Here is a 51209-nt window from a genome sequence, read left to right as displayed (position 1 = left end):
GCACATGACAAGAAATAACAGCATAGTGCAAATTGTGTGTCTCTAAATTAGGAAAAGGCATCACACAAGAGTGAAAAAGTCCCAGATTGGTTGGAGCCAACTCAATCTCATGAAAAAAAAAAACTGTTTTGCAAAGTTGCAATTCCTTATGAATATGTATATTGAAAAAATGAATAAATAAATAACAAAAACAGAATGAAGGTCCACGCCTGAACTTAACCATCAGTGGGGAACGAGAAGATTGTATGAAAAAGTACAGATGTGATGTACGAATTCATACAAAATCAACCATCAATTTTTCAAAACAATCTTTTTTTTTTTTAATCCAGAATCACTCAGAGTATGGTTTCTCCCATCAGCAAATGGGAAATGGAAAACCTGGATTACAGAAAAAGGGACATTGCTGTTGCTCCAGTCACAACCTGTTCCAGTCCACTTGTTGTTTAACAATTCACAAAGAGTAAGGAATGTTTAATATAGACCTATACTAAAATATAACCAAATTATAACTTGACTATATTTTTACTCTATGCCATCTAGAAACTCTTATGTCTGGCACTTATTGTGATATTTAAATAAATGACTTTGATTAATTGCAACATTATGCTAATATTCATTATGACAGCACTCCTGCACTTAAATATTAATAATATATTCAGAAGCAGAACTACTTGAATGATAATTCAAGTCAAGTAAACATATTCAAACAGTAATGAGCCTATAACCTGGCGGATATTCTGACTCACAATGTCATAAAATATTGAGAACATACACATTCATCCTGAAGAATTGTGAACGGTATAGAAATGCAGTCATTTTCTTGAAAAATCTCCAAAGAAAATCTCAATTTTCTGTTCTCTGACGACATCCCATGTTGTTGTTGTCTGGACCAAAAAAAGTGTCGCACCTCTGCTGCAATAACCGATGGAGTCAACCTGACTGCCTCAATACTGCATCACTGCAAATGTACTCATTAAACTTGAAGAAAAGCTCTAAGAATAGACACGTTTGAACGTTTTCTCGAATAGGCCTACATGCTAAGGCGAATCAAGAAAGCGCACAGCGCAGTCACAGCTGTCAGAGGAATCAGATGTTTACATACAGCAACAGTAACTAGCTGCGCCACACATCTGACTCAAGGGGTCCCGAATGGGGATACTTAGGAGAGCATGTTAACTGTTTTACGCCTCTTCTATCCACACACATCCAAAACGTCACATCAGAGCGACAATATTACTTTTCAAACGCAGTGTTACCTTGCCGTCTACGTTTTCTCCATCCTGAGTGTCGCTGAGCTCCGCGCCGATGTCCTCTGGCGCATCTTCAGGGCTCTTCGCGTCCCGCTGCACGGATGGTGTCGCTCCCATGCTGAATAACGTCGCTAAGTCAAATAAGGAGTCTTCAAAATGAAGTAGTTATCCAATAGCTTGTGTTAATGCGCCCTGCAGTCCGTCCCGAGGGTTGTCTGCTTTGGAAAATGTTGAAACGGGTCTGTAGGTTCCACTTTTAGGAGCCCTCCTCCCATCAGTATCACATGGAGAGCAGCCAGGACACGCCTTACACAGCATCAAACGAGAGAGGGACCTGGGAGTGCAGCACCATCAGTTTACACAATTACAAACTGAATTTGGCTAACATCCTCTGGATAATCATGCAAATTATAGAAGATTTAGATGGACAAAATAGACTTCTGAGGCAAGAACTTACCATTCTGATTTATAAGCTGATGTAATTCTTAATTTAAAATAAAAATGAAAATGTAATTTCACTAATAAAAATAACTGAACACATTGGTTTCTGTTACCATTACAACTCAGTATAGTTACAGTAACAAAATGTCTTACACCCCACCCCCCCAAGTGAACATAATCAAAATTGCTCATTATAAACTACATGCTTTCTTTTATTTAAACTGCTCATGAAATTCCATAGAATATTAAGATATTATTACAGCACGTGCCTTTCTTAGTAAATTAAAAATATGCAGAGCCATTCATTTTACAATGGCATGCAGCTAGCTGCAGTAATGAAAATATTAAAGCTTAAGCTTCAGCCCTGGTTTATTTACAGACAGTGGGGAATGTCAACATTGGGGCCTCCACAGAAATACAGCCCATGGAACGTGTTCCCGCAGGAAATCTCAAATTAAGAGGGCACTGTTAGTTTGCATCCACATGCATGCATCTAAACCAACCATGCAGTGAGGTCCCTATCTCTCTCTGTTAATTACATGTTTGGCTGTGTTTCAAAGCATTTTGTTTACAAGCTTTAAATGCATAAATTACAGGCCACTTGCGAATCACAACCAAGTGTGCACAAGCCACCTCGTGGTGGCACGATACACTGGCTCTTTGTGTAGAGAAGTAAACAACACCTAGTGTAAGGGTTAAGATTAAAATATATAATACATTCAGGTTTATTAAGAATACCAAATGCATTATGCAGTAGATTTAGGGTAATTTGGTTATGTTTATGTTATGCAAAGATCATTCCTGTAGATGCCTATATGCTGTGCGATTGGAGAAAGATTGGCCATTGTTATAGGATAACATGCGCTATAATAAAAGAGGGAAAAACATTTCAAGAATGGACTGAGGACATGTTTGCCCTTCAGAAATACCCAGACCATATTTAGAGGCAGTAGTTTGTGGTGGTAAGAGAAGTGGTATGTTTTGAGCACATTGTTAAATCCATAATTTAAAAAAAGACATAAAGCAAAAAGGCTCAGATCATGACCTGTCTTGAGAGTGTAAGGGAGTTATTTTTTTTGTGCCCTCAAAAAAAAAAAAAAACTCTCTTATTACTTAGAGCAGTGATTAACTAATATCCAACATTTTATAGGTTAGGACTCCTAATTTAATCAAGGTTCAGACTGTATCGTAATACATTCACACTGTAATTGAATTAAGTAACATTGACTTTGTCCAGTGTGACCCCTCACACACTTGGTGCAGAACGAGGCCCAATGACAAATAAGCTGAAACCCAAAGCAATTGCAGTTATTAGTAAATAACGACTTAATTTGCCTTTTAGCTGATGCTGAATGAGGCAAATAAAAATAATCTAAATAATCGGTGCTTGAATTGCCAGATTTTGACTAAATGTCACAAAAGAACAGTCCTAAAATAATTGAAGCAGGATCTCTGTGACCCTAACAACATAACTTAATTGAAACATGCCTGATTTGAGATTCTTGACATAGACGTGGACTTTATGAATTGCCTATAAAAGGACTGACGTCAGTACAGCTAATTCAGAGTTCCCAGTATTTGTTAGGCTATCAGGCTGATGCTGCAATAATCACAATGATATTGTTATATGATACCATTCAAAAGTTTGGGGTCACCATAATTTGTTTAAAAGTGAAAACAAGTGAGGCATTGATATTGTTACAAAAGAAAATCCTTTTCAACAAAATGCTGTTCTACTGAACTTGCTATTCATCAGAGAATCCTTTCAAATGTATCGTGTTTTCCACAATATTTAGCAGCACAACTGTTTATGAACATTGATAATGAGAAATGTTTTAATTCAGCATATTGATGTGTTCAAATTCATGACAAAATCTTACCAACCCCATACATTTAAACTGCACAGTATTGGGTGAAATGCATTAAATAAGCAGTAAAAAGTCTTACAAAAGGTCAAAAGGGCAGCAGTCACTATAGCAGCAACAAAAACCCATGTGCTAAATAATAAAATAATTACTTTCCCCTCTTTCAAAGCACACAATCTATTTGTTTTTTTACAACATGGAAAAAAAAGGAACAATGACACTCTGGACAACCGGCCATTCATTTTAAGTGCCTAAAGAAAAAGAAAAAAAGGCAAGAGATTAGAAGTACAAGAGACTACAAGTTTTTGTGTGTGAGTATTTGAGATGTCAAGCTGAGCTGGTCAGCTAATTATTTGTGTCATCAATGACAGAAGCAACAGGCCTCTCTCTGAAAGGGTATGAATGAGTACTGCGGCCCTCACAGGGTGTCTCTGATGGGACTGCATCCTGTAGAGGCAAAAGAAAAGAAAGACCCTGTGGGGGTCAGTCGTCTGCTACTGTGTAATACATCACAGCTCTTCATTCGGATAAAAGACCAAGAAATCTAATCTAGAGGAATTTCATATTTGTGGACCAACAGTCTGACTTCACAATATGGATTAGTGATTCATTAACTCGTTCATACATCACTAATACATTCTCTCACACACACTGGATGCTGAACCATTACATTTTTGGAAACAGTGGCCCATTGATAAACAAAAATAAAATGAACGAATGAGAATGTTCAGTATTGTTTTATTGTTGTCAACTTGTTCGGATTGCTTTTTTCATTGTAGAATCTATCATCACTGGGAAAATACAGGTTTTCAAGCGTACATATCTATTGCGACAGTCAATGGAATTCTTCTTTACTCACGTAGCACTGTAGTAATCAGAATAACAGATAACAGAGGAACGTCTCAAAACGAGACTTTCTGGCATGTACCCACATGCACGCTGAAAATGTGCATTCACAGGTAGTCAGATCTATGCAACACTTCATTTATAATAGAAAGAGAGACAGAGAGAGAGAGAGAGAGAGAGAGAGAACAGGTGTCAAACCACTAACACCACTTGTAATTTTGTTTGGTGTAGTGTCTAAAAAAAAGCACCTCAGACTTAAGATTCAGAACATATTTGTCCGTAACAAATATCTGAAACCGTTTAATGCTACACAAGGAGAATAGTAGTAGTATTTGAAAAAAATAATCTGAAACATTTAAGACAGAAATATTAAAGCATTAATGGAATGTTAGCTATGTAGAATGAGTTTAAAAGCTTTTGTGCGTCATTCAATTGTAAACACTAAAACGCTATGTAAACAGCAATTTACAGAAAGAAAAATGAAATGTAAATCCTAAAACTCCAAGTCTCCAAACCAACAAGTATAAAAAATAAATTGTGGAAAAGCAAGAATCCACTGGTAAGTACAAAATTCATGAAGTAGTTAACATTCAGGAGTTACATTTGGTAAAAAACAACCCTGAGCAAAACAGAAGAAGGAATGTTTGTTGATCTAACACTCAGTAGTTTCATTGCTAGAAGGCAGTAGATGAGCTGTAATCAGTGGCATATGAACGGAGGCCTACACGGACACGGAGGAACACCTGAGAATGGGAGAAAGCAAAAAAGAGGGGAAAGAAATTAAAGGAGAGACTTTTAGGTTTATTTAATCAAATCTGACCTTTTTGTTGTGTGGCCTGAGCAAAACACAAAAACAAAATTGTCTCATTGTTCTGTCACTCTTAATTTCATTTTTACTGGTCAAAAGTATGTGTGGGACTGTAGAAATGTCTTTAGAAGAGTCCTTTTATCTCCTCCGTCACAGGATCAAGGTCAATGTCATAGAAACAGGGTCGCGTAGGCAAGCCTGGCATGGTGCTCATCTGAAAGAAATGTATAATTCAGTGTATAAGGAAAAAAGAAACTAAATAAAAGTAAATAAAAAGTTTATAAATAAAAAATTTAAATAAAAGTTGAGTTTAAATAAAATATCACAGCACAAAGTAAAAGAGTCGGTGTGAACTAAAGGTTTGTTGAATGATGTTAAGGCACTTAGAGGACTATAACTGATACATAGTTTGTTTTCATTACAAGTGATTAAATTAGTCAATGTCCTTTAGATTTATTTAACTTCAAGATCATAAAGTCATTCTTAAAAAATGGTTTCAAACATCTATTCTAGGCAAATCTTGTTATTTCCAAACGACTTCTCTGGCATATAAATCTCAATTATAAACATAACCTAATGATGGAAACACTAAAACCAGATATATCACCTAATGAATGCAGTTTTTGTTTTTTAAAGAGACAATTGTGGTCTTTAGTGGCTCCCAATTTTTGCCATCATCTTGAAACTGTTGTGTCTACTACAATTGTGATAAAACGATACGTAATGTAATGTTTTAGAATCAGATCAGTATATACAAATAATTAATATTTACTCAGTTTAAAAACGTATGCAGATTTAGGATTAAATGATTAAAAGTAAAATATAAAGGTCATCATTTTATTTCCCTTACAACAAAATCTATAGCCAGTGGTCAAACCAATTGATTACATAAAAGAAAAATGAACAACCTTAAAAATACCACAGATTAAAATCAAGTGACTGGCACACATGTGAGACTCAGGAAAAATAAATGAATTATCTTAATTAAATTATCATTACAAAAAGAGGCCGAGACAGAAAAAGAGAGAAAACAGCACATCATTTATCCAGCAATTTTACCTTGCCCAGAGAATGAAAACTAGCCCATCATTTTCATAGAGGTCTTAGATATAAAGATCCAAAGAAGCCATGAATGTTATCAATCTGAAATACTTCAGCTCATATTTCTCAGGACTGATTAACCTTTGTTTTCATGATCTAAGAATAAAGAAAGACATCATCCATCCCAACCCTCCATCTTTTCTTAGAACAAATCCTCATCACAGCAAGCAGAGCTTTAAATATTTTAAAGAAAGATTCCTCTCATGCATGACAACCCAGGAGCTGTTTAATAACTTATCAGAATAAATTAACTTGAAGAAAAAGAACGTGAACCAGTTGACTCATTTGAGCTAAACCTTAATACTTTTAAATTCATTACTTTTTAATTCATCTTTTTTTTATATATCTAAAAGTAAAACAAGCTGGCAAACTGACAAAAGGTAAAGTCAGCATGACATCACAATGGGTAAATCTCCACAGACTGGATTAATCAACTCTGAATTCCACATGACCCAAAGATTTAAAATCCAAATTATTCAAATGTAGGACAAACTCAGCAACAGTACAAACCTCTTACCAATAAACAGCACTTTCTTCCAATTTGCTTAAGTACCCTTATGGCACAGGGTGGAAATTACTTTTGGAGTTTCATTGCAAAATGCCAAACTATTGTCAAAAGTGCAAGAGGCTAAACCCAGATTGGTCAGATTGAAGCTTTGACCCTTTCCTATATCTGAAATGGACTTTACTTTGTTTTTGCAGATGATAATGTATTCAGAATTTTTATGTCAAATTCAAAGAATTCAGAAGATGATGAAAACAATACAGGGGGAATCAATGCATCTATGGTGCTTGACACCTATAAAGACTAAACCAAATGCAACCCTGTTTCAGCAAATTCCCTTAAAAGGCCATCCGCTTGCCTGTGTGGTGTTGAGATGTCTTCTGTGCCAAAAAACATACAAGGAATTCAGCTATTGATCAGGATTAAAATCTGCACTTCAGCTGTTTGTTTTTTTACTTTAGGAATTCACTTCGTGCCATCATATGAGCATTGCCACGCAAATAAACTGAAAATCTAGTTGCTATTCTAAATTAAGCCCAAAAATTCCCACAATTATCTCCATACACAATACTCCATTATGTAGTCACTGTTCAAGAACAAATGGCAACTTAATTCATTTGAACAATTGGTTCAGATGGGCCATGTTTTCCTTCCCGCAGACCATTGTGTCTGTTTATACTTTCTACCGAACATGCTCTTTGCACCAGTCTGCTGTTGACACGTGTTCATGTCAGTGTGGTGGTCAGGTTGCCAAAACACCATAAGCCTTCCAGCAGTATCATCAGGAATTCATTGTGAGGCTTACAGCGGACACGGATTTGGGCAATAAATTTCCCGAGCTGAATGGAAGCTAAGATCCGCTGAGTCCCATTGTTCTCTGGCTGACCCCTCCCTCACATATCTGGTGCATGACATCAGTTACTTCCTCCTGTAACCCCCCATGCCTGCTTTGTCCCTCAGGGCCTAGCATTGTAACAGTAACAGGCAGAATAACACACACCTGTCTTGTAGCCGGAGCCACATAGTAATATACAGAAATGATTGGAAAAGATATGACTTGCCTGTATAATGATTACATGGCATTTAAAATGAAGGGTGACTATGACTGAAAGACAGGAAACGTGTTTGTAAAATAGAGCAATCTTTTTAGTAGCTGTAAATATGGAATAGAAATACTTAATTATTTTAAATGTAAAATTATCTCACAAATCACTATTTCTGTTTACAACATTACTGTTTTTCTGTACTTTTGATCAAATAAATGCTAGAGGCTTATTTAAAAAAATACTTTTGGTACTTCCGCCTATGTTACGTGTGATCTTTCTAGTGCAATACAAGTAAATTTTTATTAGTTTAAGAAAATGACCGATTATCTCACTAGATAAGACCCTCATTCCTCAGCTGGAGAGCCCTTTGAAGCTGCACTGAACCTGTAATTCGAACCTTCAACCCGTTGGCCATCACTGAAGTCCACTATATGGAGAAACATCCTGGAATGTTTTCCTCCAAAACCCTTGATTTCTTTGCGACTGAAGACAGATAAACATGAACATCTTGGATCAAATGGGGGTGAGTATATTATCAGAAATTAAATTTAATTCTGGAAGTGAACAAAAATTTAAGCACTGATTCTGACATCTGAATGTATTGCAATCAAACAAGCGAAAGAACTAAATAAGGACTCCTTTGAGGAAAGAAATAAAGAAAAACAGAACTGCGACAGAGATGAAGAGATTGCAATGAAGTTCAAAGCATTGGCAGTAAATTCTTAGATGGGTTGAATGTGAGAGGGTCATGTGCGCCGGCCGTGTGTCCCGCAGCAGGCCCATGGAGATGAAAGGGGACAGACTGGACGGGCTGTGTCACAGTCACCCATCTCCCAGCATGCCACACAACAGACACCTCACCCCGACCCTGACCCCACTCTGCAGCCAGGACCTCACTCTCAACCCGGAAATACGTTTCCTTCCCTAAGCCTCACCCAGCCAACAAAACACACAACGACAAAAAGATTCAAAAATGCTGGCTCGATCAAACAGGGGCACTATAATGTAAAAATCCAGATGGTCATAATGCTCAAATAAAGCAATATGTTGATAGCACAACACAATACGATCAAATCAAAATGATCACATTTAACCAGTCAAACATATTTTACATTTTGACATTCATTTCCAAACATGTTTATCAATATTTTTTTTAATTTATAGCTTTAAAATGCACAAACAAAATTGGAGAATAATGAATCTTGCTGGAAGTCTGACTGGAATTTAGGAAGAAAGTAGAGAAAACATTGAGAAAAATCCAGGGACGGAGTATCTTAATGAAAACCACAAATATTCGTGCACACACAGAAAAGCCTGGGTCATCCACAAGTTGACCTCATCACATGCTCTAAGGGCTGTTTCACAGAGCTTCATCAAACCGTCTCACAGGTTTCATCGTGAATCCAAACTGAGAGTCCAATAGACTTCTCATTAAATGAAAACTGCCTTGACCAAACATTGTCAGGAAGTCAGACAAAGAGATATATGTGCCTTAGGTCAGGCAATATTGGCTTTTAGAGAGCAAAAACATAAAGGTAGAGGACTTTGGCATGAGCGCTGTTTTTAAAAGCCCTAACAAGGTCATAGGATCATAGGTTCAATCGTAATCCTGTATCCTATTAGTAACTCAAACATTCACTTACCAGCAAAGAAAGTAATGAAAGAAAGTAAGGTGAAGAGGCAGTGGATGGCATCAAATAAGTGAAAGCTATCAGATATATCTGGAAGGAAAGGGTAGATATGTAGAAAGGAAAAGAATGGAAATAGATGAGCTTCCATCAGATTTCAAGATTAATCACTTACAGTTCCAACTAAAGGGTAGATAAAGCCTGCCCCGATGCTGGCACGGATGTCTCTGATCGGCAGGATAAAACCTGTGGGAACACCTTTTTTCTCAGGCATATGAGAGAGAGACAGGTGGGTCTTGGCCATGCAGATGGGAAGAGCACCAAAACCCTGTGAGAGATCCACAGACAGTTAATATCCACAAGAGACATTATCATCATTGGCTCTGGGCTCTTGACATCTATTAGCCAACATGTTGTGAGATGTACTGCTTCACTGAATTTAATTCAAACCCATTAGGCCAAGATTATCTAACTATTTAATATCTTCGAACACACAGCTCATTAAACATTTGTACGTCAAAAGATGGTGAAACTTCAAAATGGTGAACAAACAGAAGCTTTCAAATCTTTGACATTGTAAATGTCACTAGACTTGGCAGATTTCTATGAATCTGATCTGTTCAAATCCCCAGTTTCAATCAATTAATTAAAAATTATGTTCTTGTATATGAAGTATATAAAGATAAATACTGTATTTTTTTAAACAATGTATTGTTATATTGGTGCATATAAATTAAAAGATAAATATTAAATATTACAATATTTATATAGCTTTTAAGATAATATAAATTATAGATTAAAGGGGGGGTGAAATGCTATTTCATGCATACTGAGTTTTTTACACTGTTAAAGAGTTGGATTCCCATGCTAAACATGGACAAAGTTTCAAAAATTAAGACTAACTTTCTCTTATGAATATAATAAAACTAAAGACTTTTTGGAGTTATGAAGGATGCAGTACTACTCTATAGGTACTCAAGATTAACAGGATATTGAGTGAAAACGAGCATTTCAACCCCCTTTAATAAGTTAAGATTAAATAAAAAAAGCCCAAATATCACAGTGATGTGAGTGTAAATGTCCAGCCTTCTCACCTGTTGATTGTAGTAGTCTATCTTAGCTTGAGCCTCAGGTGAAAGCTCTATGTCATCAGCACCATAAACCTTCTTTGCAATAGTCCGAATTTTCTCGACAATAGAATCCTGTAAAAAAAAACCACATGGCTTATTTAACAGAAAGATGCATGGAAAATGAACAAAAATCATTTAACATTCAAGTAACTGAATTTTCAGCTCTGAAACGTAGCTTCCGTCTATCTGGTGGTCATAAATTCCCCCCAGTGAGTTCTTTGTGTAGAAGGTTTGGTATAGCAAGTGTCCAGACCTCTAATAGGATAATAGAGAACAGGCGAAGCCAAGAGCAGAGATTACTACGCCTTTCATAGCATCACTTAATCAAAGTCACAACCTCACTAAGGTTAACTCAAACCAGCTGATGGCCCTATATCCCTCCACCTCAACCTGACATATACACAATGAGAGCAACACTTAGCTCATTGTACAAAATAGGATCATGTTTAAACCATCCATCAGGGTCAATTTGCTCTCAGTGAGGATTTGTGTTTTACCTAAGATCAGTGTTTACTTTGTCAGGGTTTGTAGTATTAATAATTGTGTCTGGCCTTACCTGCAGATTGTACAGGAATTGGAAATGGTTCTTCTGAGATGCTACTTTCTTCACAGCCTGTGCCAGCTCTACAGAGCCCCGCCCACCTCTGGACCAATGATGACACTGCACAGCAGCTGAGGCCCCAGAAGCCTCTGCGATGCGACACACCAGGTCGATCTCTGCTTGAGTGTCAGTCCTTCACAGAAAGAGAAGCAAATCCAAATATTACAGGGCAAACAGCAACATTTTGGCTAAACATGGTCATTAATCAAAAATGGGGGGGGGGGGGGGGGGGGGGGCTTCCAGACATGCAATAAGCTCAGTTTGGACACCATCTGTTGCTGCTTTTGATCAGACGCTCTCTTTAAAGGAATAGTTCACCCTTAATTGAAACTACTGGGGTGAACTATCCCTTTAACTCTTGATATTCTGGTTTACATCAACCATGACTTTTTAAAAGGGGTCATATGATGCTGCTGATTCTACGAAGGACTCCGCTTTGTCCAGTCGATCCTCAGTGCAAAGTTGATGTATATCCTCAGCGACCAGCACGGCTCAGCTCCAGGCATGACGAAGCAGATATTGTCCTCTTTTGGAAGTCCAAACAAAGTAATTTCGCACTCACAGTGAAACACACAGCGTATATGACATGGTGGTGGCGGCAACAATAATACTACAATGAGAATAAAAGATACGCATTCTTTCTTCGCATGAACATCTGGGCAGCATTATGCAAATCTTCCCACATAGTGATGAAGACATGTGGGGGCATGTTAGAATGAGCCGTTTTAGGAGGGTGTGGATAAGTCTTAACTTTTATAAAGAATATCTCTTTGGATTTGAGACTTTTGTCTTTACAACTTTACAGATCTTCTTCATGAACCAAGAGCTTGTAACATTCCAAAGAGAAAGGAAAATGTGAAATCGCATCATATGACCCCTTTAAAATGGTTTGATGAAGCATCATTTTCAAATATTCTTTTCATGTTTTTGCGAAAAAATTAATGTAACAGAATGGTTTTTTCAGATAGACCTATTCTTACTTGAAGACATTTAGAGCAACAACCACAGGGACTCCAAAGAGATGAGCGATCTGAATCTGCTTCCTCAGGTTACTGCAGCCATCAGCAACCAGCTGCAAATTCTGACCAAAAAAAAAAGTCAACATCTTAAAAAAAGAAAAAGAAGAAGAAAAGGAGCCTCTACATTTCAAGTTTAAATCTAATTAGGATTTAATTTGAAAGATTTTAAATAAGAACATTTGGATAAAATTATCTAGACAAAAAATTAAATAAAATCATAATTAAGCATCTAAATCTAATAAAAACTTGGTTCTGAATGATAAATCACATTCTTCATTAGAAAGATGAGTCGGTTTGTCTTAGAGAACATCATCCCATCAGCTGAGCTTTCCAGAGGAAACTTCCTGCTCTTTTTTCCAACTAAATAGTCGCTCGTGGAGCAGAACCAGTCCCAGAGAATAGCGATCCAAAGCTCAGGAGACATGCTTTGGTGCTTTCTGTTTCTCATTACAGAACCGCACAATTAGCTTAAGCACTTGAGTTATTTTCTCAGCTGGGGTTGCTTTAGAGAGACTGATGAAAAGCAGGTACGGTAATTCTTAGACTACAACTCCCATTACGCCTCTGTGTCTCTAGCTTCAACAACACAGTTTGTATTTACCCTGTTAATTGAGTAACACAAACCACATTAGGGAGGAAGAAGGAAGCTGGAGGGGCTGGAGATGATGTTTTCTGGGCCTCTGCCTGAACTAGGTGGGGCAGACACTCATTCATTTACTCCCCTACCTCCTACCAACCCTCTTTATTCTCATCCTGCCTTTGGGGAGCAACATCGCCACTTATTGTTGGAGTAGGATAGTACATAGATAGCTCTTACTAAAATTAAATCATTAAAAAATTTGCTCTAAAAATATGGTCATTTGCCATAAGATTGGGAAATAAACATTGCTTACCTCATCAATATATTCTTTAGGCAGTGGTACACCAGCTGTAACCTTTCAAAAATATATTAAATATGAAAAGTAGTAAATATATGGCTATGTATTTTTTTAAAGCAGTCAGGCAATCATGTGAGTCAGTCGGGGATGTGTGAATACATACTTACATTTGGTCCACCTCCATGCATCTTCAGAGACCGTAAAGTGGCTACAAGCACCACAACATCAGGCTTCAGCCCAGATGTTCGACACTTAATGTTGAAGAACTTCTCCATGCCAATGTCTGCACCAAAGCCAGCCTCCGTCACTGAGCAGGGAAAATTGTTGAGAGCTTTTGCAAATAAAGTTGATATATAAACTGCTCCATTGTGCAAGTAAACAAACATTCTGTATCAATACCTTATTATTATTGCACAGAGCCGCATAAGAGCACACCGCACAAATCACTCATACAGTAATCTAATTGTCCAGTTTTGAACTCTAATCGAGTTATTGCCATTCATTCATGATTAGGATATAATTATGATCATTTAAGACTGAGCATGTAAGCCTCCCATATGTGTCACGGTCATCTTGAATGAGTGATCAGTGGAACCTTACACTGAAGAAGTGCTGCCAGCGGTGTACAAAACACGATCATCACAAACTGTTCTTTTAAGAGGTTTTCAACTATTTTCCACTAGATTTTCCTTTCACCTGCGAGTTTTATTTGTTTTGTGTATGTGAGACATTTACTATTTGTGTTTAAACTAATCAGTGTTAATGTGTGTATGTGCCAGTGAACGGTAAGCAAGTGTGCAGTATTTCCACGTATCCCTTTTTCCCAGAACCCTGCAAGCTTCCTGTGCTACTTCCCAGGCTTTTGGAGCAGGAGGGAATGGGAAGGGTAATGTTGTTATTTCCACCAGAGAGGTCTGGCATATTTTCTGAGGCTCTGCACGTTTAAGTGAGTGTGTGTTTGTGTGTGTGGCGGTCTGGCATTCAGTTTTGAACGGAGGTTATCTCCTGAAGCGAAGTCTTTTGTTCAGTTGCACATGCATCAGGTGACCCTGGAGCACAAAACCAGTCATAAGGGTAAATGTTTTGAAATTTAGATTTATGCGTCATCTGAAAGCTGAACAAATTAGCTTCCCATTGATGTATGGTTTGATAGGATAGGACAATATTTGGTTGAGACAACTATTTAAAAATCTGGAATCTGAGGGTGCACATTTTTTTTTTTTATTATTGAGAAAATTGCCTTTAAAACTGTTCAAATGAAATTCTTTGCAATGCACATTACTAATCAAAAATTATGTTTTGATATTTATGATAGGAAATTTACAAAATATCTTCATGGAACATGATCATTGCTTAATATCCTAATGATTTTTGGCACAAAAGAAAAAACAAAGTTAATTTTGACCCACAAAATGTATTGTTGGCTATTGCTACAAATATACCTGTGCGCCTTATGACTGGTTTTGTGAGGAAATGCAGAAAATAAGGCAGGCAGGAAGGAATGTTTAGGGAAGGAAGGAAGGTGGCCCGAACAGACAGGAAGAAAGAAAGGAAGGTCTGCAAAGGAAGGAAAGAAGGAAGGAATATTTAGGAAGGAAGAAAGGAAAGGAGAAAGTCAAGTAATAAGAAAGGAATGACTAGAAAGTAATTTGGTTGTAATTTTTAGGAAAAAAAAAAAATTAATATTTAGGAAGGAAAGGAAGCAAGGAAGGTAGGTTTAGAAAACAAGAAAGGGTGAAAAGGAGGTACAAAATGCTAAATTGAATGGCCTTTTTCCTACTGTATAACACTGACAACCATATAATACTCATTTAATCATTTTATTTTGTGTATAGGGTCACAGAAGAAACAAATATATACTAATACTTATAAACTAAACCACTGATTATGAGACTCGCTCTAAACGAGTGTACACCACCAGGCCTTGTGTCACCCACACACCAGTCAGGCACAGATTCACAAAGACAACGTGAGGCAAGGAGAATGTAACTGCCCTTCAGGAACCTTCAGAGAATTCAGTTTTCAGACCATCTGTGAGTCTGGGGCATGGGCGCAGTGATTTTGGTTTGAGTAGACTAAAGGTTACTAACATGTTGCTCTGGTATTCCTGAGCACTGTGGTAGTTTTCCTGTGAAGCACTTCTGTTGTGTATAATCAGCTGATAGGCAGCGTCCTCCCTCTCACCCGCAGCAAAAACACTACATACCACGCATACCTTGGCATCAGGTAACGCATACACATGTCCCCCTCCTTCAATGATATTTTGCAAAAGTCAACAACTCCCAGCATTCCTGCTGTTTGTTGAGGCTGATGCTCCAAGTCTAATATGGACTTCTTTGAATTCAAACACAGGACAGAGCTGCTTGTCTTTCGCAATTCAGTAAATCCAAAAAAATTTTTTCTGTCCTCCACAGGGACCTCTAGTAAAGTTTCTAGGGCTGTCCAATACGAGAGGGAAAGTAAAAAATTTAATCGATATTCCTCAAAAAGATGTAATAAGATATAATAATGATTACTAGTAAAACATTAAAACAAAGTCTCTTTAAGACAAATTATGTCACTCGGCGGCCATCTTTGAAATGCCTCTCAGGCATCCAAGTGCAGCTACTATCTCTTTGAATTGGGATTACATTTTTTTTGAAATCGCTAAAGAAATATAACAATAACTGTGTCATAAATGTTGTTACTTTTGCTCTAATAGCATTATAAAAAGCTTATTTCTCAGGCTAGATTAGACAGTGCGCATGTGCAGTCCTAAGAGCACATCTCAGAGCGCTGACTGTTTCTTTAGCAACCTGGACGCTTCTAACAGTTGCTGTAGTGATGCAATGACTTCACTGATTAGCGATTGGCTCTTTCATTCAGAAGGCGGGGCTTCCTGCGATTGAGCTGCCATATTGAGCGTTGCATTTTTCCCCATTCAAAACTATACGTGTGACATGTCTTGGGTATTCTATAGTCTTTGATTAAAATTAGAAACATTACTGTTTTAATATTTCACTGTAAAAAAAAATTACATGCTGCTGAAAAATTACAATATTTCTTAATTTCTTCGCTTTCAAATGTTAAAAAATCTAAGGAAAAAAAATTACGATAGTATTGTGTATTGACGATAGTCAGAGATAAGCAGATTTCTCTGTCGAAAATCAAGACGATATTAGGCTCATTCTCCTATTAATGTATTAGATTATAATAACTTATTATTTTTATTTTTATTAGGCGGCCTATTATAATTCGGGTATCAAACTGCCCAGCTATTTCACTTCAGCACTCACTCACACACACACACACACACACAACGTGCGCCTGCAAAAGAGGATTAGAGCTTGTCGCTGAAGAAGTTGTAGCGCTTTGACTCTGATAACTCTTTAAATCCATGAAATGAAAGAGATAGAAAACGAGGAGTTGGTGTCCCACATGGCTGGTAGCTACACAACATCGCGCTCTTCTCAAACATGAGAGATTAACTCTTTCTTGGCGTTACAAATAAAGTAAAGACAAAATAATTACAAGCCGGCAGAGCAAACTTATCATCCATAGTGGTTTTCACGTAGTCCTTCTCTTAAAGACTGATCACTTAACTTATAACACACACTATGTGGTGATGACGTATATGTGAGAACAGCTATGGATTATTAATTCGCTCTACCGCCTTGTTATTATTTTCATTTTTATTTTATTATTTGATATAACAGATATAACAAATTTCATTGCACTTTAACAATTAATCTGAACGGCCTATACATGTGCAATATTTTAAACGAGCCCTCACTAACTAAGAATGCATCTATTCTTGTTTCTATGGCGGTGTGTCGGTCTTGTCATGAGGTGCACGGTCCGGAGCGCTGTATGACTGAAGCATCAGTTCAATTCAACTTTACTTCAAATATATGAACTTACCTGTTTTAAATACTTTATATTACGTGTTCGTTTAGGCCCAATAATAGTGTTAAACTGCTGGACTTTAAATGAAATCTACTATTGATTTTCACAATTGACTGATTTAGCAGAATACTTAGATTGATAACTTCCGTGCTCAGATGCGGCAAATTTGTCACAGGACACGCGATATGACCGTTGCGTCAGACTATATATGAACAAGCTGTTTTAAATACAGTATTTTTATGTCAGTATGTTTGAAAGTATATATTTTTTTATCATTGGTGATTCCATAGGCTCTCTCTTGCACACCTGTGCGGTTTAAAACACCAAATAGTTATTCTATGACAAGAACAACGAGTCTCTGTCTTGCTCCACACATGCACGGTAATATCGTGTATCGTCGATCTCACGGGCTGACGATATGACGATTTTAAAAATGACCATATCGCCCAACACTACTGTCATTGTTGTCAACAGACAGTTTATAAACATTGCTCCGAACCGAGCTGCTGAGATGCTGAAAACAGTGTGAATAAAAACACAATCTACAATATGCAGCACATATATTCAATTAAATCACAGCCTTTGCAATTTGATAATCGCACTAACACATATTGTGATTTCAGTAATATTTCGATTAATCATGCAGCTATTTCAGAAGAATTTACTATTTACACACTGGCCGAAACTCAGGCATAACAAAAAGTATCTGAAATTCTAGAAGCTGTAACTCAACACAGCTTGGCTTGGTTTGGTAGGCAGTGTTTTCATTGGGCTCACACACTTCAGCTTGTCCTTAAATGAGGGGGTGAAGCTTACACTGCTCTTAGTGTGGACCACAGGGCCTCCGCCATTCCCAGCATTCTTTTAGTGTCTTGGGCATGTCACTGGGCAGGGGAGGGATAGAGAATAAAAAGAATAGAGAGGAGCAAAGGAATGAGAGCAAAATGGAGAGAGGAAGTGATAAAGTGAAGGAGAGATGGCAAGATAGTGAGTGTATGTGTGTGTGTGTGTGTGTGTGTGTGTGTGTGTGTGTATGTGTGTGTGTGTGTGTGTGTGTGTGTGTGTTTTGCAAGCACGTATGTTCAGGTGTGCTGACCCTGAGAGGATTAGTTGTTATTTCCTTCAATTTGAAAGTCGTCATAACTAGGGAAAAATGGTTAATTAACATGCTAAATGGTCACATTTTATATAACCAAAGATATAAATGGTTAAGTTAAACCAGTCCCCCACCCCCAAGAGTTTAGCATAACAGCAATGCATTCCACTAGCCAAGTAGCCACTTAGACATACCACTTAGTATAGCACTGATTAGCCTTTAAGTTTAGAAAATACCCTAATGCAAGTTGCTACTTGCGAGTCCTAATTTTGTGTTAAGTTTTATATATATATATATATATATATATATATATATATATATAAATTACTTTTATCCAGTAAGAATGCATTAAAAAATAATAATAAAACAACTAACTTTAAATGTTTCACCAGATGTTGTGCACCAGATCAATATATTACAATGATATTATATAGGCTTATATTAGATCATGTGACACTAAAGACATGGCTGATGAAAATTCAGCTTTCATCACAATAAAGTACATTTAAAATAACTTAACTGAATATATTTCAAAATTGTAATATTACATATTATTACAGCAGTTGTGATCAAATATCATATATATATAACTTTTCAATAACAAACAAAACAAAGAGAACTTTTTAACAGTAATGTTTTACATGTTTTACATTAAATTTTCAATACCATATAGAAAATAATGTAATTCTATTTAATTGAATGTTTATTTTAATGTTAATTATTAGAAAAACAGGACTGCATTGCTTAAAATAAAGTTTATAGGTTTATATACAGAGAATCTAAAATTTAAAAGTCTATTTTTCTAGAACAAGACATGTTGGATGTGTTTTAAACAGACATTACAAATGGTTACCTTTTGGGTACCAAGCATAAAACAATTGTGTTGGTTGGATCAAATTTTGCATGATGCCATTTCTTTGCATGCAGGAGTCTGGTTTGAACCAGAGAACAACTCTGCTGTTTTTGTTCTAACTTACCCCCAACATAGCCTTTAACTCTGGTCAATGAATGTATGACTATAAAAAGCAGATTCAGTTTCTGTGCATGTTTGTTTATTTGCATACTGTATGTGTGTGCACTCACCAACAAAGCCCTCTTCTCCAACTAGTTTAAGAGCCAACTTGTCTGCCAAGACAGAGGAGTTTCCATGGGCGATGTTAGCAAAAGGTCCAGCATGCACAAACACTGGAGTGCCCTGACATGACAAAGACATGAACAACATCAATGCAAACCATTCATGTCACACCTGCATCCCAAAATATCATATCATCAGCCGTGTCTCAAGATTCCCTGAAAATAACTGTACAGTTTTTAAATTACAGTGGGGAAAATATTTATTTCATCCCCTGCTGATTTTGTAAGTTCGCCCACTTACAAAGAAATTAAGGGTCAGTAACTTTTACGGTAGGTTTATTTTAACAGATAATTAACAGATTAACCCCGAAAAAACACACATATGTGAGTTGTTCTCTGACTCCTGCATGCAAAGAACTGGCATCATGCAAAATTTGATCCAACCAACACAACTGGTTAGAAATTGATTTTCATTTCAGTGAGTGAAATAAGTATTTGATCACCTACAAACCAGCTAGAATTCTGGCTCCCACAGACTGGTTATGAGAAGCAGAAGTGACTCCTAATGTCAGCTGGTTAGGTATATAAGGATGATCATGAGAAATGTGAGCGATCAGCCCTGAACTACACAAGAGGAGCTTGTTAATGATCTTAAGACAGTGGGGACCACAGTCACCAAGCAGACCTTTGGTAACACACTACACTGCAATTGAAATCCTGCAGCACACACAAGGTCCCCCTGCTTAAGGCGGCACATGTTCTACAGGCCCATTTAAAGTTTACCAAAGAACATCAAAATGATTCAGAGAAGGCTTGGGAGAAAGTGCTGTGTTCAGTTTAGACCAAAATTGAGCTCTTTGGCATTAACTCAGCTCGCCGTGTTTGAAGGGAGAGAAATGCTGACTATGATCCCAAGAACATCATCCCTACAGTCAAGCATGGAGGTGGAAACATTAAGCTTTGGGCTTTTTTTCTGCTAAGGAGTACAGAATAACTTCACTCCATTGAGAGCCAAATGGATGGGGTGATGTAAAATCTTGGATGAGAACCTCCTTCGCTCAGCCAGACGCTGAAGATGGGTCATGGATGGGTCTTCCAACATGACAATGACCTTATACCTCCAAGGCAATAAAGTAGGGGCTCAAGAAGAAGCACATTAAGGTCATGGAGGTGCCTAGCCAGTCTCCAGACCTCAATCCTATAAAAAATCTGTGGAGGGAGCTGAAACTTCAAGTTACCAAACGACAGGCAAGAAACCTTAAGGATTTTGAGAGGATCTTTAAAGAGGAATGGATCAAAAACCCTCCTGAGATGTGTGCAATCCTGGTGACCAACTACAAAAAATGTCTTAACTCTGTGCTTGAAACAGATGTTTCTTCAGAACTAGTACTAAGTAATAATAGGGCCTTTCGCACCGATTTAGTTCCAGAAACAAATGTACAGTTCTTGTACTATGCGAAAGGCCCTATTATATATATAATAATAGGGCCTTTCACACCACTGCACACTTTTCACAGTACCTAAACCTATTGTGGAACTACCCACTTCTGGGCGTTTTCGCACCACTGGAATTAGGTGCGATTTTAGTACCAGACTGCCTGTTTCGAGAACCAAATTAGATCCTACTCCAGAGCAGGGTCTAACCAGCACAACTGGTACTAACCGTGACGTAAGCAGACATTGATTAGCCAGACGATTTAGAAAACGCCTTCACCCGCCATCATTTAAAACAAACACAGTGTAAACATAGTGTCAAATTATTTTGCAAGTATGATGCACAGCGATAGATGGATGCCAGTTGTCGTTGGAGATTCTTAGACCTTCTTTCCGTTCTTTCAATTGCTTTATGTATTAATCGACATTCCATGTGCATTGCTGTGAAACCCGTGAAACACAACAAAAGAACACAGCCCCGATCACAGTGTCCTCTATCCTCCTGTTGTTAACGTTGTTGAACGCCACTCACAAATGACATAACTGTCAATTTCCTAGTCATTTCCTAGTACACACGGTCGCAGCAAATGCAAGTTATGCAACCCTTTAAATGTTACTGGGAAATAGTTCGCGCAAAATCGTCCCAGTACTTTAATACTGTACATTTAGTTATGAGACTAAAGCGGTGCGAAAGGCCAAAATAAGTACTAGTATTAAAGGGTTAGTTCACCCAAAAATGAAAATTATGTCATTAATGACTCATATCGTTCCAAACCCGTAAGACATCTTCGGAACACAGTTTAAGATATTTTAACACCGATATTTATGATTTAGTCCGAGAACTTTCTGTCCCTCCATTGAAAATGTCTGTACGGTATACTGTCCAGAAAGGTAATAAAAACATCATCAAAGTAGTCCATGTGACATCAGAGGGTCTGTTAGAATTTGTTGAAGCATCGAAAATACATTTTGGTCCAAAAATAACAAAGATGACGACTTTATTCAGCATTGTCTTCTCTTCTGGGTCTGTTGTGAGAGAGTTCAATACAAATCAGTTTGTGATATCCGGTTCGCGAACAAATCATTCCATTTAACTGGTTCTTCTTGAACCAGTTCACCAAATCGAACTGAATCGTTTGAAATGGTTTGCGTCTCCAATAAGCATTAATCCACAAATTACTTAAGCTGTTAACTTTTTTAACGTGGCTGACACTCCCTCTGAGTTAAAATAAACCAATATCCTGGAGTAATTAATTTACTCAAACAGTACACTGACTGAACTGCTGTGAAGAGAGAACTGAAGATGAACACCGAGCCGAACCAGATAACAAACGAACATTTGACTCGTTCTCGAGTCAAGAACAATGTGTTTTTTTCTGGATTTTTTTCCGGCTGATATTCTGTCTCTATACGTTAAAATAAACCAACAATAAAAAATAACAGACCCTTCATTTCTTTGTAAGCGGACAAACTTACAAAATCAGCAGGGGATCAAATTAATATTTTCCCCACTGTAAGAGCTGGTGATGTATGATTTGAAGTGGTCAATCTTGTGTAAAACATATGTGGTTGAAATTTTATTTGTTAGCACCATTTATATTCAGCAACAATACAATTTCTATAAGTCTGTTTCATCATCAAGAGCCAGAAAGCTTTTAAATCTCTGTGAAAACGGCTGACCCTGAGGTCCTTTTTTAACTTCCCAAACACTGAACAGTGACACTGGCAGCTGAAGGGACAGGAAGGAGAGAGTGCAGGAAGATGGAAAAGGGAATACATACAAAACAAAGAATGGAGTGATAGTGAAGTCATTTATGTTCAGGAAAAGGATGCAAAACCTGTTAAAAAAAATGTGCTCTCCATCAAATGGAATGAGACCACCTTTCTTTGTTTACCTAACTTTCATCCCAGCATCCTTCATTCACTGCATCTGCAGGTGCTGATATAAACTAAACATTACAAAATATTCTACACTAACACACCCTACCTTTAAGACTCAAAAGCCCAAAATTTAGTCAAATGAGGTGAGTGAACTAAGTTCATTTTGAGATTATGCTACCTTTTTGGACACAAGCCAGCCAGAGGTTTATCTAGTGCTTCATTCAATCAAATCGAGTAGTTGGATTGTTTTTTTTTTTTTGTGATAGTCTACATTTTCTGATATCGCTAAGTTTTTCGGACAAAACAGCAATGTGTTGTGTTCTCCATTTATTTGATGTGATGAAATGTGATAAACATTAACTGTACATTGATGTAGACAATGTGTAGCTCATTATAAGCTTAATACATTTACCAGGTTTAAAAACAACCAAATCAATCCATACTGAAATCTGGAAAAGATTTCAACAAATACATTTTTTCCTGCACTAAATTTGCTTACAAAGTGGACACATCTGGCAGCCTATCAACAAGTCAATATGAAAGCACGAGTGATGGTCTTTATGTTTGACTATGAATGGAAACTGAGTGCATGTTTTCCAGTGAAATGTCCTCTGGAAATATTTTGAAGAAATAAAAAACTATAATATAAAAAAAAAAAAAAAATGGAATAGGAAAGATTGGAGCACTTTGCCCTGTGAGTGTGGAAAAGAGATTTGACATGCCAATGCCAGGAAAGTTAAAAACAGGAAAAACCAAGTGCGCACAGTGGATGGGAACAGGGTTATTTTGCTTATTCAGTAGGCAAAATGATAATCATATTTTGATGCTTGTACTGATTATCTAGTTATTAACTCTATATGACTTTCATTTTTTAAAGGGGGGGTGAAATGCTCGTTTTCACTCAATATCCTGTTAATCTTGAGTACCTATAGAGTAGTACTGCATCCTTCATAACTCCAAAAAGTCTTTAGTTTTATTATATTCATAAGAGAAAGATAGTTTGTACCGTTTTTTCCCGGAAAAACCTGAGCGACTGGAGGCGTGACGTGTGGGCGGAGCTAAAGAATCACGAGCGCCAGTAGGTTTTTGCGTTGAGAGCGCCTGTGACATTACCGTGAGGAAAAAAAACATCATCCAAAAGAAACCATGGCTAAAAGTCAGATTCAGCCGTTTATTTATGATCCAGAATCAGATCCAGAGGCTGAAATTGAACAAGAGCAGCAGCAGCAACAACTACAGCAGGACGTCTCTAAGTAGTATGTATTGAAACTGTATATATTTGCTTAGCGGTTTTGGAAAATTACTAAGTTCCACTTTATGTCGTCTTTTTTTTTTTTTTTTTATGGTGTACATGTGGAAAGTGCAGTTTGATGACAACATCGCATGTTGTTTACTTGATGTGCTTACGCGCCGATAACTAAGTTAACAGCACAGAGATATTTGAAGCAGTTTTACTCACCGCCTGCGGTTCCAACACACGATCGTGACCCTTTTTCGTTGGGACTGCATTATCCTTAAGAAATAAACGATGTGCAAATCTGGCGTCAAACTGGGCCTTGTTTGTAAAACAAGCATCTTCGAAATGCAGGGAACAAACAAAAACACTTGCACAACTCCGTTGATGCTCTGTAAAAATAAACTCCATCCACTCCATCCACTTAATGCTGTTTTTTTTGGTAATCTTGCCCTGGCAACCAAAAACACACTTCTTTTGTGACATTTTGGTCTCTCGCTCTGATCAGTGAATGTCTCTGCTCTGCTATACGGGAGCGCGCGTATCAATTTTTCGATTTCGATTGATTTATACATCTATTTGAAAATCTGGAATCAGATGGTGCAAAAAAATGTAATTACGCCTTTGAAAAATTATGTTTTTATATATTTACGGAAGGAAACATTAAAATTATGAATACTAAAGACTAACTCTACCAATCAAAAAAACACACTCTTCACATTTTTATAGCGAAGTGTAGGAATATTTGGGAAGTCCTTGAATGTTTAAGGACGGTTGTTACATTTAGACAACTTCTAAGGACAATTTTGTCCCTGAAGTGCAGCTAACGTCATCCACATACTGTACTGGAGACACATTTTCTCCTAACAATCTCGACAAATCTCATATCTTTAGTCTATATCAAACAGGCTTAGAGCCATCTGTGAACATATGCACGTCCTCTTGTTCAGTCATTCACACACATCCTCTCTCTCACACACACTCGCATACATCCCAATCCCAACAGGGACATTATAGCACCATGCAAACAGAATATTCCCACAACCCTTTGTTGCATGGTTCGTTCTGATACGATTCCTCCTCACAAGCGAAACAGGAAACCAGACAGGAAAGTTTTCACAAAGCAATTCTGTGGCCCTCTCTACAAACTTGTTCCAACTTTTGTGCATCTCACATGCAAAAACATCCGCCTGTACACACCAAACATCAATCACTAGTCATTAGCATGTTTTAAAGTCATAAAGATGAAAGGCATTCCAACAATCAGGCTTTTCACCGCTGTCTATTTCTCATTTCCAGTTTTCTCGTGGCGTTCAGGGTGTGATAGTGAAAGACAGAGACACACTCCCACTGAGCCAAAACCAAAACCAGATGTGCATGTGTTACTGTACGAGTGTGTGTTTTCTGTGTCATGCCTCGAATATCCTATCACTTCACCAACGCTGAGAGTATCAAGTTTGGGAGTTTCCATCAAGATAGGACAGTTATGTGCGCGTGTGTGGGAGACAGAGTAAGAAAAATAGCGCACAAGCGAGCGATTGTAAAAGATACTGAGAGTTTGGGGTGCAGAAAAAGGGAAAAGGTCTCACCTCCAGTGTCTGCATCAGTGTGGGTTTGATGGCATCTTTCATGAGGACTGCCAAAGCCCCAGTTACACCCTAAGAAAACCAAAGAAAATATTGTTCATAGCAACTGTCAAATGTTTCTGTGACATATTTTCATATTGCTTACAGTGTAAGTTTAATACGAATACACATTATTTACATTTCACTTAGATTTAAATATTGCATAGGTTTAGAATTACAGAAATGTAAACTACATATTCACATTCATTTTTATGTTTATTTTGTGAACACTTAATTGCCAGTCAGTTCAAACTGCTGTTTTTGGAACCTAGACAACGTGAACATATCTAAATATAATTTGAAAATATTTAGTAATAATTGTTTATATACACACTAGTGCTGTCAAATGATTAATCAAGATAAATCGCATTCAGGTTAACAGTTTTTGTTTACATAGTGTGTGTGTGTACTGTGTACATTTATTATGTATATATAAATACACACACATCCATGTATAGATTTATTTTAAAATAATTGAAGATTGTAAATGTAAAATATTTATATATAATATCAGTTATATGAATATAATAATATACCCATGTGGAAATATATGAGTAAAATATGGAAATGTTTTCTAAATATATACTGTATGTAAACGAAAACTTATTTTGGATGCGATTAATCGTTTGACAGTACTAATAAGCAGTGTAAATTTATAGATAAGATTTGTAAAAAATCTTTAGATGTTTTCTTAAACTCACTAAGACTGCATTTATTTGATCAAAAATATAGTAAAACAGTAATAGTCAAATATTACCATTTTAAATTATTGATTTCTATTATAACATAATATAATTAATCCCTTTAAAGTCAAAGCTGAATTTTCAGCAGCGATTCAGCAGTTTCTTTTTTAATTATGTATTTGTTTTAGGATTCATTGATTAATAGATATTTCAAAGGAACAATTCACTTAAAAATAAATGTTACTGTGACTTTTGCTCAATTTACATGTAGTTCAAGGGTAGTGAAAACTGTCATTAATTACTCACCTTCATGTCCAAACCTGCAAGACCATAATTCACCTTTGTAATACAAATTAAGATATTTTTGATGAAATCCGAGAGCTTTCTGACCCTGCATAGATAGCAATGCAACTGACACACTCAAAGAAACGTAGGACATTGATAAAATAGGCCATTTGACCTTTTAAGGAATCAAGGTCCTTAAAACATTTAAGAAATTAAGTTTTAAGGACATTTAAGGAATAAATGAAGGTCTCACGGGTTTGAAATTACATGAGAGTAATTAATGACAGTATTTATTCCTTTAACGGTGCTCTCTCTCTCTCTCTCTCTCTCACACACACACACACACACACACACACAAACCAAGTCATCTGCAGTGATCGGCTGGTCGTTTCTGCTGCTGCCCACAACCATACATCCAAGCCTGGTCCGCATATCAGCCAGTCCATCTGTCAGAGCAAGGATAGCCATGATCTCACTGGCCACCGCAATATCAAACTGGGTCTGTAATAACAAGAGAGGAAGATCACATCCTGACCAGCACGCAAACATATCACAGTGATGATTTAAGTGAGTTCCATCAAAACGAGTCGTCACGATATAGTTGGTGGAGAGATTTGTCAGAAACACAGACACGCAACATCTGCCAAGTCTGGTTCTTTATCACACACAGTAAACTGCTCCCACATGTGTCTAAGACAACCACAGCTGGAGTAAAAAAAACGAGCTGTCCTGGTTTAACTCTCAGCTAATAAATACTCCCCCAAATAAAACAGCTGGGAGTAGAGGAGTGGTGGCCAGATGCCCTATCAGGAGAGATGGGCCGCTTAATACACACCACTTGTGTCATCATTACTTGCCATTTAACCGCATTTACAGCACCCTAATTGCTGAGATGATCTACCCTCAGTCAATGTTTGCAAAGCCTGAGGAAACATGCTTCAGTGCTTTTTTAAATTTCAAAAACACACACTTGCTTCTATTGTCTTTCCAAAATACACATACATATTATACTGTATGTTGCTCGAAAATAAAAGTGCAAGGCTGTAGTGCACATTTCAGTGGTTTTGGCACATAGGGAGGGAGACAAATGTAAGCACATGAGTGACCAGCTCAGAGGGTCTTTGCTACAGTAACACCTTTATGAAACATTTGCTTTTACTTAGACTGTTTCCCATTGAGGTGCACACTATTATCTGCTTGATTTGGTTTAACAGTCATTAATTCTGACGGGTGCTGACATACTGAAAGACTTAACAGATTCCAGTTAAAGGAAATATAAATAAAAGTGAGAGAGGTATGGAGAACAAAAGATAAATAAGTGCCAAAATTCTACACATCACATTTAAATGTTGGCTAATTGAATCAGAAGTTTGAAGCACGTACCTGGCGAGCGTGGCCTTTTTCTGTGTTAGCCTGGCCAACAGTGATCTTACGCAGAAATCGGTCATTGGTATCAACGACTATTTGAAAGAGGAAAACAGGATCTACAATTAATAGGAAGCATAGCTTTCAAGCTATAAAGGGAATACTGTAAAAGCACCATATAAGTAGTCAACATGATGGGTGAACTATTAATAATTCATATGGAGGAATGAGAGTGAAGCATGAAGAACAAAGTTTCTCAATGAATAAACTGTTTAATAGCATTAAAAAACTGTTTTACATTTGTGTCGTATAGGTTGACAAAATGACAATTCTTACTTCTGGGTGATTCTATCGTATTGCATTAGAAACATTTCAAGAAGCAATTTATTTTATTTTTTTCGTGAGGTTGAGATAACATCACATTGGCTGGCTCCAAGTGTAACAGAGTTGTGTTTGAAGACAATGGCTGAAGAGAATCACATCATGAGGGAACTTAGCTGGATGCTAAGTGCTACAAGCGGAACAGATTTTGCAGTCACCGCTGAGGAGATGTATGAGGCAATCTAATGAATCCCAAAAACCAATGACCTAAAGAGACCCAGAGGGATGGACGCCAGGCAAAACCATAACCTTGAAATAAGTATGCATTCCTCAAACACTTTTTGCATTTGTGTTTTTTTTTCTTTCTTGCAGCCCGGCTGAATGTAGGAGGGTGCAGTATTTGAGACACAAACACTCCCTAAACAACTCCCTAAGGGCCAGGACGTTGGAAGGGAAATAATTCAACCCTCTGGTATTCTCGCATAGAAAGACAGAACAATTACTATAAGCCTCATTTTAAACATGTCACGGGCAACAAAAATTACAAAAGTGGTTTAGTCTGCTTTGTGGTTGTCTCTCGTATTCCACTTGTGTATCTGTTTCAATTCAGCCGTCTGTGAGAACACAGTGTACATGAAATACAACACAACATACAGCACAGCCAAAACGTTTCATCTGAAGAGTGATTAATAAACAAGGATCTCAGGATATCATTCACAATGATATCTTCCCACAATAAACCATGGGAAACGTTAATGGTTTAAACATTACATTAATGAACGTCACTTTGAGAAAGTAGTACAGATAGTCAGACCTTCTCAGACACACACAGATTCGCATTCGCAGCAGGACAGAGATGTAAAACTGTTCTTAATCTTCCAGGCCCCTCATCTGTGCGTGCACTTTTGAACCGACAGAGTAAATATCCCATCAGTCACTGAAGCACTATCTTCAACAGATGTTCCCAGGCGGCCAAGAGTAAAACGGGAAACACCCCAATCCAGCTGAATCTCATCCTCCAGTGATCGCAGCTATCAGACGGCACTGCGCCATAACCAAAAGCAGAAGGTCTACATTTGGCATGCCTTCCAGGTGCGAGGAGTAGACTCATTATTGCATGGGTTCAAGAGGGACTAGTTCGCCAAAATTGCTCTCAGATGTAATGACATGGCTAGTTTATGGTGCTTTCCCATTAGCCAATTCAAACAGAAGAGTCAAATGTGGCAATAGCATTCCAGTGTGTCACCATCCTGCATGCTTCAGCTCACTGTCTTATGCATCACATATCCAGTACCACAATCTCTTAATCTCTTTCTGTTACTCATCAGGCACTGAGGGATTCTTGTAAGCATGTACCACATGCACAGGGGTAGGCAAGTTTGGTCCTAGAGAGCCGCAGTCCTGCAAAGTTCAGCTCCAACCCTGGAAAAACCCCTCACCTGCCTGTAGCCGTAGCAATCCTGAAGACATTGAAGAGCTTGTTCAGGTGTGTTTGATTAGGGTTGAAGCTGAACTCTGCAAGACTGCGGCTCTCTAGGACCGAACTTGTCTACCTCTGCACATGCAGAACAGTAAAGCAATCTACACTGCTCGAGCTCCTACCTCTCTGCCATGTGACCTTCTCAGGGTCAAGGTCAAGACGGACAAATGCCCTGACCTCTTCTGGTGTGAGGTCACTGGGGTCAGATTTGTTTATTCCAAGACGCTGAAAACATAGGTGAGGAAGAGAAAGACACAAGTGCATGGATTATTATGATGAAAAAGCTGTTGGTTCATATGAAACAAACCTACTATCAAAACATTTCCATTACTGCGGTTAGTTTTGGCCTTGACTCAGAAGAATTCAGGAGATTTTTCCCAAATTGCAAATATTTACAGTCATAAAAACCTTTCAGACTATCTTTTTAATTAGATTTCTCTCTGAATCACTGGCTGTCGCTTTTATTTACCAGCTTTGCCTTTCCAAAATTCAAGTCAACCCAGTCTGTCCCTGAGCGAAGATAAACAGTTTGTGTTTAGAGGAGTCTCTCAGCTTGTCTGTGTCACAGCCAACATAACACAACACTTGACTTGTTGTCAAACAAAAAGAGTGAAACTCGTGAGGTGAATTACAGCCTTTAACAGACTTGCTAAATTTCACAGTAGCTGCATGAGGACCCCTGTTGGTTATGAGATGTACTGCTTCCAAATTACTACACATCCTAGTGCAGATCTTCTCAGCATTTATTACCTCCCTGCTGTCCACAAAGTGGGAATTTTATTTTCAGATATTTTAAGAGGTGAATGTTCTTCAGGGATCCCATTTACTGGATAAGTCTTAAATATGAGGAAAATTATGTTGTTTGGCTTCCTATAAATTGGGCACCAAAATACTTTTCCAGGTCTAAAAATCACACATTTAAAATTTGGCTTTCAAAAACCATTAAAGCCCTAGCTCTTCATTGAAAAAAAGGGGATGAATTAAAATAAGAAATTAAAGAGATGCATTAAAGTAAGACATATCATGTAGTAGTTCTGGTTTTGTCCTGTTTAAGTCATCCTGAAGCCCCCTTGGTAGTTTGCTGAGAACCACTGCCCTAATAACTTTTGTGTCAAATGATGATGGTATTAACAAGCAATGAAAGTTAAAAAGGTGTTTGTCCACTCACTTGTAGGCGAGTCATTTGTATAGGAGAGAAACATCTCATGCCATTAACAGACGGCACTAGTCTTCTGTACAGGGCCTACAAGACACAAAAACAACTTATAGCTGAACACTTGAAGATATATATGCAAGTATAGACTATAGAAGAATACTATTTAATGACACGCTTACTATTGATGAATAATAATATTAAATCGCAGGGAGACTGCTCTGTGTGAAATCAAAAGATTATGATTGGAGTTGTTTACCTTGTCTGATTGAGTAGCTTCATGGAGAATGCGGGCATCGATAGCTGCCGCCACTAGATTATTGGCTGCGGTTATAGCGTGGATGTCTCCTGTGAGGTGGAGATTAAACTGAATGGAAAAAAATCAAGTGAGAGTGAGTAAGCTGTTATCTGTAGCTTCTGATAAAGACATTATCTGGTCTCACACATACATGTTCAGTGTTGTCCAAAAGTCTGAGATAACAGAAATATGGCATTAAAAACATAATAGAAAACTAGAAATAAAAAATCTAATTATTATTTGCTGTACTTGGAAGTATCCTATAACGACAAATTCCGAATAAGGTTATTTTTCCATTCGAATTTAAAAAAAAATTATATACTGATATGTATTGGTAATGAAAAAAATCAATTAGAAAATTCACAAAACCAAAGTATTTTCACTAGTGGTCTTGGAGTTTTGGATATTGTGCTTTATTTTACTTGGTCTCAGTGGCTGAGTGTGTTTTTTTAAGGGCTGTCATCAGTTGTGGCACACTAGGGAAAAGGCTTTGTGATAGCGAGAGACAGGATGTCTGTAGTCACTCACCTCCTCCATAGGAATGACCTGCGCATATCCCCCACCCGCCGCTCCTCCTGCAGGGAAACGAAATAATGAAGAGGGCTGACAAACACACAGCAATGAAAACACAAGACAATACGTCTGATAAAGCCAGACATGAGCTTGATCCAACATCTAGTCAACTGCCTAAATGGGCAGCATCCTAAGTATCATAAAACATTTGTGACTGATCTGAAACTCTACATATAAATAGATATAAAAATCTGCATTTATATAAATAAATACATATATAAATAAATTGCAATTATAATAAAATTACATTATAAATTGATTTTAAAATTACTGTATATATATATATATATAAACACAACATATATTTTTATTTGTATATTTACAATAAATTCTAATTACATTTAATTTAAATAATTAACTGCATTTAATTTAATTTTTTCGATATTGATAAAATAAATTTCTCTACTTTTCCACCTAGATTTATTTGTTTTTCTGAACTCATTGCAGGGCATTTTGGGATTGCCTACTACACAAAGGACAAGTTACAGTGCCTTAAAATAAGTGCTTAGATCTTACAAAGTTGTATAATTATAATTCCTACATTTTGGAGCTACCTTCAGGAAGTACATCTGTGATACTTTGACATGCTGTTACTTTACTTATTGTTATCTATATACTACAATATCAAGCAAACTCACAAAAACACACCTTTGACACCAAACGTTGGACCCTGGGAAGGCTGTCGCAGGCAAGCAAAAGAGTTGAGCTTAAGATGAGCGCAGAGGGCCTGGACAAGACCTATGGTCACTGTACTCTTCCCCTCACCCAGAGGAGTGGGTGTTACACTGAAAAACAAAGGCCGAAAACATTACCAAGACTTGCTTTCCCACATTTAAGCGAGAGGGCTGTGACTATACACCTATTCATCCTTCTGCCTTTCTCTTTTCACTTTCCCTCTGATCTCACTACATTAGGCTGCTGGCAAACCCTCTCCCCATCAGCATCCTGCCTCTCTCTCAGCTCTTTTGGCAGCGCAGTAAAGGCATGCCAGTGGCTGACAGTAATTGAGTAGGCTGGGTGGGGAGGGCAGTGCTGCTTCACTGTGTCTGTAGGCAGAACAAAGAGCGGGACATAAAGAAGGAGTTAAGGAGAGGGAAGGGGCTGCTGATAAAGCCAGGGCTCTGCGCATTCCCCACACACATGAAAGAGACCCTGGGCCCCCATTTGGAGCTGACCGAGCCACGCTTCACACACACAGATGAAAGGGAGGCTCCTGGTGGGTTCAAGAGCCAGCAGTAGATAAGATCCCTGGGCCCACCAATCACTCTCTCTAGGAATTTAGAGTACAAACGTGTACACGGACGTGAGCGTGAAAACACACAAACACTGGGCTGAAGTTCTCCTTACATGCTTGCTTTTAACCTATTTCTCTTATTTAGGTTATTTCAATGCAACAATGACTGTCATCAATCTATCTGCTATTAACTGATGTCTCAAAATTTGCCATTCGGCTGATATTGGAGGGGGTTGAGGAGGGACAAATGGACTTTGGCTTTGGTGTTTCCGTAGACCTCCAGCTCCTCTGGAAGCAGCCCAATCTCCTGAGCCAGCTGGGATATGGGTTTGGGAGTCTGTGCCCTGGAGATCTCTTTATCACTGAGGAGTACAGAAACATGCAAAAAGAATGATTGAGAGACCAATTAGTCCTGTGCACAAATGAACAAGCAAAGGTCTGCGTTATGTATATTCCGCAGAAACTAAAAAGCAAGGCTGTTCGTACCTAGGCACAGGTAAGAGTGGTTGGAGTTTTAGTGGGCGGAGCCTCCACGGCTGGTACTGCTGTTCTTGTATCCACCTCCTGCTGCTCCTCACTACATGCTGACAGATCACAACAGCCACAAACATCTCAGTGAACACTTCAATATGACAACTTCATTCATTGCATAATAATGTGCATAAATATATACCCCAAAAACCAAACTAGCAATAACTACTGTGATTTGGTATAACTCTACCATTCAAAACACAGTGAATTGATCACAAGTGACAAAGACTTTTATGATGCTACAAAAGATTTCAATATCATATAAAAGCAGTTCTTTTTAACGTTCTGTGTACTGAGGAATCCTGAAACCCTGTCTGCACAAAAACATTAAGCAGTATAACTGCTTTCAACAATGATAATAAAAACAGTTTCTTGAGCATCAAATTCAAACCAAATTATATTTTCAGTGATGCAAATAAAACTTAATTCTGATGTAAAGCAGCTTTAAAAAGAGGACAACAGGCAATAAATGATCAGTTTGGTTTATCAGAATGATTTCTGAAGGATCATGTGACACTGGTCTTATGGCTGCTGAAAAAACAGCTTTGCCATGCCAGGAATAAATTACATTTAATATTTAAATAGAAAACAATTATTTCAAATTGTAATAATATTTAGCAATAATGCTGACTACATTTATTAGACAGTATTTATTTTGGATCAAATGATTGCAGCCTTGGTGATCGTCTTCCCAAATGTTTACTATACTTTTTTTTACTCTAACAAATAATAGTTATAACAACTGTCAAATAATTTAATCTTTAAATTGGTAAATCACAGGTTCTTAAGTTTTTATATTAAACTGATGGAATAACTTCTATATTAAAGATTTTAATACTAAGAAGTAACATCAACAGGCCTCTCACCTGCATTCTTAGCGCAGCACTTAGAGGCCCAACTCCTGCACCAGACTCCGCTTCAGCCCCGGGCTCCCAACTGTCAGGGTATTCTAGGACAGAAGATCATAAGTATGAAAAGTTGGCCCGGACTGAGCATCGAAGGAAATACAATTAGTGGTGTCTTATTATGTTCCCACACTAATGGAATTTGTGGGTTATGGAGGAAATAGCATGGGCCTCTATATCCATTAAGGTCTCCTGTAGATGGCAGGTAATGAAAGGTGAAGAAAACGGCATGCCAGACTTAATCGGTTTCAGAGGAGTCACATGCTTGTCTTTCACATGGATGGTACAACAATTATAATAGTTTCCTTGATTCTCAAGTGGAACTTCTCAAGTAAAGAAGGGATCTATTTTTTTTTTCTGTATATCAAAGTAAAAAAAAATAAAGGTTATATTGTTGCCATACTTAATATTTTTACTTTAAAGAAATGTACCTTCCATTGAGGCTAAGCTGAGGTTGATGACTGCCACCCCGGATCTTAACCAAGTGGGTGGGAGGCCCTTGTGGTCAGTCTCTGACAAGATCACCACATCCGAATCCATGATCTGAAAGAAAGAAAGAAAGAAAAATTGTATATGCCTCTAATGAGTTATCCAGAATCCCTCTTTAAAGCAGCATTGCCCCCTGCTGCTGAAAATAGGAAACTACACATAAAAACTGACCTGAAAAATAAATCTCTCTCAATTATCATTTACCTGTTTTTGCAGGTGCTTTGAGCTCCACAGGCAGGTCTGCACCATCATGCCGTTGTTTTGCAACAAAAATTGAAGAGTTGCCTTCAAGGGTCCCTCAACACCCACCAGCACTGCCATCTTACCAATCAATGGGGCATCTAAAGGAGTGTTACAAAAAAAAGTTACTGTATATTTAAACTGGCTCTAATCAATTCACCATAAACTCAACATTACATTATGCTACAAAAAAAAAAAGTAAAAAAAAAAAAAAAAGGCATTCTAAAATCTGAGGTCAGTAAGATATTTTTGGACAAAAATTAACACTTATTCAGCAAGCACACATTAGTTTGATCACAGCAAAGATATTTAATGTCACTAAATATATATATTAAGCAGAACAGCTGTTCTCAACATTTACAGAAATAAATGTTTCTTGAACACCAAATCAGCATATAAGAATGACATCTGAAGGAATGTGTGACACTGAATTTCGTAAATGCTGCTGAAAATTCAGCTTTTCTTGACAATAATAAATTATATTTTAAAATATTAAAATAAAAAACAGCTATTTTATATTGTAATAATATTTATAAATAAATGAAATACATTTATTAAAAAAATAATAATAATTACAGACCTCATATACTTTTGAAAGTTAGTATGCATACATCTTTTGACGATATTTTTGATATATTGATATATGGGCCATTCTACAGAATTGGTTGGAAACATCTTGTATGTATGCAAATTGTATAATACCCAAAGTACATATTTCTAGCATATTGTATTTTCATAAAGTTTTGGAATATTTAAGATCTCCCCAAATTTGTCACTACCGAAACAGTAATAATCATTTAAGTAGAAACTATTAAGATTCTGCTTACATCTAGATTGTAAATAAATATTTTGGGCTATTTTATAAAAAAAAAAAAAAAAAACTGAGGTAAATCAATAATAAAATGTTTAATAATATTTCAAGTGTAATTTATGAGATTTGTTTATTTTTAATCCAATTTTTCTTTGAAAAAGGCAAAAAGTTGATCATACTGATTTCAAGGTCAGTTTGAATATTCACTGAACCAAAAACTATCACCATCTTGACTGATAATTCAGTATACTTTATTTTTGACAAAACATCCCATGTTTAGTGACGGCCCATTTTCAATAGTGACAGTAATGCTTTGGTTTCACATTACAGCATTTTAACTCTCATATTAAAACATACTAAAATACCAAAAAAAAAAATATTGCATAGCTGTACTAAAATTTTGTTTATTTCTCCCAAATAGGAAGATTGTGTGTTCCCTTTTGTCACTACCGAAACAATGACATGTTTCGGTAGTGACTATTTTGGTATTGACAATTTTAGATACTTTTGAACCTAGCTCAATGGCTGTGGGACAGCCACCTCCCAGCTGAAAGTACCCAATAAATTATGATTTTATATAAGCTTACTAATATTTTAAATATTATTGTGGGTTTCAATAGAAAATAGAAGGATCTTAATAAACACCTAAGATTTGAATCCTTAAATGCTTTTGAAATGCGTTTTTTTTTTTGGTTGTGGGACAGAAGTTTGCACCAGTTCTGTAGAATGGCCCATATAAATATGGATTTTTGTTTAGTACTCCATGCAGTAGAATTAGCAGTGTTTATGAAACATTTTTGAATGCAAATGTAATAACATATGCCTAAATGCATAAACAAACAGATACACACCGTGCCTGGCAAGCATCTCCAGCACAGCTCCAGCTACAGGTGAAGCAAAGCCGTCTCTCTGATCCCCCAACACCACACGGCCAACATTAAGATCAGAGACCCTGCAAACACATACAGGCCTAAGTGACCTTGTGTGGAAAACATTCAGTTTCTACACCAAAATTACACTTCTTGTTGTACTTTAATCAATTAAATAAAGTACATGTATCTATAATACATCTAAAAGTATCCTACAATCAATAGTTTCTCAATAACTTCCCTGTCATAAGAATAATTTTGTTTTTATTTTTATACATACCATACAATATCATTGCAGATGGGAAATATGCATAGCTAGAAATTTCTCAAATCAACCTCCATTGGCACTTATGCCAAAAAGTTATTTTTGGTTACACGTATGAATATAAAATATAAATATAAAAAATATCTAAAACTGTGGCTTACCCATCCACATCTTTCTGTGGCTTGATGGCATTACGGACATTTTTGGAGAGGAAGGACTGAGGAAGGTGCAAAAAAATGCCATGAACACGAGAATCCTCATTTAATCTCAAGATCTCCTCAATCACCTGCAGAATGAAGAGGATAGTTTTGTTTAATCAAAAAAGCTACTCTAATTTGCTCCTCAGAATTTGCAGCATCACTGACCTCTTCCTCTGTGCATTGGTGTGGAAGACAAATCTGCATAACGTTCAATCCGATCTGTGTGGATACAAAATCAGTGGGTATATAACACTGTATAAGCTATTCATTTGCATTCCCATTCATCATATCAACAGCAAAACATCTACTAAAATGTAATGTAAAGTATGATGTAAAGATTTGTGTTACTTGCACCCATTTATTTATTGCATGTTGGACAAAAGGGAAGGCAAACAGTTATACCTTTCCAGCCATCTTCTTATTCACCTCCAGCAAACCCTCATCTTCACCAGCCTATCATAAGAAAAAGCAAACCAGCTTTTAGTGTCTTGAGATTCATTCACAAAGCAACGGATACAGACAAGTGCTCTTCAACTCTTTATCTAAACAAAAAGACACACCTGTATGATAGCCAATGTAGGTTTGAGGACTGGGTTGGCTTCTCTGACAGCTTTGAGCTCCTCTCTGCTCCTCTGAACAATGTCACTGTAAATGAGATGGACACAGAGTGCACATTTAACACATATTATGCATGTTCATTGACTTCCACTAAGAGAACAAAACTTTTCATTGAATGATCACAAGAAACATTCAATACAATTAGTACAACATTATCTGTATTTTATAACATTTTTTTACTTATTAAGCAGATACACATTTTAAACAAGAAATGCAAAAATCAATTTTGACCATGCATCAAACAGCACTCCATCATTTTGCCTGTTCTTGTCTGCTTTTTTGTTTTTAGTCTCTGAAACACAGACTTTGAACCTCAGATTAAAGCAGAGCATTAGCTGCAAGTTTTAGACCGAAACGCGTATCATTAATATTAACACAATGATTTCTAATATGACCAAAAATGTAATGTTTTTTATACATCCACAGCCAAGTAGATCTTCAACCTCTCTAAACACTTAAACACAAGTTCTCCCTGTGCCTGCCCAGATGAGGTTTAAAACCTTTAGACTGGCATCTCTGCCACAAATCATGACGACTAGACTGGTGTCCTGTTTTTAATATGACACAAAACTAAATAAATGAGGCCAAATAAATAAACTGTAATCAATCTTATTCGCTCAGCTGATTATAATTATTTTAAGCAGGATGGCCAGCACATTTTGACTAACAGCAGATAAAATAATCTTGGGTTATCGTGGAGTCTATTGCATCACTGTAAGCATCTTTTGTAAGACTGGCTGAGAAGGCATCTTTACTGATTATTTTAACCCTCTGTAGCAGATACCTGACCTTTGACTCTCAGACATAAAAGTGACACATAGAGGTCACTTGTAGGGTTTGATTGGGCAATGATACACAAGTTGCACACAGTTTCCATCTGTTAAAGGCTTTTAGGGGACACTATTGTAACAGTTCAATGAGTGTAACTCAGTTTATACTAAATTTACTATAATGTCCATTTAATTAAACTAGCTGTCCAGTAATTTTTTGCGTTGCTGTTCTTTCTGTAGTCACAACAAATATCACACTGGAGTTGTTCGTCATGTTTGACAGAGATTTCACTGGTGTAGCAATACATTTAGTTACAATACTCCCATGTCTTTTTTTAAAGACTTTTCCTGTTTTAAATTATGCAAAATCCAGAATGACGCGTAACTACTGTCTCCGTGAATGTGTAAATAAAGCCAGTATTGTGATCGCCCCACCAGGGGAGCTGGATAAATTAGGATATTTAGTGTAACACTGACCTACAAATAACGACATGTTTTCAACATTAGTTAAAACAAGTCAGTTTTGTAAGAAAACTTGAATTCATACATTAACAGATTACACAATGTTAAGATGCAGCTGAATTAGCACACAACGCAGTTCGTATTAAAAGGGTGCAGAAGAAGACTAATGGGAGGCAGAAGTTACATCAGATAGCCGCCAAACACCGGTAGCACGTGGAAACAAATCAACGTCAAGACAATAACTTTATATATCTTAGTCAAGTCAGTATAAATACAGAACCAAACTGTTGGCTGTTGAAAAACTGTTAACAATCACAAAAGTCATTCCGCTTGTTAAAAAATAAGATCTGTCGCTTTTAAGTTTCGAGACTTATGGGGTGTTTTATTCTTACCAAACAGCACTTTGATACAGCGGTCCATCGTTTTTCCGTGGATGACTTTTAAAACCCGTGACCGTTTCAATTGTCCCGCCGGTCGAACTAGCTTCCCGAACCCACGGATGAGGAACCGCGCTATTATCAGGTAATTTATGATTCTGTTCTCCGAGTTTAATACTTGGACACCCACTCGTGATCGTCGTATGCTGGCCAGACTCTGATGTGCATGTCGAAAAAAGACCGACAGTCTCATCTTTCCCCTAGAAAACGTCCACCGGGTCTGGGGTCTAAGCAGAGATTGTCTTGTCTGGTGCTGATGCTCAGGGCCCGGTTTTTCAAAAGTAATCCAGTAGGATTTTGGATAATGGATTGGATCAAATCTTGAAAATGTGTTTTTCAAAAGAAAAAACGGATTACATAATCGGATTAGATCACGTAATCCAATCTCGGTTTTGATCCGGATCAAACCTTTAGTTTGGGTTTTTTAGAACTTTTTTGTAGGATTTGGATCACTTTGATCCAAAAAATCTAGATTAAACTGATCCCATCAGAAGGGTGGATTCAGCGTGGATTTCATGGCCAAAATGTAATGAAAACTTAAAAAATGTATCAAATAATACTATATTTGGATCATGCAGTATCTTACAAGATATCCTATTTATTCATAAGGTTTTAATTTTATTTGTTCATCCGTCAGGCTACAGTGATTGGGTAGGCTTTAACGTATTCAGCCTTTCAGAATAGGCCTACATCAAAGTATAAAGAAAAATAATAAAATAATCCCCCAAACAGCTGTCAAAATTGACCAAAGACAATACATTTTATTCTGTCACTAATTGATATATATATTCATCACAATCGAAAATATTTTTTTACATTGTCTTTTTTTTTTCTCAAAACATCTATACTTGATACTTGTTATAAATATCTTCAATGTACAGTGTTTGTGTTGTAGGTCTCAGATGAGCGGACTGCTGGAAGAGGATGGGGTGGGGTTTTTCTTGTTTTTAGTTTTTTTAAATGTGTGGGTTTTCATTTCAAATAAAAAAATAATTTATATTGACCCCACACTGGCTTGTTGCTCTTTACATATCTATAGTTCTACATTGTGATTTCCTATCCTGTTTGAGCACTGGTTATCCAGATTGGTGATCCTGAAAAGTTCCTATCCGGATCAGATTGATCCAATCCGATGTTGCTTTAAAAAACTGGCTCCAAAAGTAAACTGGATTATGTGATCACAGCTCACAAAAAAAGGATTACTAAATCCGGATCAATTTTATCCGGATTAAACCTTTTGAAAAACCGGGCCCAGGTGATCCCGAGCAGAGGTGGACTAGCGCGTGCCCGACAGAGCAAAGGCGCGAGCACGCGTGCTGGAAGAAGAGTCTGAATAATTATTACAATACAAGTCTGAGAAACAAATGTCTCGGATGGCATTGGGCAACTCTTTTCATAACCTTATTTTCTCTTTCTTTACAAATCCGTATTACAAATTAATATTATTTTGTAAAAATAAATAAATTGTGTTTTGTTGTTTTAATAAATGATACATTTAGTTGACAATAAATTCAGCTGAGTTAGAGGTCTTTTCAATCATTCAGAGTGATTAAAGGTAGCATAACAGAGTATAACGACTGCAGTATGAATAGTACTGTGAATTGGTGTTATCCAGCAGTCACATTCATGTCATGAGCTTTGTGTTTGCAAGTTTGAGTCTACAGCAGCTTGAACACTACGTCAATACCATTCAAAAGTTTTAGATTACACTTTAAATTAAGGTATATTTGTTACAGTCTAATTACAAGTTTAAGTAATAAGTAATATTAATGAACTACATGTACATGTATATGGTTAGGGTTTGGCTTAGGGTTATTCACATGTACAGTAATAATGCATAATTAATTGTTATTGTAATAGTAAAAACATGTAACGTATAACAAAACTTTAAAATAAGTGTTACCCAAATGTATTTTTTCATTAGATTAACAGGATGAATTTTCAGCAGCCATTACAGTTTTAAAGTGCCACATGATCTTCCATAAATCATTCTAACATGCTGATTTGCTGCTCAAGAAACATTTCTTATTATCAGTGTAGAAAACAGTTGTGCTGCTTAATGTTTTGTGGAATCCGTGATACATTTTTTAATATTCTTTGATAAGCATAAAGTAAAAAAAAAAACAAAAAAAACAAACATTGGAAATAAAATCTTTTAAACAATTAGTTTTGTGTTTACCGCTACCTTTGATTAATTTAATGCATCATTGTTAAAAAAACTAATCATTTATAAATAAAAAAAAGCCGTATTGACCCCAAACCTTTGAACGGGAGTGTATAGGAGAATCGACAGAATTGACATTACATCTTCCTGTTTATTCCATGTTTATTATGCATCACCGTACATAATACAGTTGGCCCTGGAACAAAATTTTAACAAAGTATTATCCAGCACCGTCTTTTTAGCAACTTTTTGTCAGAAAGTTTTTATCCTGGCATGTTATTTTAATAGTTGTGAGCAGGGGGCATCACGTTTCACACGAGGTAGGCACATGGGATCTAATTAAGGTAACAAAATTACACTCTTATTTATGACATATGCTGCAAAACTTTGAATAAATGCACACCAAATGAGATACAGCTGATAAAGATTTGTGTACACATTAAATAGTTGGATCCATTACATCTAACCACCATCCAATACCTAACTTATTATCTAAAAGTGTACAGTTATATTGACAAAATACTTTTTACATAAGAATAAACACTTGATGAAGTACAAACCACAGAAAAAAAGGATTTCCAAATCTCTAAAGGCACAAAATGAGTTATTTGCCAAAACTCCAAGCTTTAAAAATGTATTTAAGATAATTCCTGGTGTCAAAAACCCTACAAACTACTGGAATATTTATAACACTGACAGACTTATTTCAGAGTGAAGTCTATGTTAAAGGTTAGCGTGATGTGTGTTTATTGTTCTGAATGAATATATGAAGATGAATAAAAATTTGCCTAAATAAGGAATAGGAACATAAAAACTAACATAAATAAAAAAAAACTGAATCCCTTAGTATGTATTTTTGACATTGTGCTATCTGTGTCCATGTCATCGTTTCCAGGAGAACATTTTCTTAAACGGATTGCTCCTGTCATGTCTCTTGGCTCGCTCCAGCTTCACAAGGACGTCCCTGACCTCCACCTCCGTTGACTGAACATTGGTGTGAATGTAGTCTATCATTGAACTCTGCTCTTCCACTAACATGGCCACATCCAGAAAAACCTCATGAAGGCTCTGAATGCGTCTCTCTAGCTGCAGCAGTTCCGTATGTCGGCTCTCAATCTGAATGAGTGCAGACCGTGCCGTTTTACCTTCAGAAACCATGTTCTCACTGAAGACGTTCCATTGACCACTCTCCAACATCTCTTCGATCTGGTCACCTGTGACCTCTCGGCCCACAATCTCCATCTGACGTTGAATATACGCCTTGCAGAACTCCCTATGGCTCATCTCAGCGTCATTGTACTCCACCATGGCATCACGAAAACTGTTGCTTATGCTGGTATACTGTGTTCGGGCGATTCTCGTCATCGGTGAATTGACGCCATATTTTTCCTCTAACTCTTTCCTGTGGGAATCCATCTTGCGAAGGTGCACGAGCATCTCCTGTCCACGTGTTTTGATGTCAGCTGCAATAGCATTAGAGTCAGTGGTATCTGAAGCACTAGAGCAGACTGCGCCTGTAAAAATGTGTGAGTTTCGCTCCCTGAGACGCTTTACTTCCAGGCGGATGTACTGAATCTGACGACGAGCCTCCTGTGCCTCATCAAAGACAGCTTCCATGTCAGGGTTGGTGCTGGGGTCCTGAGGAGGGTCATCATGGTCTGTGTTTTCTGATGGAGGGAGAGCTAGGGCAGTTTCATGTTCTGCTGCAGTGCCATTAGACAGTGATACTGCCTGGAGGTGTCCAAGTCTGTCCCTCATGACTGAAATATAGGACTGAAAAATATTTCAAACAGATTTGGTCTAAATTCAAAACAAAGCAAACACACATAAACAGCAGCCGGTAAAATATGCAGTAGGCTATATATGGGTAAGAACAAAAAAACAACAACTCTTGAACAGAATATACCTTGTTAGACGTAACCCACACGTCAAAACGTCCGACTTCTGGAAAAGTACACTTGTGTCACTGAAAACCTGTCAGACAAGATAGACTTGTTTGTAGGTCCACATTTAAAAATAAAAGCCTTGTTTTACTCTCCTTGCGTTTGCTATTAGAGTCTGCTTCATCATTATGCATTTTATATAATTTGAAGCGAAGGCAAAAACTGCATTTTTATGTATTTACTTTTACTCAATAAATAAATAAAAGGAGTCTGTTGATTTAGTACATACAAAAAGCGTCAACCAAATATTACCCCAAATACGTACAATCAAACTTGATATAGGCATCGCATCAATGGATAAAATGTTTTAAACTTTTTAATTAAACCTGAACTACGTTTAATGCTAGGCAGCACAGATGGCCTAACGTTACTCTGCTTTGAACAATATTATTGTGGCCTACCTCAAAATATGTCCTTCTTTGTGCATTCCTTGCCAAATCCGCTTTGCAAGTTACGAAAATCACGCTATCGTCTGTCCAAGAAAAATAAAAATTACCTTATTTCACTTCTTATTGCCCAACACCGCATGTGAGTGATGACGTAACGCAGAGACCCCGCCCCAAGTCAGGTGTGAAGAGATCGGTGTGTCCGACAGGGGGCAGCAGAGATGAAACATATTTGCGAAAAGTGCTGAGTGAAGTACAGAACACGTACGGTGTACTCAATGTTCCTTTTTTTATGGTGAATAAACCAAACTCGCTCTCTCCCTCTCTCTCTCTCTCTCTTTATTGTCACTGTTAATGGATGTGGGCTACATTTTTTAGTCTACTTGCAATTGCCCTGGTAGTATGGTTTAAACATACAGAGAATAGACAGAATTGAGAAAGGTAAAGAAAACAAGAAAAAACTAAACATATTTTGTATAAACAACCAATATGAAAATTCTGCGACCAGTTGGTTATTATAGGCTAAACATTGAATTAATTTATGTTAATTTATATTAATTTATAACCATATTTGGTTTTGTCATTCATTTTTATTTTTTCATCTACTTTCTATCAACTACAATCTATTTCCACTGTCAATACATTTATAGCCTACTAAATTGAAGCTAGAAGTTGCTCAAACTTTTGAATCCTTGACTTTGGAAACATTTTTTGCATGTCAGGGCCCAATATTAGGCTAAACAAATTTTTATAAAATTGTATGAAATGGAAAACCATTAAGGAGCCCTCTTTATCGGTCCCATTTCGCAAAACAGATGTAAAGTGTCGCTGAGAGGCACGTCTGGCATTCTATTCAGCGAACAGGTTTGGCGTCAAAGTTACGCCCTGGAACGCGCATTCCTCACCCCCCACCCCCACCCCCACCATTAAAGGACAGCTGCACCAGTGCAGTGAGATGAGCTGCAGCCTTGAGATGACATATCATCAGAAGTGGTCTTAAGTTTGGACACAAAGACAAGGTAAGGTACTTTGTAGTATATACCAAAGAGTTTCTTTCTTTCTTTACATCTTTTTTGAGCTCATCACTTTTACGGATTTATGGATAGTTATTCCTATAATAAGCCCTAGGCCTATTATATTCGTTAGAATGTTGTCAGTGTAAAAATGCAAAATACTAAAAAAATAAAAATAAGATAATAATAATAATAATAATAATAATAATAATATATATAAATATATATACATATATATATATATATATATATATATATATATATATATATATATATATATATATATATATATATATATATATATATATTATATATATATATATTTATACATATAAATACATACATACATAGTACATTGCAAAGCTTTAATAGCTCGAATAAAGTTGGATATTTTGGATATATTATTTATACGTTTCATATTAAACTATTGATGAGAACAGCATATGTAAAGAAAAAAAAAAAAAAAAACCTAGGAATTACATCCATTCAAACTTGTTTGGTGAGTGACGCCAGTCAGAAATAGTTTTGCAGATGAACTTGTTAGACGTGTGACTTTTTCAGGGTTGACAAGGAAGTATCATCCCCCCCTTTTACAGTCAGTTTCAAAAGGTACACAGGTAATGAAAATTATTATATTCTTGAAAATAAGGACTACACGATGTAAATATGAAGGTTATTGGTATGCCATATTGTTTTAGATTGTTTACATCAGCCTACATCAGATCACATATTTCCTACTATTCTGGTGGCACTGAGTGATCCTTTTCTGTGCATTCTCCCCTTTAGCAATCATGAGGGACAGACTGGATCATCTTCAGACCATTTCAGAGTCTAAAAGCCAGCTAGAGGAGGTGGAATCTGACTCTTTCAGCAATGTGGACCTGGAGGATTTCAGCCAACATGCAGTCATTTTTGACAACAGTGATGAGATGGACTCTGTGCTCGATGAGGCTCAAGACACTAGACGTGAGATTCAGTTCATCCGCCTGGAGGTGAAGCGTCTCAGGGACCAAAACACACGGATACTTAGCGAACCCACTCGTACAACTCACGTAAAGCAGGATGCCAGTGTCATCGTAGGAGACATCAAGACCCGTGGACAGGACGTTCTGTCACGTCTACAAAAAATGGACGCCCATGCCAAAGAGCTTGAAGAAGAGCATGGCCTCAATTCAGCTGTGGCGAGAATCGCCCGAACACAGTACGCCACCCTAAGCAACAACTTCCGAGATGCAATGACAGAGTACAATGATGCTGAGATGGATCACAAAGAATCATGCAAGCGTCATATTCAAAGGCAAATGGAGATTGTGGGAAGAGATGTGACAGGTGACCAGATTGAGGAGATGCTGGAGAATGGTCAGTGGAACATCTTCAATGATAACGTCATGTCAGAAGGGAAAACGGCTCGTTCGGCGCTCAACCAGATTGAGAGGCGACATCGTGACCTGCTGGATTTAGAAAGCAGACTCCAGAGCCTTCATGAAGTCTTCCTGGATGTGGCTATGCTTGTAGAGGAACAAGGGCCCATGACAGACTACATCTTAAACAATGTTCAGAAAACAGATGCTATGCTTGGTGAAGTCCTTATCAAACTGGAACAGGCCAAGAGACATGACAATAACAACCCATTCAAGAAAATGTTCTGTGGATGCTTTCCATGTGCTAAAAACTGAGTGAGCAGTGAGGAATTGTGCATTGGAGGGCTGAAAGTATATCATTTAAAAAATGAGTAGCCAGAGATACGTAGAGAAAAGGGCCATAGTTTTCCAAAACTAAGCTCTCTGAGTGATCATTGAACCTGATGCTACTGAAGTGAACAGTAACACATGAGAGCAAAATAAAGAACTAAAACAAACATACAGTCCTTCCATTTTGCCTTCATAAAAAATGCCTTTTCATTTGCAGTTTGATACTTGTAAACATATACTGTAAATGCTAGAAATGGTGTAATATTGCAATAATTTATTAACATAATTTACATGATTATCTTACATCATTCTAATGTGGTTAAAACTGAATATGCACTTTTTTTAGACTCTTTTACATTAAATAATCCGAAATATGAAGTTTTTAGTGCAAGTTGATTTTCAGTCAATTCATGTTTCTGAAGCAATATGAGCTAAATAAAATATCTTATATAATTCTTACTTGCTTTGTCTTTATTATTAAATTAATTGAATGTGGCAAAATGTTCTGGTCTTTATGGTTTTTCAAATGCAATTAGTATACTGGATTATCAGAAAATATTCTTGTCGATTGATATGCCAACAATACATTACAAATTTAAACAAATTATTTTTAATACATAAGGCTAATCTTTCATCTTTTTGAGTCTACTGGATATATACAATAACAATTTTTTTGACCTTTTTTGTACACCGTGGATTTTCTTACACATAAAACAAAAGGGAAACATTTTAGTTAGCCTTAGCTAGAATGAGGAAACAGGTAATTTAAGATAAATGTGTTGACATTATGCTATTTTGATTACCTTGTCACAATATTATATGAATTAGACATTTTACTTAGCTTTGACTGTTGACAATTTTAACAGTTTAAAGGTTTTTTTTTTTTTTTTTACTATTTGGATATAAAATTTCACATGAGGGACATTTCCTTGTTCCTGTCAAATACCATACGTGCCACAATTGTGATTTACTGTTTATGAAAAACCATATTTTATTTACATATACATTTAATCATTTAGCAGCTGCTTTTATCCAGAGTGACTTACAAATGAGGACAATAGAAGCAAACAAACCGACAAAAGTGCAATATTATGTAAATTATGTGACAGATCCCAGATGGTTTCCCGGAATTATTTTATTTTATTTTTTAATAGTAAATGCAAAATACAATAAAGCATAGATAGAACAGCAATCAAACAGAGAGAGCTGGTGTTAGAGGGTCATATTGTTATTTTTCATAATAAATAAAAAGAAAACAAGTAGATAGAATAGAGCATGATCCATGCTACCATGTTTTGATGATTGCACTGCAAACATGTTTAACCTTTGTCCATGCCAAGAACCGCACACTTGGACAGGATGTGCCCCTCTTTTTATGGGACTCCTCAAAATCACATTCAGGGGGGTGGGGGATTCTGACCCCAGAGAACATTGTTCTGTACCCCTCCCAGCAACACCCCTGGGTTTGACTTTGAATGTGTTGATGGCTCACTGTACAATAAATCTTTCACAATATAGCATGTAGAATGTGTACAAACATAGATAATCAATTACACAAAAATCCACATTTCCATCCATTTAATAACATTAGACATTATTGATCAGATTACACTTTAGTTAAAAATGCTGATTATCAGTTTAAAGGATACCAATACCATCCTGGTTTTTAAAATAATTTAGTCTTATATAAAAAATATAAAAAATAACATTAAATGGCAGGCCTTTAAGGCTCAAACCATACAATGAAAAAGGAAAAAAGAATGACCACTGATCTTCACTAAAGTGCCTTGTGATTTCAAGTTTTTAAAATTTCGGTGATAAGGCTCAAATAGCTAAACATAGCGGCATGCAGCTGTTACATGCCCAATCTTTTTTTCTTTTTTATTCCCCGTCAGTTTCTAAAGCAGCTTCTCCTCCTTTAACACAGCAAAAGATAAAAAATGATCAATTGTTAAAACTCTATGTATTCATATACAACCAAGTGTAATCAAAGAAATGCTTGAAACATCTTCAGTTTACTCACAGTGAGGTACCAGAAGGATGTGTACTTGAATCTCACCCATTTAAACACCTGACTAAAGGTGCTAGAACATGGAGGTGCAGGTGGGGCACAGTGATATATGGAGGCACATGGAAACCTAGACTGAAATAGAGCCATGTTCTCTTTTAATAACGACTTCATCCAAATAAATTCTTGATTAATATGACAGTAGTGTTGTCTTCAAACCTGATGTCTTCAAAATTGGTGACATTCTTGGCTTTCAGTACCTCTCTTCCCATATCTGCCATCTTCTTCACTGCTCAGGAAAATAACACTTAGATTACTGAAAATCCCATTTAATCACTGTATGTAAATATTGTATCTTATTAAAAACAGTTCAATGAAACATCAGCCCTGTCATCAGTATGGCATTGCTTGTTAATTGTATTGTCAATATATAATCAGTCTAACAATAATAAAATAGAACCAGATACTCAATTCTTCATTTCTCTGTGTTACTACCTTCTGCTGGCTAGAAATACAAAAAGCCATTCAAAAAACAATAATACACAATTGAATAATCAAATGGACATCCAAAAGAGAGATAATCTTACCAAGATGTATATCATCGGTTTGGAGGGACAAACAGCTATGGATATGTTTCTTGGGTATAACCAGGTAGTGATGAGGTGCAGCTGGATCAATGTCCTGGAAACAAACAATGTCCTCATCCTGTAAAAAAAGAGAGAGAGAGAGAGAGAGAGAGAGAAAGAAATGAGTAATAAAAGATGAGTAACATCACTTTAGCCAATGAGAAATGAGAGGGTCAAGTGACTAATTATGATGCCATGATCACAGCAGAAGGTATGACTCAAAGATATTTCAGAAATAAAACTAGGATAGTTCCATGCCACTAGCCCATTTGTTTTATTATGAATATGAAATGACTATATTTGCTTCTTTTTCATATTTCATACACATATACTATTTTAGTGAATAGCATAGCATACAGCTTTCCCCACCTCTTATTTCTTTCTTTCCGGAAATCGTGTTATCACAGAAATAAGCGTGAGGTGAAAGTAAAGCTCTATCGCTAAACTTGTTTTCTCATTGAATGAAAACCTCTAATACTTATTAAGTAATGTCAATAAAAAAATAAATAGTTTGTCCTCTATATAAAGCGCTTTGCGTTATCACAGAACTGTTCTCGAAGCTTAAATCACCCGGTCCTGCTTATATTTCCTTCCCAGTTCATCTTTCTTCCTTCAAGTTGGATGATGATGACTATTAATGGAACCCTTGAAGAACTGTCAAATATAGGCTATAGGCATGATATTATAATTTTACATTTAGAAAGAGGAGCGAATTTACTTACCTGATTCAGCTTTTAAGTACCCAGACAGCCAGAAACCACAAGTCGATAAAAATCTACTTACTTCCGCCAAAATCTCAGTGAATGGTATCGTCTCTGTTCGCGATTTTACAGAAAATACAAGTCTCATCTCTGCCGTCGTCAGAAGAATCCTGCTTTACATCAGAGTCACACTTTTCTCCAGTCATCCTGACAGACTAGTGCTCGGACAAATGAAACTGATCTGTCGAGCTCCCTTTGATTATGCCATATGTTCTTCCGTGTGGAAACGCCTAACTTTACGAATACAGATTACAAATAGGCCTTTCAGATCGTGTCAGAATTAGAATACTAAAACAACTGATTTAGAGTTTGTTTTTTTCTAAAAAAATCGTGTCTTATCTATGACGACGCTTATAATAACGCTTATAATAAAGTCTTTGTTGTTGACGAAAATAATAAAGAATGAAACACTAGCTACAGTATATCAATTAGCTTTCTTAACTTTGTAATGACAAAGGATGCGCTCAAGGTTACAGTGGTAAAAATAAAATATAAAGAAAACAAACATGTAAACTATCTCTCACACTGTTGAGGCCGCTGCCATTTTTTTCTTGCATTACGTCATAGGGTCGGAGGTTTCATCGTTTTAGAGTTTTCAGCTTGTTATATGTTTCTCTTCAGCTATGGGCACTTTTACTCAGGAGAACTGATTTAGACGTGCACAGACTTTATTTATTCCGCCTACTAAGCTATGTTTCTTGACGCACAATATAAATATGTTCTGTGTAGCTACCTGTACATTTGTACAAGTACACATGTGGACATTTTTATATTGATCATGGCACAAAATCTTATCTCAGCCCTTTTAATGAATAGCTATGCTGTTTTTATTTTATCTGTCAAATTTTTTGAGATTTAGTCAGTTGAAACAATTTTGAGGATATCCGATTTAATGGATATATCAGTGTTTTTGGATTTGTGGAGTTTATTTTATTTTTAGTAAAAATGTATATAAAATTTTTAATTTTAAAGGAAAACGGTCAAATTATACCAGAACTCTTTATAATAATAATTAAATCGAATATATTAGTGTGTTTAATTATTTTATATTATTATTATTATTATTATTAATAATAATAAATAATATCAGCCTTTTAATGTTTTTGGAACAGGAGCCCTCTTTGGGCTAAACTCAGGGGCTGGAGCCGAAACTGAAGCAAGCTCTAGGGGTTGGGGGGGGGTATTGGTGGGACATGACTCAGGGGAGGCCTGCGGGCTTGAGTGAGCCACGGCCGGCGACCTAGACGTAGGGAGCACAGGAACGAAGGAGCGCGGAGATGA

At 36.8% G+C, this 51209-nt stretch overlaps 2 protein-coding genes and 2 pseudogenes across 6 annotated transcripts; 1 reads left to right on the top strand and 3 right to left on the bottom strand.

Annotated features, from left to right (window-relative positions):
• Positions 1 to 4241: 4241 nt before the first annotated feature.
• Positions 4242 to 39595, bottom strand: LOC113077679 (monofunctional C1-tetrahydrofolate synthase, mitochondrial-like; annotated as a pseudogene).
• A 2052-nt stretch (positions 39596 to 41647) lies between these two features.
• On the bottom strand, positions 41648 to 43993 carry LOC113077680 (syntaxin-11-like). Of its 2 annotated transcripts, XM_026250000.1 has the most exons (3): positions 43845 to 43993; positions 43407 to 43474; positions 41648 to 43273 (listed from the first exon to the last, which is right to left on the bottom strand). In XM_026250000.1, exon 3 carries the CDS (start codon positions 43256 to 43258, stop codon positions 42383 to 42385), a length of 876 nt encoding a protein of 291 aa, XP_026105785.1. In that variant the 5' UTR covers positions 43259 to 43273; positions 43407 to 43474; positions 43845 to 43993; the 3' UTR covers positions 41648 to 42382. The 2 variants fall into 2 exon arrangements, with proteins under 2 accessions (XP_026105785.1, XP_026105786.1); XM_026250001.1 differs by lacking the exon at positions 43407 to 43474 and having other exon boundaries at positions 43845 to 43987.
• A 773-nt stretch (positions 43994 to 44766) lies between these two features.
• Positions 44767 to 46989, top strand: LOC113077677 (syntaxin-11-like). Of its 4 annotated transcripts, none has more exons than XM_026249998.1 (3): positions 44767 to 44848; positions 45404 to 45451; positions 45629 to 46989. In XM_026249998.1, the coding sequence occupies exon 3, from the start codon at positions 45634 to 45636 to the stop codon at positions 46516 to 46518; it is 885 nt and encodes a 294-aa protein (XP_026105783.1). In that variant the 5' UTR covers positions 44767 to 44848; positions 45404 to 45451; positions 45629 to 45633; the 3' UTR covers positions 46519 to 46989. The 4 variants fall into 4 exon arrangements, with proteins under 4 accessions (XP_026105783.1, XP_026105780.1, XP_026105781.1 ...); XM_026249995.1 differs by having other exon boundaries at positions 45404 to 45459; XM_026249996.1 differs by lacking the exon at positions 45404 to 45451.
• Positions 46990 to 48098: 1109 nt separating this feature from the next.
• Positions 48099 to 50185, bottom strand: LOC113077678 (histidine triad nucleotide-binding protein 3-like; annotated as a pseudogene).
• Between the last annotated feature and the right edge of the window lie 1024 nt (positions 50186 to 51209).

Source organism: Carassius auratus, unplaced genomic scaffold (genome assembly GCF_003368295.1).
Source record: "Carassius auratus strain Wakin unplaced genomic scaffold, ASM336829v1 scaf_tig00023162, whole genome shotgun sequence".
Taxonomy (NCBI): domain Eukaryota; kingdom Metazoa; phylum Chordata; class Actinopteri; order Cypriniformes; family Cyprinidae; genus Carassius; species Carassius auratus.
The sequence above is the reverse complement of the archived record's forward strand: the minus strand, read 5'-3'. Positions and strand labels throughout refer to the sequence as shown.

Coding starts and splice junctions, on each gene's coding strand:
- LOC113077680 (XM_026250000.1), bottom strand. CDS start 43,258: ATGAGGGACAGACTTGGACACCTCCAGGCAGTATCACTGTCTAATGGC.
- LOC113077677 (XM_026249996.1), top strand. CDS start 45,634: ATGAGGGACAGACTGGATCATCTTCAGACCATTTCAGAGTCTAAAAGC.